A 72,089-nucleotide genomic window follows, 5' to 3' on the forward strand; every position below is an offset into this window, starting at 1 on the left:
GGAAGACACGTTTGCCAGTTCTCTAGGTATGAGAAACATTTTAGTTGACCTTGTAAATTATGGGGATAATTTGGGATCTGTTACATCACCGTCATCAGTATTCGCAACTGGAAATACCAGTTTTCTCTATTTTTTCAGAGTTTCTGAGTAAATGTCTACGCAGACGTGACAAGTTTCTAGTTAGTCAGTGGTTTACAGCACTCCCCACCTAGCTCAAGTTTCGAGGTTCTAGAGAAATAATTTACAGTCTATATCTTCGGAATTGTGTTGTGCGAGCAATCGGTAGGATACTGCTGTTTACTTAATATCTAGAAGTACTGTGAAAATGGTATAATATTCTGGCAAACCTTGTGTTCTTGTAATCCCAGAGTCTGGAGATGGGTGCAAGCAAGCAAGCAGGTCCAGACCAGAAACAGTGAGGGGGAACGAGCCCGAATTTGTAGAACAGTTCTGAGAGTGACTTCGGTCCGCTGAGGGCACTCTGGTCACCCGTTGGAGTTGGATGACTGCCGATGTCACAGGGAAATATCTAGTACTTTCTGGAGTGTATATGGTGCTCTGTCTTCGCAGTATATGTACGAATGATGTAAAAGACTGATTTTGTATGGCACAGGATATGACTGTATATTTACTACATCAACGCGGTACACGGTGATATATCGCAGGGTTGGAGATCTGTTGCGCACTCTGATATTCAAGCTCCTGCCCTCAGTGGGAGAGCACTGTAATTGAGTAAGGGTCTTTCCGCATTTGACGATCTGTAGGCCACTTTGCAGGGTTTAATTGTCAGTGCAATATGGTGATTTGTGCAAAATACAATCATAGTGCAGTATTCATTCACAAGACATCCTTTGTGCCGGGACATAGGAGCATCTACAAACTGATTCGAACAAGATGGAGGCAAGGTATGTACGGAAAGTTCTGAGAAAGCAAGTGTTAAGACAAGTCGAAGCAGACCATCCATCTCTGGCGGGGATGCCGTCACTCATCCTACACTGTGGCATTAGGACACGTCCACACCTGTGGCTGTAAGATACCGAAAATTCCAGCCTTTTTTTCTCTTATGTACGACTGTGCTTCGAATTTTGTCTGCGTAATTCTTCTGATTCCCTCCCTCCGTATGTGCTTAGAGAATACTCTCTTTCGAAACAACAAGAATGCTTTTCTGATTAATGGTGTTTTTGCTAGTGTGCACAAGCTTTTAGCGGTGACAACGTTTAACGTTTCTGAGGTGTATATTGATAGCAGGACGAACATTTCACATGATGCGTCAGTTGCGCTGGGTGCGCGCGCACGTCTAGCTGCAGCTCACATGTCCCATTACGTTCGCTATGAACACTGCACCCGGGGCTATTCTGTGATGTCAGCATCTGCATGTATCGTGTCAGCTATGGTAAACACATGTGCTGCCCAGAGGCGTCATGCATATGGGACCAGCGCGAGCATGCCTTGGAGTTCTGTTATGTCATTATAACACTCAGAGTTCTAACTGTACATCCAAAAATAGACCCAACTTTCACCTACTCGCTGTAGGCAGCAGCGGCGTGAGAACGGTGGCTGTCAGCGGCGCCGACGCGTGTGTGCCCTTGGAGCGTCTGCACTCTACAAATAGGTCTTTGCTCCTGTCTGGTCGCGCCAGCAACAGTGCCTAGGTGATGACGTATTTAGAGAGGAATTTCTCAGATGTCAAGTATTAAAGGGATGCTGCCGCCTCATGACTGAGGGACCTGAACAGGCACCTGTGCGAGGCTTCGCAGCTGCCGGTGCATCCCGACTTCTGGGAGTGTGTGCGGTAGCTTCTTGTGCAGTCCAGTGGACAGGGGGCGATAGTCGGTGCTGCACATGTTGTTTGCATGTCTGTTGCATTATTTTGCTAGCAGGTCTGCAGGCTGTGCTATGTGTTATTTGGAGAGCTAAGAGTTGATTTCGAGTCTGTACAGTGTACTGAATTATTTAGGAGTTTGCATGTCTGTGTGCTGTGTACTGAAATTATTTGGGTAATTTAGTTGTTTGCATGTCTGCAGAGTGTTACTTCAGTAATTTGAGTAGTTTACAGATCTGTAGGCTGTGTGGCATGACCTCAAGCATATCACAGCGTGTGTTTTGTATCAGTGTGATAAATATACTATCTAAAATTCACCCCTAAATAAATTGTTCTAAAATAAATAAAGTACACTCCTTCCCAGCGCAGGCTGAGTCATTTTCCACTCCAGACAGCCATCTTGGGTTACGTCACAGGACGAATGACAGTGCCCTTTGGTGGCAGTACAGTGTACTAGGTCAGTTGGACTCCAGACCCCATGGCGACCACACTGTTTCCCGCCATTTTCCCCCACCCCAGACCGCCCTCTTGGATTACGTCAGGGAATGGACGACAGCACCCTCTGGTGACTCTACTGTGTACTAGGTCAGTTGGACTCCGGACATTGGAGTGAACACACTTGATGGCGGTACTGCCGCTAATTGTTTAAATAAATAGTGCATGCAAAATAAAGACTTATGTTCAACACAGGTCAAGTCCTTTTCCAGCCAATTCCTAGGACGAGGTGGCGGTCGGATGGCTTAGGTTAGTAGAGGTAGCCCAATAGACCTATTTTCCTGCCATTTTCTTAGTTTAGTGGAGGTATGTTGCATTGTCCTCTGGAATTTGAACTTCCCGCCATTTTCTGGTGGTTGGGGGATGGAGAGGGTGAGGTCAGTTGTGCTACCTCCACTAACCTATCTTCCTGCCGAAATCCGCCATCGTGGATGATGTCACAGCTGCCATCTTGGATGACGTCAGCACCGCCATCTTGGATAACGGTAGTTGAGGTGACACGAAGGTTGCCCTACTACTGAGACTAACATATTTTTCTTTCCCTTTTCAATATTGCATATTGGGGAAGGAGATACGGTGCTTTGAGTGACAGCTGGTAGAGAGCAGTCAAACTACTTGTACCATTTTTCCACCAGATGGAGTTGCCAAATAGTAATAAGGATCGAGCAAGTCGCTGAAAATACCAGTAGAACATAGAAAATAAGAATCATAAGATAGCCAGCCGGTGTGACCGAGTGGTTCTAGGCACTTCAGTTTGGAACCGCGCGACCGCTACGGTCGGAGGTTCGAATCCTGCCTCGGGCTAGTGTGTGTGTGATGTCCTTAGGTTAGTTAGGTTTAAGTAGTTCTAAGTTCTAGGGACTGATGACCTCAGATGTTAAGTCCCATAGTGCTCAGAGCCATTTGAACTAATCATAAGAAAAATACCAAATTCATACCTGTTAACATTTTGTCTACAAGGGGACAGCTTCCATTGTCCACTAGTCTGTTCACCGAGCGAGGTGGCGCAGTGGTTAGCACACTGGACTCGCATTCGGGAGGACGACGGTTCAATCCCACGTCCGGCCATCCTGATTTAGGTTTTCCGTGATTTTCCTAAATCGCTCCAGGCAAATGCCGGGATGGTTCCTTTGAAAGGGCACGGCCGACTTCCTTCCCCGTCCTTCCCTAAGCCGATGAGACTGATAACCTAGCAGTTTGGTCTGTTCCCCCAAAACAACCCAACAACTAGTCCGTTCACTGAACTGCTGGTTTGTTTTCCCATCTCTTATGCCAATTCCCAATTTGTATCCTGCTGTTGCGTCATTGTAAAGTGTGATATGCCAAGACACAATACCCCTTTTACAATGGAACGGCTTGCAGTATCGAAAAAAGTTAGTTGACCAATGGTGGTGGGTAATCGTGTCATTAGTTAACTCCAAACTGGAGCATTAACTCAGACATTGAAGCAATAGTGATTTTGTTTTCGTATACGTTTTTACCGGCATTTGAAAACTTCTAGAAAAGCTTTTTGAATGACATAAACCTGACATCACATCACCGCTGTGACTTAGAATATAATTCCTTTTTTATTTTTTACTATTGCATTGTTTCAGCTGTGTAGTCTTAAATCACGGGTATAGAGATATAACGGTTGTTGGTTTTGGCGTTGAAAAGTGCTAAAGCTGGGAGACAAGATGTCCAGAAGCTGCAATTGCGATGTAAACTTGCCACGCTCCATCGTTAGATGCAGCAAGACGATTGTCCTCTACTGACGTAAAACGTTTCTTCTTGGTCCCTAACCAAACGAGGGGACTTCAATCGAAAAGTTGCTCATTATTAAGGCATAAACTTCTGTCGAATTCTGCAATACACTTCAAATATTGTACTGTGTATCGTCATTAAATAATTTGTCACCAAGCAAAATTTTACGCAAAGGAGTGATGAGGAGAGTATTACTTTATACCGCTATATTCTCAGTAGTAAACCGATTAAAAAGAAACCGCTATTCTTCAATAATTTATTCTCCTCTGACGTCACACTAATACGCGAGCTTTACTTCGGTATTAATCCAGATTTAAACACTACTTCAACAAACGATAATTATTGCAACCGAAACAAAATTTTTAAACGACAGAAGTCAAAAATAAAATATTGATATACTACTAATTTTGAAAATACGTGCCTGTACGTAAACATTACGCCAAGTTAAATTCGCATAATCACACCAAGCTAGACGCAAAGAATGTATAGAATTTGCGACAATAACTGAAGTAGCGATTGCTAGCATCGGACGACCACTTACAAGCACTTATACTTACTCGCGATACAACCACATTCCAAAATTTAATACCCAACTCACGCTATGATAAAAAAAGACAAAAATAAGTTAACGAAAATCAAGCGGTCTAACTTGCTACTCCGGCATCGCCGAAGTAGTTCAAGACTCAGAATCGGGGATATTGTATTACTCATAAACGATACTTCTATAAAATTATGTAGCACAGACCCACATTAGTATTCCGATATCAATGGGAGAAATTTGGCGTCGTGTGCATTATCCCATGTCACTTTTTCTGCTTTAACTCCTCTTATATATTTCGAGTTTTTTTTTTTCAGCTTCTCAGTATGAAATTAGACTAGCACTTGTAGTTTTAACACTGCAATTCATACTGGAACAGTGGTAGGCGACATTGCTAACGCACTGTTTGATAGCCAAGGAATTAAGACAAAGTTTTGTTTACATTATATGACACAGAAGCACACAGCATACAAGTTTTGTGTGCATGTATGTGGTTATGTTTTTGTGGTGTATATCTGTAAACTTAGAAAATGAGTAACTGTTTGGACGATTCCACGGTAGTACGTAATTCGTTTTATGAGAGATTTCCTATTTCTCACCAGTTAATGTCAGTGAATGTAATTTTGGCGAAAGAACTAATAATTAGACGACATGCCTAACCAAATATGCAAATTAAAAATGTTAGCCCCCAGGGAGAATCGAACTCCCGACCCCTGGTTTACAAGACCAGTGCTCTAACCGCTGAGCTATGGAGGCTTCGATGGAACAAGCGTGTCTACTTTGATATTTACCTACTGCCTTGTTTCTCTTCGTCATTTCTACACTACCTTATTTCGATTAGTTTATTAATAATTATCTTTCAATAAACATTCGCAAATTGTTTTACTACCGGCGGCTCTGTCATTTCGGAATTAACGAAGAATTAATTACCTATTGGCAACCTGTTTTCGCTTCAGAAATCATATTTGGTGCAGAAAATGTAGCGCACACCGATGAGGGGTTAGTTTACTATTAAACTTTTACTAAATGTAATACTTCTGCAGATATCGTGTGCAAAGTATACATCTGTGAAGAAATGAACGGTAAAAAGAACATTTTTCAGTTTCCATCATTTTCTAAAATTTTTGGAACTGTTGTAGGAGGATTATTGTCACAGTACGTTACTTTACTTAGCATTTACAGAAGCTAATAGTCTAACCGTCGAGCATCCTACGTACATAATACATAAATAAATTACCTTTCACAGCAGGCTTAGTTTGTAGCCTTCTGGTATCTAATACCTGTATGTGACGAAGCTATGCGCTGCGCTTCTCACATCGCTTTGACGAGGTGGCTTTTTAAAAATTAATTTGGGTGTCATTTGAAGATAGTTTCTCATGTTAACTCTAAGCACTTTCCACCAATGTTGTTTTAAATAAGTAATCAGTTTTTGAAGTTTCCTACAAAAAAAAAGGTTATTGTACATTCTATAACGATCGCACCACTGCTGCAGGGATACAATTACCAACCGAGCATGCACTAACGCAAGGATTTACTCTAAAAGTATGACTGCCCAAGATCGAATACGCCCACGCATTAACGACGAGAGCTGATGAGACGGGCGGCCTGGATGTGGCTTCTACTCTGTTTCCCACACCCAGCTAGGTAAAAGCGGGGAAGAACGTTCTCCCACTTTCATGAGATTTACTCTAGACGAAGGCAAATAGTGTACACAGATTCCGTCCCATTGAGGAGGTGATGGGGGGAGGAGTGGAAGAGTTGCAGGTGATTCACACAGTGGAGCAGAAATTGCTTCGTTACTCACTTCGGAACAGCACAGTACAACAGGAACTACGTAATGGCAACTAAATTGCTGCAGGACCTACACATTATTATTATTATTATTATTATTATTAGTTACAGTGGTCAGACACGAACCATTGCAAATCACTTAATTGCTGGACTTCTCACTTCAAGCTACCAAACAGTAAGGATAGTGCACAAATCCTAACTTGGTCAGTGTTAAATGGTGTGTGGAATAGGAGTGAAGCAAGTCTCGCTTGGCAGAGCAGTGGTGTAGATGAAGTATGTTTAGTGGCAAATGTCTACCCTCAATGTGGATAATTATGTCTTTTTAAAGAGTTGTAGGTAGCATTCCTGATGCACTGAGAATTGCTTCGCCATTCTAAAAAAAAAAGTTCGTAGAAATAAGCAGTACCAATTGTCCCATTGACTCGTAGTTCGTGGTTTAATAAAATACTTGCAAATGCTACATATCATCAATCTTTCGTGAATTTACGAATGGAAATGTTCAAAGAAAATTATTTTTCATTCTAAAGTTTAGTTAGACGATGATGGTGTGTGTGTGTGTGTGTGCGTGTGTGTGTGTGTGTGTGTGTGTGTGTGTGTGCGTGCAGTAGGGAAGGGGCGGAGGTGGAGGGGAGAGGTTTACTAGCTAATACCGGTTACACTCCGGGATAGTGGTTTTAGAATGATTGAGAACCACTGATCTACGTAACTAAAGAACAATCTGTTTATTTTCACGCTATACCCTTTCCGCTTCCTTTCATTTTTGAAGCATCCTTAGTGGTTTGTTGCGCGTGTATAATAGATGTCTTATAATTATGTTTTCAGGTTTACTAGCTATATTACGGTGTTTCTCATTACTCTCGAACTGTTAGGTGAGAAACAGCTTTTTAGAATGTAAGTTTGGTATGTTTTTTTTATCGTTTGTTTCCGCTTACGATTTTGATATCTTATTATCACTAGGGACAGGATTTTCATGCAGTAATAATTCCTTAAATATGTAGGCATTTAGTCACCAAAAAATTTAAAATTTGACCGTAAACTGTTCGCATAAAATAATATAGAAACTGAACTGACATCGTTTCAGCACAAAAAAGGATATAACGTAAATACCTCTGAAAGATTCACAAAGAGACGTTCACAAAACATGCAAGAAGACTAGTCATTTATCTTAATTTACTGAAAGCTATTGTACTCACAATTAGTTTTCCACTTTACTTCTGTTACAATTTACAATTACTACAAGCATTCGAAAGTAAGCCGCCTCCTGTTGTCTGCAAAAGGTGCTTACAGCTGGAGAACCTTCTCTTTACTTTACAGGAACTTAATCATGCTCGTATAACAGCGGACTACTTGCTCCGCTGTTACCAACGTGTCACTCTGAAGGTCACTGCGTTTACTGGTTAAAATTTCATCAGGTTTTTTTCATAAATTTGTTCGTATTCCTGATTCTTTGGAAGTATGCACTGAACTTTTTCCTTCAATATTTACACTGGACTCTCATTCTGGAGGACTACGGTTCAATCCCGCGTCCCGCCATCCCGATTTAGGTTTTCCGTGATTTCCCTAAATCGCTCCAGGCAAACGCCGGGATGGTTCCTTTGAAAGGGCACGGCCGTCTTCCTTCCCTAATCCGATGAGACCGATGACCTCGCTGTTTGGTCTCATCCCTCAAACAACTGAACCGAACCTTCAATATTTCACCAAATCTCATAGGGACAGAATCAAATTTAGAGACTGTGGTTTTGAATACAATGAAACACAGAGTAGAACTGCTTGTCTCCATAACAATTGCCGCCGGGAGACGAGAAAAATGAGCGATACATACGCAAGATTACCTACTGTCTCTGGGGTGTTCAGAATATTTTGGACAGTTTCAGTTGTGACTGCACTTTCAGGATCAAATGTAGAAACGACGCTCGTAACAGTTTCTACGTGTTCGGTGTAGTAAATCACCGCAGACAATCGTGTGCCCCAACGCGTTATGATGGTTTTTGGTGACACGAGAATGGCACGTGCTGCTTCCCTGAAGGCTTGTTTTCCATAAGGTGCTTTAATAAACACCTTCACAGCAGACGTAAACTTGCCAACAAGATGAAAATTTGCACGAATAACTTCAGCAACGCGTTGTAACGCATGGGCAAGACAAGTTAGATGTATCATATTGCCGTATTTACCCAATTATAAGACGAGGATTTTTCCGAAATTCGTCATTCGAAAAATACTGGGTCGTCTTATATTCGCAGATTAAACTATTTCTGCTGAGGTAAACGTTTTCATTGTGTTCAATAGGTTAATATAGGCGTCCTCTATCATTTACAGCGAAGCTTTGGCTGTTGAGGTACAAATTTATTTTGAAGAGTTCTGAAGGGTACAACTTAGTAAACATTACTCCCGTTCGGATAGGCTGGAGATTTCCCGAAACGCAGACACGCTCGATACAGAATCGATGAAGTACCAATGTGTGTACTGAAACAATAGATAAGAATTAAACAAGGCCCCTTAACAAATACAATAAATGAATCCTTCACAAAATGGCTCTGAGCACTATGGGACTTAACTTCTAAGGTCATCAGTCCCCTAGAACTCGGAACTACTTAAACCTAACTAACCTAAGGACATCACACACATCCATGCCCGAGGCAGGATTCGAACCTGCGACCGTAGCGGTCTCGCGGTTCCAGACTGTAGCGCCTTTAACCGCTTGGCCACCCCAGCCGGCAATCCTTCACATCAGGGACATTTCCAGAGCAGTTAAGAGGCAAGCGTTGTACCTCTGCTTATGAAAGGTAAGGCAGAAGACACAGAAAATTACCGGCTCATTTCTGTGCTGTCACCATTCTCAGAAATAATAGAAGCAATTAAGAAAGATAGATGGGTCAATCCATAAGTAGTGGTCCAGTGATGGTTGCTTGACCATTTTTAAATATTTTAATTTTTTTTTATATGTGATTGTCCTATATTTGAGAAGTTCAAAACAGTTTTTAAAAATAATTTATCTTGCACCTTTACTGGATGGCGGATATTTTTATTTGTAGGTGCGCGACGATTATTCAGTCTGGAGACATTAGCGAAAATTTGAATATCTCTGCACTGGGTTAAGTTAAAACCTGGCAATTGGCATGATTATTTTTAGAAAAGTATCGTCGTCAACATTGTCTATTACACAAAATAGCCTAGATTCAAAAATAACTAGTCAAAATGACCTTCAAAATTTGGTATCCAAATTTTCAAAAAATCCACTTCTTAGGCCCAAAAATAACAAGCAAGGAGTGATTTATGAGAGTCTATCTTTTTCCTATAGTTAGATATCATATACTACTAGCCTCATATAGAGCAACAACACTTACAAATGTTTGCTTAATTTTTTATGAATTTTTGGAGTTTGAAAATTTTCATTTTTTTGTAAAGTTTGGGGTTAGTTATCACACATGGAGCTGAATATAAAAATATGGTTTTTGCATAGTTTGTACACCTATATGATAGCAACATACTGTAAAAATTTCAACATTGATATAGGCCTGTGAACAAAGATACGAATTTTTGAAAATGAAGAAATAATTCACATTACTCTACAACTGACCTTATGGCTGTTGCCTATTTAAATGGTTTATTGTTTCATTGTAATAATATTTGTGACATATATTTATTTAACACTATCACCCAATATTTATTTAGTTTATTTATTTGTAATAATGCAACATTAAACAACATGAGCTTTTGCTTTTGTTCTATGGTAATAAAAATGCCCATTTACATTTAGGTTTATTGTCAGTACAAAAGTACATTATTGCTGGGTGTGGCATTGTTGTAGCCAGCCTGTTCTGAAACTTCTGTTAATGTGGATGTATATACTTAGTGTGTCAAATGTGTTATGTGCTTTGTTCTGTGTGTAATTTGTAATTAATTTTGTGAGATTAACTGGTATGCAATAACATGGATGAACAGTGCTCTGTTGGTCATATAGCAAGTGAAGTGTGTCACACAACAGTATATGGTTCAGTTTCAAAAAACTTGAAAAAGTCAGTGACTTTGATGAAGTTAGACAAACTTTGTTTAAATTTAGACTAAGTTCTTCTGGAACATCAGTGTGTGAGTATCATGAGGAGAAATATACTGTAAAGTACAACCACATATTTGGAAGAAAGTGCTGTGATCCACATAAAGTTCATAAAAAGCCTATTACTAAAGGTTTGAGGGAAATAAAACTTGAACATTTGTCCTTGTTATGTGAGAGTGAAACAGCTTCCCAAGTGAAACGTAATGTGATTCCTGGAAATTCCCTCTGCCAAAATTGTTACTCAGAAATATTTGTTGTGAATCCAGAACCAGAATCATGTAACCTTCTTAATGACATTTATATTTCTAATGAGGAAGCTGTTAGCATATTGGATTTTGCTTGTCATAAGTTAGACATATCTCCTGCTTCGAAAATAATAAAATTAAGTAGCAGAAAAAGAAAAGCAGCTATTGAAAATAAGGTACAACAAATTTCAGACAAAATTAGAAAAGACTTGGAATCATGCTTTAATAATACATATATCAACATTTTTCTAAAGAAGAAAAAACCCACCACCAGCATCGTCTGGCATTGAATATCGAAGCTAATAGAGAAATTAAATGTTCAGTGACATCTAAAGAGGAAAAAGTTAAAATTTTAAGTTTGCTCCCTGACTCATGGCCAAGAAAAAAATAGTTCATGAATTAAATGTTTCTCATCAGTTGGTTAAACTAACCCAAAAATTAGTGAAAGAGCAAGGCATTCTTCCAGTTTTAGGAAAGAAGAAAGGGGTAGGTATAAGTGAAGAAACAATTAAAAAGACCCAGCAGTTTTATGAAGATGATAAAAACAGTAGAATGTGCCCAGGTTGCAAAGATAGCAAAAAGAGTTGTTATAAATGGAGTTAAAGTAACAAAGCACAAATGACTAGTGCTGTCAAATTTAAATGAACTTTATGTAGCTTTCAAAAATACTTATCCTGAATGCAAAATTTGAAGGTCAAAATTTTGTGACCTCCGTCCTAAGTGGTGAATTTTGGCTGGATCCTCAGGGACACACTCTGTATGTGTTTGTTTATATTATCAAAATGTCAAACTGATGATTGTGGGTGCAAAACTGTGATCTTTACTACAAAGAGTTAATAGATTTAATGGTCTGTGACACTTAGTTATGGCTGCATGATGAGTTTGTGTAATAAATGTCCTGGTAAGGAAACCATTATTGAATTGTTTCAGGAATATGATGAGGAAATGCCAGACAGTATTACCTTCAACCAGTGAGTCATAACTGACAGGGCAGAAATGATAACAGTGGTTAAATCTCAGGAAGAGTACTTGGAATATTTAATTGATAACTTACAAAAACAAGTCAACAATATGTTTCTAAAATTCAAAGTAAATTCATGAAACTGAATGCATAGTGATAGCTGATTTTGCAGAAAATTTTACATTTTTGATTCAGGCAACAGTGCATCAATTTATTCTCTACTTTAAAAATGAGAAAGATGCAGTTTGCAGTTCTTCAATGTGCATTCTAAGTGATTACTTGGAGCACAACACTTTGGCTGTACATGTGTTTCAAAAGTATGTAATAAATTACATAAAACAAAATTTTTCCAAGGTTGAGAAGCTGTTGTACTTTCCAAATGGAAGTGTTAGTCAGTATAAGAACAAAAAGTATTTTTCAAATCTGAGCAACCACAAAGTAGGCTTTGGGTTGGAGGCTGAATGGCACTTTTTTGCATCTTGCCATGGTAAAAATGCATGTGATGGAGTAGGAGGTACAACAAAATGTGAAATAAGTAAAGCCAGCCTACAAAGACCAACCACAGACCAAATTCTCACAGTACAGGACATCTATGTCTTTTGCAAGGATAATATTAAATTCATTATGGATTTTCTGATCAAGAAAGAAGAAGTGATTCTGCATATGAAAACAACACTTCAAACCAGATTTGAAAACTGTATAGCAATAAAAGTAACAAGGCATTTCCACAAATTCCTTGACATTGCAGAAAACTTAGTTTGCTATGTAACATTAGAAACTGAAATTTATGAGAAACATTGTGTCAGTAAAATTACATATGTCTTTAACATTGAATGGCATAGTGGCATGTGTGTATGATGGACAGTGGTGGCTTCCAGTGGTTTAAAGAATAATTTTGAAAAACAATGATGTTTATGTGCAATTTTACCACCTTGCTGGTCCAAGAACATCATTCAAGAAATCTACTAGTGACATAGTTTGGATACCAATGAAAAATGTTTTAAGGAAACTTTCAGTGCTTGAACTTACCACAGCAACTGGGAGGTCTTATTCTATATCACAGAAACTGTATGAAGAAATAAGGTTTAGGAACAGTCGCATATCGAAGGATGTTTATTGAAAATATTTATTTCAAGTATGTCAAAATAAGACAGCGTGTTACAAAAAGGTACAGCCAAACTTTCAGGAAACATTCCTCACACGCAAAGAAAGAAAATATGTTATGTGGACATGTGTCCGGAAACGCTTACTTTCAATGTTAGAGATCATTTTATTACTTCTCTTCAAATCACATTAATCGTGGAATGGAAACACACAGCAACAGAACGTACCAGCGTGACTTCAAACACTTTGTTACAGGAAATGTTCAAAATGTCCTCCGTTAGTGAGGATACATGCATCCACCCTCCGTCGCATGGAATCCCTGATGCAGCCCTGGAGAATGGCGTATTGTATCACAGCCGTCCACAATACGAGCACGAAGAGTCTCTACATTTGGTACCGGGGTTGTGTAGACAAGAGCTTTCAAATGCCCCCATAAATGAAAGTCAAGAGGGTTGAGGTCAGGAGAGTGTGGAGGCCATGGAATTGATCCGCCTCTACGAATCCATCGGTCACCGAATCTGTTGTTGAGAAGCGTACAAACACTTCGACTGAAATGTACAGGAGCTCCATTGTGCATGAACCACATGTGTCGTACTTGTAAAGCCACATGTTCTAGCAGCACAGGTAGAGTATCCTGTATGAAATCATGGCGGTGAATTGAGGAAGTACAGTACATACTAACGAAACTAAAATGAGCTCTAACATGGAAATTAAGCGTTTCCGGACACATGTCCACATAACATCTTTTCTTTATTTGTGTGTGAGGAATGTTTCCTGAAAGTTTGGCCGTACCTTTTTGTAACACCCTGTATAAATGTTAATTTAAGTGATGTTTCCACTTTTTGTATATAATTCAATACCTTACTTCAATAATAACTGGTTATATCCCGTCAATGTCACACATGAATAGGCAACAGCCATAAGATCAGTTGTAGAGTAATGTGAATTATCTCCTCACTTTCAAAAATTCAAATCTTTGTTCAGTTAGATATTTGAAATTTTTACAGTACATTGCTATCATACAGGTGCACAAACTGTGCAAAAATTATGTTTTTATATTCAGTCCCACTTGAGATAACTAACTCCAAACAACGAAAGTTTGCAAAAATTCATAAAAAAATTAAGCAAACATTTGTAAGTGTTCTTCCTCTATATGTGCATGTAGCTTCCTCTAGTAGTGCATGATATGTAACTACAGGAAAAAAATACTCATAAATCATTCCTTGTTTGCTATTTTAGGTCCTAAAAATGGGATTTTTGAAAATTTGCATACCAAACTTTTGAGGTCATTTTGAGTGGCTATTTTTCAATTTAGGGTAATTTGTGTAATACACAGTGTTGAAGAGGACACTTTTCTAAAAACAATCGTGTCAATTGCAATGTTGTAACTTAACCCAGTGCAGAGTTATTCATATTTTTGCTAACGTCTCTAAACTGAAACATTGTTGACTTACAAACGAAAATGGCCGCCATTCAGTAAAGGTGAAAGGTAAAAAAATTTTTAAGACTTTTTTTAACTTCAAAATTATGGGGTAATCGCATATAAAAAATTAAAATATTTAAAAATGGTCAAGCAACCAACTTAATTTTTCCAGAATGAGATTTCCACTCTGCAGCGGTGTGTGAGCTGATATGAAACTTCCTTTCAGATTAAAACTGTGTGCCAGACCGAGACTCGAACTCTGGACCTTTGCCATTCGCGGGCAAGTGCTCTACCAACTGAGCTACCCAAGCACAACTCACTCCCCGTCCTCACAACTTTACTTCTGCCAGTACCTCCTCTCCTACTTTCCAAACTTACCAGAAGCTCTCCTGTGAACCTTGCAGAACTAGCACTCCTGAAAGAAATGATATCACGGAGACATGGCTTAGCCACAGCCTGAGGGATGTTTCCAGAATGAGATTTCCACTCCGCAGCGGAGTGTGCAATGATATGAAACTTCCTGGCAGATTAAAACTGTGTGCCGGACCGAGACTCGAACTCGGGACCTTTGCCCTTCGCGGGCAAGTGCTCTACCAACTTGGGTAGCTCAGTTGGTAGAGCACTTGCCTGGGAAAGGCAAAGGTCCCGAGTTCGAGTTTCAGTCCAGCACACAGTTTTAATCTGCCAGGAAGTTTCAACTTAATTTTTATTGGACCACTTCATTTGGATTGACCCAGATTAATGAATTACTCAAATAAATACAATCTTAAGCAAATCACAGTTTGGTTTCTGAACCGGCAAAAATACGGAGTCAGCCATAGTAGAATTACTTCATGCTCTTGACGAAGATGAGTGTGTCACAGGTATATTTTTGGATCTTCCTAATGACTTTGATACAGTCAACCACAAGATTCTATTAAATAAATTAGAAGCTTTAGGAATAAGAGATATAGCTAATGACTGGTTTAGATCATACCTAGCAGACAGGGTACAAAGAGTAGAGATAACACACATTTCAAATAGATCTAACATTTACTATCCATAAGATAACATATTACGACTAATACTGTTCCTGATCTACATAAATGTCTTTCCCAGTAGTGTTACTCGTGGTGAAAAAATTCTCTTAGCTGATGACAGCAATATTATAGTCACTGAGAAAGCAAATGAAACTCTCAAGGAAGTTTGATTGCTCAATTAGCAATAAAGCGACAGTGAACATAAAGAAAACTATGCCATGAATTTCAGTTTGAAGAGGAAAAATGACAATGTTAAATTAAACATAGATGGCACCTCCATAGACTGTGTAACAAATGCAAAATTTCTAGAAATGAGTATTGATTCTCAGTTGAAGTGGTGTGACCACACAAAGGTACTTGCAAACAGAATGTCATCATGATGTTATGCCCTTCGATTCCGATCATCAGTGTATAACATTCAGTGTCCTTTAGTTACATGCTGTTCATATGTACACTCAATTCTTAGCTACGACATTCTTTTTGGGGGAAATGCAGAAAATATGAAGACAATTGTATAACTCCAGAAAAAATCCATGAGTAATATCCAAAAACACTAGTCGAGCAAATTTTAAAGATCTGTTCAAAACACTGGGAATTTTAACTTCTCCGTATCAATACATTTACCAGCCACTAGTACACATCAAAAATAACATTGATAATTACTGCACAAACAGTTCTGCCCATGACCATATAACAACAGCTAGACTCAACTTAAATTTACCAAAAAATAATAAACATAAAACTCAGAACAGTATTTTCTACCAAGGAATAAAACTGTACAATAAATTACCAAAAGAGATTACAGAAATTGCAAAAATTCACTTATATAAAAAGGCAGCTAAAAAGTACCTGTTATGCAATACATTTTATACATTGAAGGATTACTTAGCTAAAACAGAGTAGGGGTTTGATAAAAAATGTTTTAAAAGTAAATAATAATAATAATGATTATAAAATATCCAACATTCCACATAACACCTTCACTTGTGTGTGTGTGTGTGTGTGTGTGTGTGTGTGTGTGTGTGTGTGTGTGTGTGTGGAGGGGGAGGGGGGGGGGTTGGGGGCGGGTAGGGTGGGGTGTGGGAGGGGGGGGGGGGGTGTTATGAAACAATGTGTGTATAGTGTGTGCTGTGACTGATAGTGTGATATGAGTGAATAGTGTGGCATTCCATTGTTTAATAAGTTATTTGGAAAAAAAAAAGTATTGTATACCAGAAATAAATCTAATGATGGTCTCTAACTAGAAGTCTGTAAATATATGTGTATACGAATTAGCTTATTTTAAGTTGATCTAAATTTGTAAATACTTTGACATATCCTATACCCTTGTAAAAAGAGATCTACGGATAAATAAAGCTGCTGCTGCTGCTGCTGCTGCTACAGAATAGAAACCATGAATTAGGCACTACAACAATCTAATGATCTACTTAAAAAATTGAGAATTCAGTGAAACTCTGTAGTAAATAGCATGAAAAAGTATCAACTCAGAAAGTTGTTTTTTTTTTTCTTATACGTTTTCACCCAGAGTTCTGACACGTGTACGGATACTGTATAAATACATTTATACTGCTTTCTATCTAAAGATAACATTCAAAGGCGAAAATCTTGTCCCTTAAAAACCATTACATGATTCTGAACCCAAGTCATTAATTTATTTGGTTATGAGAAACAAATGATTTACGAAGTGCGTTGCAAATGAAAATTCGAAAACCGTTTCTGTATTAGAATATTGGGGAAAACGTTACCAGATTTTAATCAGTGACAGAACGAAATGGTGATCTTCATGTTAAACGAGAAAGAAAATTAACCCAGAATTTAAGAAACTAAACAAATCACGTTAAACTGACTGCAATTGTTGTCGCGAAGATAAATTACAGAAGGACCCATGTGGAGTAGTACCAACAAAGTGCACTAGATCGCGGTGCGAGAGAAAGTTCGATACTTGGAATGAGTCGTGATTGCGACCTTCTATTTATGTGTTTGCTGCTGTTGTTACCTATGACCTGCACCATAGAAGTTGCAGCAGTTCGTGTTTCGCTGTTGCTTAAGCACAGCACTGCCGAAGTCTTGGAGGGGGAACAATGGCACAAGCTTAGCTGAAAACTATGAGTGAAAGGAGGAGAGAGGTGAGCGGGCAGCAAATTTCGTCATGCTGCCAACACTGGGAATCTGTACTGTGTACTTGCATTTTTATGTATATCTACCATGTTTAACCTGCAGTTTGCCTGAATCCATTTGTGCTAGGAATCGAATTGACTTCTAAATTGGACAGATACTCCAAATAGCATTCATTTCTGCAGGAGACGCTAAAAATCTAGACTGGGACCAGTGGCGTACGTCCGTGTTTCGTGCATCAATGTTGTCGACGCTCACCATGAGGCATCACACAAACAAAAAAAGGAGGGGGAGGGCGGGGGTCAGCTGCGGGTTCTAAAATGCCAATGAGAGAGCGACGGGCATATGATATGTTTTTGTAGCAAAATAATGTACATTGTAACATTCTCACATGGGTATAGAAGCGAAATCCGTTACGCGTTTTATAAAAACGGCAACACATACGGAAGAAACGACCAAATATTTGTGACAACGAAGGTCTAAGTTTCACAGCCGCCCTGCTTAGGATGACGATAATGATTAAGAATAGTGGTACCACAGACGACAGGCTAAACAAAAGAGGCAGTGAAGACAAATATTCATGTAAGCAATTACGTTTTGTTTGTTTATTTTTCGCTTGTATTATCAAAACATAGATAACCAATAATGGCGTGAATTTAGAATAGGTATAATGGTAACGTTTTAGTGGGATACCTGACGTCAGTAAAAGTTTGTAATTTTTGACTAGTTGGAATATGTTGGAAAATAAATTTTCTCTGGAAGCCTCTTAAAAGAAAAGGAGCTTTCTTACACTTCGGTAAATACGGTAGAACTTTGAGAGCCGTACCAGCTTTGCTAACGAATAAAAAAAGAGGCAACTGTGGAGCTGTTTGTGATTTGAAACTGCTCTATTGCAAGTAGATACGGAATAGACAGCACATTTTCGTCAAGAGACCAAATTACAATATTATAAAATAAACTGTCCCTCAGTGTTTCGTCGATTGACACTCATTAAACTATTTTGAATCGAATCCCTCATTTTCTTAGTTGTTTAATCGTTGCACTACTGTGCTTAATTTTTACATACAGTGAATTCGTCTGACACTACATTCTTCATGCTTCTCACTGAAATGTCGCATAACAGGATTAGTTAATATCCACAGTGTAACTGTCGAGAAAAAAGCTTTGCACAAATCAAAAAAAATTGCGAAAAATTACTTACTGTTAAAACATTCGCCTAAAAAAACATTTGGACAGGAGCACTTTCCGTGGATTTACGTTTTACGTTCTCTGTGTGGTTATTGGTCTCCACAAGCTGAACGACTTGAAAACTTTTTCACTAAACTGCTTTTTCATACACGCGGCAATAAAGTATTTTGCCATCTGTAGTATAATCTCCTCATCGAACTCACACTTATACTGTTGCAATCTGCACTGATTACTTTTTTTTCACTTTTGACATCGCACTTCGTTGTGAAGAACATAAAACACATCACCATGTCGCTAACAAGTATTCTCCGTTCACGACAAATATGAAAAAGACATACCATGGAGTCAACGGAAGATAGGAAGACTACGAAAATGAGCCATTCGTCACATTTAAATGTGATGAATACTATGAAACGAAACATTTAAAAACATTGTATACAAATTAAATAATAATGTTAAAACTGTTGCTCGGTATTACGTTGCACGCAGCTCTGTCACAGTTCCGACTAATCCCTTAAAAACCGTGGAGACGCAACGCCACAGGGAGGCCGGGGAAGTCCCTCAACCAAGGACACGTACCACGTGACCAAGTGCGAACTTTTAACTCCGAGCAGCGAATCGGGAAGAAAGGAAAATCATTAATACATAAACATCAGCTTTCACAACAACCGAATAAGTGAACATACAATTTAGAATGTCTATATTTTTTAAAGCATTAGTATTTTAATGAAAAAACGCGCAAAATATGCAGTGCAATTAACAATTTTGTAAAACACTATGCTTACCCACAAAACAGGCAAAATATGTATTTATAAACACTATGAAATCATACCCAAAACGTAAGAAAAGAAGTGATTCTAACATGTTATCCAAAGAGCATACTTCCCAAATAACAGAAAAAAATATGCATGCACATGAAAATCTGGTCCCTATTATCACATATGTGTCGTTCTGGAATTAGGTCTTGTCCAACGTACGCCAGAATTTCAGTTTTTCTGGCGTCTGACAGCACATTTCACTTAAACACTTCACTTTCACTGTGTGTGTGTGTGTGTGTGTGTGTGTGTGTGTGTGTGTGTGTGTTTGTGTGTGTTTAAACTTTGTGGTTGTAGGGCCAGGTAAATGATATTCGCATTTTAACGGCTACCAGATTTCCCGATACGCCACAGCTCTTGACACAGTATTGTACCTGATCAAACAATCACGCAACATCTGAATTGCGCGGCGCCAATGAGAGGGTTACGCTAGAAGAAATGAACAAACCTTGACAACCTATAACTCTGCTTCAGATTCCACAATTTCATAAAACACATGAGGAAATAGCACTAAATCCTACCTCCGTAAAATATGTTGTATTTGCAAGAATTTTCAGCGAGTCCTCATAACTGTGACTGGTATATATAGATGTGCAAACATTCATGCTGATTCTTTAGCGAAGCTAACAGTCTAAGGCGAAAAATATTCGAAAAATATTGCTTGACTCTGAGCACAGTGCAATATTTTATTTGGTTATGAGCTTCTGTATTGATTTACCAAGTGAGTTAAAAATGAATACTTCGGGCCCTGTTGACATTTTAGAAACACCCTTAAAAACGTTAAGAGATTTTAATCAGGTTGAAAACAAGACGATGAAATTCAGACGAAAGAAGAAAAAAGCGAATCAAGTATTAAATCCCTAAGAAATGAAATAAATCGTATTAAATTCCCTGTAATTGCTTTCGCGAGAGTAAGTTGCCGCGGGAGGACCCGTCGTGATGATAGTACCAACAGACGTTACTAGATCGCGTGACGAGCGAAAACTCGAGAGATGTATTGACTGGTGGTTGCGATTTGTTATGTATTTACTAATCAGTGTTGTTATAAGCGACCTGCTCTCAACAAGATATTGCCATCCGTGTTTCACAGTTATTTGTATTATTAAAATCCACAGTATATATTAAACCACTAAGACTCGTCGTAGACATAGTACCAACAAAAGTCGCTAGTTCGTGGGGCGATCGAGCTGAACCAGTGCCACCTAGGAACAAAGCCGCTACACTGCGTGTGTGACGTCAGCGTAAGAGTCATACCACTACGCTACGAATCGAGAGATACTTGTAGCTCCAAGTGTATATTGGACTTTACGTTTATCAAATAATTCATTTATCTAAAATAAAAAGAAATTCTAATACTTTAAATAACGTTTCCTTATTTTTTTACGATAAACTTTTCTTCGTAAAATCACCTTTGAACTTAAGTAATTTGAAGTTAAGTGAAATCAAGAATTATCTGTATAAATATCTGTTTACGGAAATCAAGGAAAGGTTTGGGAATTCCATAAACAATGAATTAGTATTTATGTTTACGCAGTTACCATATTTGTTTATTATCTAAAAGCACAAGAAAATAAACAGAGCCAAATTTTCAGTCCATTTTTCTCTTTCTCTTGAGGGTTGTAACATTATTTGTATTTACAGCGTCATTGACCCTCTTTGTATAATTATTCAAAAGAATATTGACAGCAGCACGAAGTATATTGTCAATGATTTCATGTACAGAGTGATTTGCAATGCAAGCAAACCCAACAAATATGTCATCAGGCAAGTTGCTGTGACATACACAAAATGATACGTTTCTTTGACACTTTCCTGAAGAAATAATTCTTCTTCTTCTTCTTCTTCTTCTTCTTCTTCTTCTGTAAGTAGTTTCTGTGCAGTAACATATACACATGCTACACATATTATAACATACTGACTAGGATAGCAGAGACCAACTCTACTGGTCACAGTTGTTAAATGATTTCTGTTATCTTTCACATTCTCATCATCTCCTGTCAGATACATTTTACAATAATCACATTTCAGTTTCTTAATGACCGCATATGAGCAGTAACCACTTATGTAATGAAGTACAGACCACACATCCCAATCTAATTCCTGTACATCAATATTTTCCACAATTACATTTAACTCTTCATTATATGTCACTTTTGGAAGGTCATTTATATGTTTCATTAGAAAAAATATCATCCTTGGAAATTACAACACCACGCATTTTTTCTGGGACTTTAATATTAATGATACATAGCTTCGTACCCTCAGTTTACTTTCTGTCTCAAAGATCTGTCTAATTGACACATGGTAATTACTACCACTCATCTGACGAAATTTACCAAACCTGCTTTCCAGGTCATCAGTTTGAACCTTGCCTGCTAAAAAGTATTGCCTCTTTTTCTCATTGAACCAATAACTTGCCAGATTCACCAATGCAAGAGTGGCATGTCTAAGGGCTAAATGTGTTTGCCTGAGAATTTTCCTTTACTAACAAATTTTCAAACTGTGTTGTGGTACGAACAGTTACTGGAAACTTCATGTTCCCTATTTGACCAAGCTGTAAATCATTGACATGGACAGTGAGAGTGAGATTTGCGTTAACTGTAACATAACACAGAACTTTCAAAACTGGCACTTCATTAATTAAAAGAAAATACACACTATTCAAGTTTTTGACACAGGTCCACTCATTCAAATCACTACGGCTACAGGCGAAACAACCAAGACAGCACATGTGCCTTTGTGTTTGTTATGACCCGTAGTGCTTAAGTCACGAGCGACTCCAAAGACAGTGTCACGGCCTTGTTTCTAGGTGGCACTGGCAGAACCATAGATTTCTCGAGCTGTGATGAAAACTCCGGAAGCAGTTAAGTCGTGGTGACAAAGCGTCTACCGACAGCAGCATGTGTAGTAGTAGTAGTAGTAGTAGTAGTAGTAATAGTAGTAGTAATAGTAGTAGTTTTTGTTGTAGTTTTATTCATCTGTAGATCATCTGGGTACTATACATGTTTCGGTATTACAACTTAATAACAGCAGAAAGAACGTAATTCTTATGGACAGTCAGTTACATACTTACCGATTAGTTTGACAAGGATAGGTAGTCGGACGCTGGGCTATAGTAGGAACCATCCCACTACTTGCCTGAAGTATGAGGGAAACCAAGGAAAACCTAAATCAAGATGGCCAGATTACTACCACCTTTCAACACGATGTGGAGATTTCTGTGCCTCAGTGATTCGCAGAGTTGTGCTGGCGGGAGCTATGCCCCTGGTAAGTTTCACCCATTCCAGATTGGTCCAGCAGGTAAAAGAAAAGACGCAGAGAAGTCACCCTAAGGGGCTCCCTCCTTGGTAGTATGTGGGCGGCAATCACATGGGCTAAGTTTGACATCGCTTCCACTTACTATGTTGGACTACTTCTGTTTCCTTTCCTATTGGCCTCTCTTGACCAACTCTTTCTTTTTCAACGCCGACAGTATTAGGTTGTGAGGCCGGAGGGTGTGTTTCATTTTCTAGTCTTCTCTTCAGGGATGTGGTTCCATAATGGAGGAAATGTCACTGGAATCTACAATGACGGAGAACAGCAGATTCGTTAATGGTGCACATCGGCGCCAGTCTATGTATCGCCTGATATAGTGATGAGACACACATTTCAAGACGTAGCGATATTGGCGTAAGCGGTCTCAAAATTGTGCGAGGATGGCTGTCCGAAACCACCTCGCAAGTACGAGAGAAATCCTTAGCATGACTGGAAAATTTATAACCAAGGCCCCCAGTCCTAGGCAGCCCTCCAGTGGACTTGAGGTGTTCAGACTCTCCAGGGTAGTCATAAGGAGGATAGCGACTTGGAATGACCGCAGCTTATTTCAAAGCAGAAAAAAACACTCACAATCCCATAACAGAGATGGAAAAACTCAAAACTAACATTCTTGGAATCAATGAGATGCGCTGGCCTAATTTGAGAAAATGTAACGTTATTCGTTATCAAGTACATGCAGGCAACAACGAGTCACACTATTCCGTTGGAGTGGAGTTCAAAGCACACCCGGCTGTCAATGCAACAGTCAAGAAATTCGCACGTCTGTCCGCTAGGGTCATTTTCTTGCAATTCAATGTGAAACCCATTCTGCTGAATGTTATCCATGTGTATCCCCTAATCTGTGATGCATCAGATGAATATATATAAACTTTTTACACCTAGGCTAAAACACACTCTTTCACCAAACAAGAGATTACCATGTATCAAGGAGTGCAGGTTACCAACGACGATTCATGCTACTGGACGTAGATGAAAAAAGACAAAAAATGTATGCCCCCAGAGAGACTCGAACTCCCGACACTTGGTTTACAAGACCAATGCTCTGCCAACTGAGCTATAGAGGCGTCTACAAATACAAACATTCTTACGCTGTGTAATACCACAGAACAACGAACTGCTTTGGATGAGCGCGGCGTCAAAACTGCCTACCCAAGCGCTGTGTAAATTTGTAGCAACATTAGACATGCTGATGACACTCTCTTACTTGGAAGCAGGCTGGAAGGTCTGCAACTACTACTAAACACTGTTACTGAGGAGAGCAGTACTATGATGTTACGGTTAAAAGTCAAGAAGATAAAATTGGTGTCAGCAGAAATGGAAATGAAATTCGGGGCACTCGTACACTTCGTAATGAAATCAACGACAATTGGGACTTCTCTCAAGAAATTTTTTCTTTCCAGAAAAGTTCTCTCTTCTCATTTCTCACTTCGCACTCGATAACTTCGGCATTGCGTGTTCATTATCGTACTCAATGGAGTTGAGTCATCAACACGTACCTCAACATTAGGTAAGAATCTGGAGGCATTTGAAATTTAAGCATATCAAAGTATGTGAAGATATCATGGCCAGAATGGTCATACAATGCGCAACAACAAATACAACATTCTGCACTTAATACTTCAAAGACAGATCGATGGGAGTCGTAGTCCAGTAGTTCGACTCAGCACAGAATCACTGTTCAGAAAAGCCACGGACCAACAGCGATTCATGCTGCTGCACGCCAATGTTCATGGAGGATGAAAAAAGACAAAAAATGTATGCCCCCAGAGAGACTCGAACTCCCGACACTTGGTTTACAAGACCAATGCTCTGCCAACTGAGCTATAGAGGCTTCTGCGAAAAATCAACAATCTTAAGCTGTGTAATAGCCCAGAACAACGAACTGCTTTGGGTGGGCGTAACATCACAACTGCCTACACAAGCGCTGTCTAAATTTGTCACATCAGACATACTGATGACACTGTCTTACTTGCAAGCAGGCTGGAAGATCTGCAACTACTACTAAACACTGTTACTGAGGAGAGCAGTACTATGATGATACGTTTAAAAGTCTAGGAGATAAAATGGTTATCAGCAGAAATGGAGATGAAATTCAGGGCACTCTTACACTTCGTAATGATAATATAAATATTTGGGGTGTGAAATCGACGACGTTTGGAACTTCTCTCAAGAAATTTGGTGCAGAACTGAAGCCGGAAGTTCTTTTTAGGAAAGTTCTCAGTAACTGGGACATCAGTATTACGCTTCGCACTCAATTACTCCGGCGTTGCGTGTTCATTATCCTACTCTATGTAGGACATTAGGTAAGAATCTGGAGACATTTGAAATGTAAGCGTATCAAGGTATGTGAAGGATACGATTGCCAGATAGTCACGAATGGTCATATAATTCGCAACCACAAATACAACATTCTGCACTCTATACTTCAAAGATTGGTGAGAGACGTAGCCCAGTACTTCGACTCGGCACAAAATCGCTGTTCAGAAAAGCCACGGACCAACGGCGATTCATGCTACTGCACGCCAATGTTCATGGCGGATGAAAAAAGACGTAAAAATTTGTGCCCCCAGAGAGACTCGAACTCCCGACACTTGGTTTACAAGACCAATGCTCTGCCAACTGAGCTATGGAGGCTTCTGTGGGGTATCTGCATTCTTATGCTGTGTAATACCGCAGACGAACGAACAGCTTTGGATGAGAGCGACGTCACAACTGCCTACACAGGCGCTATCTACATTTGTAACAGAAGTTGCGGGACAAAAATTGCGAGTTGCGATGTGAGTAGGATTATTTTCCAAGTAAATTTCCTTTTACTTTCACGCAAGATGAACTGTGTGAAGAATGTGGGCTGAATGTCTTAAATCACGGAGTATTTGAGTCTGTCAAAACGTAAGCTTAAAGCGAAAATGGGGTACAGTTGTGAGGTGCTTTCATGTAGATTCGAACTGAACTGGTACAATAATTACAGACCTGTGCTATGAGACAATAATTTCCTCCCTATATTCTGAGTTAAATACCAAACTGTTTAGATCTGACATGGCAGAAGGTCTTTACAATGTTTGGCTCTCATTGCAATCATACACCACAAATAATAAACTTCATCGTAGTAGTAGTAGTAGTAGTAGTAGTAGAAGCAGCAGCAGCAGCTTTATTCAACCTATATCGCTTTTTACAAGGATATAGTACATGTAAAAGTATTTACAAGTTTAGACCAATTTAAAATAAGCCAATTCGTATGCACCTACATTTACAGACTTCTAGTTGAGACAATCATTAGATTTACTCCTAGTAGGCAATACTTTTTTTTTATAAATAACTTATTCAATAATGTAGTGCCACACGGTTCACTCATATCTCACTATCAGTCACTGCACACACTATACACACATTGTTTCATAACACTTCACTCATTACAAACGCAAAAACACACACACATTGGTTATCTCTAGGTCATTTTCTGTGCAGCAACTTCCCATTTGCTATCGTGAAAAACTAAATTGGCATCCCTTTACAATGAGTGAGATGTTGAGCTCAGAAAGAGGAAGAGGTGTTAGTATTGTGCTATGCATAGCTTGGGGGTAAGATTTTCTAGAAAAGAAAAAAAAGGAAAAAAATAGTGTGAAGATGTTACGTGGAATGTTGGGTGTTTTATAATCACTATTACGATTTATTTGTATAACTTGCTTTTATCAAACACCTACACCCTTTTATCTAAGTATTCCTTGGTAGAAAATGCTGTTTTGACTTCAATGTTTATTATTTCTTGGTAAATGTAAATTGAGTCTAGCTGTTGTTCCATGGTCATGGGCAGAACTGTTTGTGCAGTAATTACCAATGTTATTTTTGATGTGTACAATTGACTGGAAAATGTATTCACATTGAACAGTTAAAATTCCCAGTGTTTTGAACAGATCTTTACAGTGAGCTCGACTAGTATTTTTAGTTATTATTCTTACAGATCTTTTCTGGAGTTACACAATTGTGCTCATATTTTGTGAATTTCCCCCAAAAAGAATGCCATAGCTAAGAACTGAATGTACATATGAACAGTATGTAACTAAAAGACACTGAAAGTTACACACTGATAATAGGATACTAAGGGCATAACATGCTGATGACATTCTGTTTGCAAGTACCTTTGTGTGTTCACACAACTTCAGCTCAGACACAATATTCATTTCTAGAAATTTTGCGTTTCTTACAGTCTATAGAGGTGCCATCTAAATTTAATTTAACATTGTCATTTTTCCTCTTCAAACTGAAATGCTTGGCTTAGTTTTCTTTATGGACAATGTCACTTTATAGCTTATTGACGAATCATAAACTTCCTTGAATTTCATTTCCTTTCTCAGCAAGGAGTTCTCTTGTTATCTCAGTGACTATAATATTGCTTTCATCAGCTAAGAGAATTTTTTCAACATGAGTAACACTACTCGGAAAGTCATTCATGTATATCAGGTATAGTATTGGTCCTAATATGGTGCCTTGTGGAACCCCTATATTAATGTATTTTGGTTCTGATAAGTGTTTTAGTAAGTGTTTAGAATTATTTGAAGTATGTGTTACCTCTACTCTATGTACCCTATCTGCTAGGTATGATCTAAACCGGTCATTAGCTACCTGTCTTATTCTTAATGCTTCTAATTTATTTAATACAATCTTGTAGTCGACTGTATCAAAGGCATTAGGAAGATCCAAAAATATGCCTGTGACACACTCATCTTCGGCAAGAGCATGAAGTACAACTTTCGTTAATTCTATTGTGGCTGACTCATTATTTTTGCCACTTCAGAAACCAAACTGTGATTTGCTTAGATTGTATTTATTCAGATAATTCATTAATTTGTCTTTTCTTTGAGAATGGTGACAGCAGGGAAATGGGCTGGTAATTTTCTATGTCTTCTGCATTACCTTTCTTACGCAAAGGTACAACTATTGCCTGATTTAACTGCTCTGGAAATGTCCCTGAAGTTAGAGGATTCATTTATTGTATTTGTTAAAGGGCCTTGTATAATCTCTATGCATTGTTTCAGTACACACACTGATACTTCATCTAAGTCTACTGACTTTTAATTTTTTAGTTTTTGAACAGTTTTATTGACTTTATTCTTTGTGGTTGGAAGTAACATCATTGTATTTAGTGCAACATTATTTACAGATGGTACATTTGTTTTGGGGAATCTTTGCTGTAACTTCTCTGCAATACTTGAAAAATGCTCGTTTTTATAGTTTGAAAAGTGTTGTGGCTCATTTATTACCTTGTCCACCACCCTTAGCAGTATGTTATTCTGCATTTGTTTGCCACTCCCTGTTTCCTTTTTTTATAACATCCCAGACTACTTTGCTTTTATTCTCTGCATAATATATTTTTTCATTAAATCACTTTTTGCAGCAATCAGCACCTTCCTATAGTTCTTTTTGATCTATGATAGAAATTTAAGGATTCTGGATCATTGTGACCCTTTGTCATGGAACTGAATTACTTAAGTGTTTGGGAGGACTTCTTAATACCTGCTGTTATCCATCTGTTTTTGTGAGATGTTGATACAGGCATGCATGCTTTTGGAAATGCCTTTACGAGGTTCAGTTTAAATAATTTGGAGAATTTAGAGAATTTCATTTTCACGTTGGTTTCCTTGAACACTTGATGCCAGTTTCGTTTTGCTAGCTCTACTGAAAAATATTTTATTGTGATTTCTGATAGATGTCGTTTGTAGGCTTGTAGTTTAGGGAACGATTCGATGCCTTATTTTGCTCTTGTTATTTGACAGAGATGGTCTGATAGGCCAAAATCGTTTACAGCTACATGACAATTTGCCCTGTACATATTTGTGGCCATATGCTCAATTCCTGATGCAGTCATTGTGGTAACCTTTGTTGCACTATTGACCAAAAGGGACATGCCAAAACTTTGAAGGATATTTGAGTGCTGCTGGATTCATTTATGATATTAGTATTGATGTTAATGTCCCCACACAGAATTATGTTGACCTTTGTACTTGAGACTTTATCTAGAACTTCTGTTAATTTATTGAAAAGCGTATCCACACTACTACTGTGAGATCTATACACACACACAGAATGATTGATTTCTTGGCTAATTAAATCGCTGATATTTCAAAGTGTTTGTCTTCACTTACTGTGCTGAGGTCATGTCCTAACTGAACTGTGTTCCTTTTCTAATATAAATGCATGATTCCATACCCCTTGAAGCATTTCTGCAGTAAGAGTCTGCCCTTTCATACATAATACTACACGTTGGATTTCTGTGTGTCTACACCATTGCTCAGTAACACAAACTACCATGCAGTTCAAAGATTGGAGCTCAGCTTGTAATAGTTGTATTTTATTTTTTATTGATTGCATGTTTTAATGGAGGATTGTTGTTTGGACTCTGCTATTCACGCCAACCGTCATCTAGTGGCAGCTTTCAAACTGGGCTGGTCAGATTGTCCAGTATAGTCTGCTCCCTGTCGGGAGACCTTAGGTTTGTTTGAACAATTGCCAGCGGGCTCGTGCGCATGCGCAGAGCTGAATTCGCGAATGAGCAGTGCCTTCCTCCCACATCTGGCTACTTGAAGCCTGGCTGTTTGCCGTATGAGCAGTAGCAGCAAGTAGCCAGATGCTACCCGGAAAATTTTTTCCGGCGCGCCCAAGCTGCCAGATTCGTGCATGCGCAGAGCAAGCTGACTTATAGTTAACGGGGGGGGGGGGGGGGGGGGGGGGGGTGTCCTCCACGTGACCCGTGTATATTTTTCGTGATATTGCTGGTCTCTTCGTTTATGGCTCTCATGTCAAATGAAAACAAAACAGATTTCTGTGGCCGGGAGCCATCAAGTGAATTAATATACATTCTCATAATCATGAAAGACCAAAATAAGTTAGTAGTTTCAATTTTCTGATTTTATATTATTTCCACGTTATTAGCAATCAACCATTAATGTTTTAATGAAGCTATTTCTGTCTATTTTGTTGAAAAATTTGCTTCTATTAATTTTTTTTCCGCTGAGGCAGTTAGTTTATTTGAAACGAAGTGTTTCGTTCCTCACTATTGGTTACTTTCGACTTCGTTCTATTTCAAGTCCAAATTTTCATTTTCTGTGACGAATGACATACTATAATAAAGAACCAAACATGAGAATACAGTACTGGACCTCCAAGAAAATCGGTATCACGAAAACCACATGTTGTTGTTGTGGTCTTCAGTCCTGAGACTGGTCATAGAAAAGCTTAATATCAGGTACTTCAGAGTGCATCTGAACATATAAATGTGCAATTAGAGCGGAATGAAGCATTTTAGTATGGTTTATGAATCTCCGGCGCTGCTGGAGTAGTCTCTGATGTTCTGTTCCTTTTATGTCACTCTGAGATCTCTTAATGCTATATACGTAGGAACATATGTAAACATTGACTTGAAGCTGACCAGTAGGCAAATTTGGTCACTAGTTTTGAACTAAATACTTTGTTTCAAATATATTGACAGCTGGAGCAGAATTCTACAAATCTGTCTTCTGTGAAACGGTGTTTTTCGATCACAAGGCACTTGTCTAGTACTTCTTCTAGGCCTGAAGTTATTTCTTAATTTGTGTTTTCATCTTAAATTTATAGATTGCCATTCTATGCTAAATTGTAGACTGGCAGCATACCGTGTTTTATCGTTTTAACTCCCCACATGGGTTTATATTTATTCCTAGAGTAGAGTATAAACTGTCAGTTGTACAGTTTCTTTGTTAATTTTTACGCATTTTGAAATAGTCATGAAATTTATGGTCCTTTATTCTGGTGTAAGCTACACAAGAAACTTTCATTTATTTATTTATTTTGCAAGAAATTTGTATTCCATCCTACTAGCTTTTTGCAGTGCTCTGTAGATGTAAACCTGATTGGTAATGCTACACATAATGTTACACAATAATATTGCAGAGTACGAATTAAAAAGACTGTTAAAGTCACCCCATAGCAAAATGTTATGGTACTTTGAGCTGTGGAGTCTAATTTTGAAATGATATTATGCCAAGAACTGCTTCCTTATTAGCGTCCTTTATCTGGGTGAGATATGTTCCACACAGAAAAGCGTATGAGCAGAGCAAGCACCAAGCACGGGCTGCTTACGTCATCGTAGCTGCGCATGCGCAGTACGGCCTGTTGTCTGGCGCTGTCTGGTAACTGCTCAAGCGAACCTCTTGCAACCTATGCGCAGAAGTGGATCTCCCAGGTCCTTTGTGCGCGCCTCAAACGAACTTGTAGCAACCTACGTGCAGAAGTGGATCTCCCAGGTCCTTTGTGCGCGCAGGTAAGATTAGCGGTTGTAACGGCCGAGCAGGTAGCTTCGAGATCCCGTAGCGGACGGGCGTGTAGGTCTCCCAGCTAAGCCAGGAGCCGCAGCTGGCGCGCTGCCTGTGCAAGTTGTAAAGTTTATTCTAATAAACACTTATACCAGACAACTTGTTCCGTCCAGTTCGTGTGAGTGGAAACAAAAGGGCAGTGAGTCTTCTCGCACTATACACTCTCGCACTATACACTCACACTCCAATATGCCACCACGGGAGGAAGAGCTCGCGCTTACATTTTTTGGTCTTCCGGGCCGAATACAGTGATCACGCGGAATTTACGTTCGCGCGGATTTATTTTCCGGTATTTGTGAACTTTTAAAAAACCACGTGTGACCTGCGCACTTTATCAGTTCGGGACTACGACAATAACAGCCTTAACAACGGTGGTCGGAAACATATTTGTGAACGTTTAATGAGTCTCTAATTCAAACGCGAGAAGCACAGAAACGCGTCGGTGCCAGCATCATCGGTGACGTCACGTCCTGCTCCCGCCGAAACTTCGCGCCGTCGGAGACGGCAATGCCTGCCAGCTGTCCGTGCCCGTGACACCTCTGCTGTTCCAGTCCGTACTGCCTCGTATTGCCGCTGCAACCTGCTAAGTGCAACTGTTGGCTTCCTGCTATCATCTTCCCGGTCCTAAAATGGAGCCCTCAGAGAAAACAAAATTAGTTACGCAGAGATGTTTAGCAAAGGGCGCTCTCGCGCGTTTAGCGAGCTTTGTGCAGTCTGCAGACAGTGCCAGCATCGAAATGTTGGAATCAAAATTAAGTCATTGACTCGGATTCAGACTGATTTTCAGTCGTCTCAGACACGGCTGGCAACTGAAGACGAATCGGAAGATCATAGTAAGGATAGGGCAGAATTCGAGGATTCGTGGGACTTTGTTGAATCCACTATCAAGGGTTCAGTGAAGAGGTTCACCCAGCTTTCGCAGCCTTTGGGCTCGAATCCGTCAGGCAGTGTCAGTTCTTTGAAACTACCCACTATTAACTTGCCAAATTTTGAAGGTAACTACCTTAAGTGGTCATCATACAAGGATACATTTTTGAATCTCATTATTAATAACAATTCGATTGATGATGTTCAAAAACTTAATTACCTTAATTCGTCTTTGTGATGTGAAACACATACCTGCCACGGCAGGAAACCTATCGATAGCCTGGGGACTTATTACACAGAGGTATAATAACCCAAAAATATTGCAACCACACATGCTAAGGCTTTGTTGGCCTTACCTACAGTCGGCCACACTGAAGAAATGGTGTTCAAATAGTATCAAGGTCGTGGAAAAAAATCCTGTGCAGGACAGAGAAACATCTTTGCATTGTCATCTTACTGGTGAACAAGCCATAAAAACGTGAGTGATATTATGGCAGCCTGCCTCTGACACATTCTGCCTACAACAGCATCAATCTACGACCCGCTGGGGCTTCTAGGTCCAGCAGTCATAAGATGTAAATTGTTCTTGCAGCGCTTGTGGCAACTAAGCCTTGATTGGGATGAAATTCTTCCATCCGACCTCACTGATGAATGGAATCTTGTTTGTGTGCAACTGCCTTCCCTAAATGGTATTTTGATTAACAGGAAGATCATTCCTTGCCCCCCAGTATATCAAATTCATGGTTTTTGTGATTCTTCACAGTTGGCATATGGTGCATGTGTGTATGTCAGATGTGTTCTTCCCAACAACAGTGTGTTGGTCTCATTGGCTGCAGCCAAATCTCGGGTTGCTCCTGTAAAACAACGGTCTCTTCCATGACTAGAATTATGTGGTGCTCTGCTTCTTCCTCAACTCATTCACAAGGTAACCAATGCCTTAGACATAATAGATAGTGGCGACATCCATTTGTGGATGGACTCCACAATAGTTCTGTTGGCTGCAGCGTAGTACTTGCCACTGGAAAATCTTTGTTGCCAACAGAGTCTCTGAAATCCAGGAACTGAGTTCAGTTACCAACTGGAGACATGTCAAATCAGCGGATAATCCTGCTGACCACTTACCAAGTGGTATTAATCCAATTGCCTTGAGTTCACTTGTTCAGTGGTGGTCTGGCCTGTCATGGCTATCCACTTGCGACCTCGACTGCAACACCTGCAATCCACTTAGTGTAGAAGATGCGCCCAACAGAAGGTGTGCACAAGTATCCTTGGCGTCAGTCATGAAACTTGATGAGGAACTGCTGTGTAAATACTAGTCATTCAAAAAAACTTAAGAGTTTTGGTCTATGCACTGAGGTTTGCTAATAACACTAGGCTTCAGCACTCAGACAGGATATCTGGCCCACTCGCTCCACATGAATGCCACAACACTATCAAAAGGGCATTTGACGCAGCTCAACGTAGTGAATATGGTAATGAGATCGCTTTGTTGAAGGCCAGTTCCCCTATACCACATAATAGCAAATTAAGGGATTTGCACCCATTTGTTGATGCCTAAGGTATTTTACAAGTGGGAGGGAGATTAATGAATGCTGGTGTACCATATGATAAGCGTCATCCTATTATTGTACCGCCTAATCATCATTTGACAAAAATTCTCATAATAGATGAACATGAAAATCTGTTGCACACTGGGTCACAACTTTTATTGGCTATGTTATGTATGAGGTCTTTTTATCCGAAATGGGCGTAACACAGTCAAAGGAGTTACCAGGAAATGTTTAAAATGCTTTAGGCTTAAGTCCAAGACAGCAGTTCAACTCATGGCTACGTGCAGCTAGAGTAAACTAGTCTCATCCATTCCAGCACTGTGGAGTAGAGTATGCAGGCCCTATTGCTGTAAAGCACGGTGGAAGACGGAGTAAAGTTACCACCAAGGCTTATTATATTGCTTTATTCATTTCGCATGGCAGCCAAGGCCATCGACTTAGAATTAGTTAGTGACTTGGTAGCAAGTTTATTTTTGGCTGCCCTCAGGAGATTCATTGCAAAAAGGGGAAACCTTCTCACATGTACAGTGACAATGGCACCACATTTGTAGGTGCAGACAATGAGCTTAAACTTTTTTCTCTAATGATGCTACTGTTGAAGGTGTGGTGAATTTTTCGACCTCAGAGGGAATAAGTTGGAGGTTCACTCCACCTTGTGCCCCTCACTTTGGTGGACTCTGGGAGGCAGGAATCAAATGAATGAAGTCGCATCTCAAACACATCATCAAAAATGCCATACTGACGTTTGAAGAACTGACTACTGTGTTAATCCAGATAGAAGCATGCTTGAGTTCGAGGCCATTGTCTTATCTCTGATGACCTAGATTCTCCTGCTGCTCTCACTCGTGATCATTTCCTAATTGGACAGCCCCTTTGTGCTCATCCTAAACCTTCTGTCCTTGAGATCCCTGCTAACAGGTTGCGCAGATGGCAACTTGTACAGCAGTTGCATCAGTTCTTTTGGAAGAGGTGGTCCACAGAATACATACATGATCTGCAGCAATGCAGACAATGGACATTGGAAGCAGCATGGCAACCCCAGATTGGCGATCATGTGCTGGTCAAGGAGGATAACTTGCCTCCTTTGGTGTGGGGGCTGGGTGTCATTCCCCGGTCCTGATAAGTGAGTGTGTGTGTGTGTGTGTGTGTGTGTGTGTGTGTGTGTGTGGTGATGGAAAAAACTGCTAATGGGCAGATTAAGATGCCTATAGAAAAATTGTGTCCCCTGCCTAAGCAGTATATCAATTAAGTGTTCCCTCAGATCTGTGTAGTGGTATATGATGCAGGGCCACTGGCAAATTTCCATTTACTGGAACAACCTCGTAATTCATAAGATCAGCTTGGGAAGCTGTGGATGTTTCTTGTGGACTAACTGCTGTTACTACTGATTTTCATGTTTTTATGCAGTATGATATTAATACTTTGTTTTGTGTCCTACATGTTAGTACCCATAGTGTTTCACATGCAATGTGACAGTCGTGTTTTGGGGGTGTGGGCATCCCAGATATTAGTGTATTAATGTTTTATGTGCATTGATATTGTGCCTAGTCATATTTTTATTGTTTTCCTTGTTTTGGTTTTGATGTTTGTTAAAATTATGGTTATTTGTAAAATGAGAACTCTTTTTAGAGTGGGAGTATGTTTGGACTCTGCTACTTACTCCAACTGTCATCTAGTGGCAGCTTTCAGACTGAGCAGGTCGGATTGTCCGTATAGTCTACTGCCTGTCTGGAGACCTCGCAACCTACGCGCATAAGTGGATCTCCTAGGTGTTTTGTGCACGCAGGTAAGATTAGCGGTTGTAACAACCGAGCAGGTAGCTTCGAGACCCCGTAGCGGATGGGCGTGTATGTCTCCCAGCTAAGCCAGGAGCCGCAGTTAGCGTACTGCCTGTGCAAGTTGTTAAGTCTGTGAAATGCCCCATGTTACTCTTTCCAATGGTTTGTTTTTCTATGTGACACCTGGTGTGTGTGATATTTGGAGTCTTAAAATCTCTCTAGTGAGTGATTGTTTCAGTATTTTTTAAACTGCTGGCGATACTCTTTAGGCAGGGGAACTTGTTGTCTAGATTTATCCTAAAAAAAAAGATTTATTTTCCTACCCATAACGGGTATTTGACCATGCGTGGCCCAAGATCCACCCCCTATACTTTCATGAATCAGCTGTACCAATCTTCCCTTCCCAGTCCTGTTCAGGTGTAGGCCATGCCTAGTGAAACCCAATCTGTTGATAGTCCCAACGGGCGCCGGAGAAACATGAGCAAAGTTGGTTGCCCTCAAAGCCATTGCTAACCCTACACTGATTTGCCTCACAGCACCATCAAGGTGTGGTCGATCTTCACGCCAGAACAGCTCAACAAAGTGTACATTTGTGCCATGAGTCAGGGAAACTATCTTGTCCAGGTCACCGTCTATTTCATATGCTCCTTCCCTGTCCAAACTGTTTCCTACCTCACCCACTACCACCACATGGAGCTCTTTTGTAAAGTCCTTACATAATGACCCTAGGTCCTCTATCACATGACTTAGCCATGCATTTAGCTTGAAGATACTGGGGCCTGGTACACTGCCCCTAAACTTTGCTGTAATTGAGGGCCTACACCTCGCCCATGGCTACTACCTAGCAGCAGCACTTTCTTCTTCCTAACACTTAGTTCATTCCTAGGTTTCTTGTCCTCAATTGAAGTGTGCTGCATATTTCCTGCTCCTCATTCTACCTGAGGCTCTTCTCTACGTAACTCTGGCAGTGGTAGATACCTGTTTTTGGTGTTGATGATAAAACTGTCAGATCACGTTCTCGTTCTTCCTATCCTCCTAGCAGCTGCCAGCTCCCAACCACCCTCCTCCCTACCATCTCCCTTGATCCTTACGAGTTCCTCAGTAGCTGACATCGTGCTTGGAGACAAAATTTAAATAAGGTAAAATAAAAAGACATAAAAGTTGAGGTTTGTATAAAAATGAAAGTTTGAATATGTGAGAGGGCGTTTTTTGTTGAGAATCGTGACAAAAAAAATTTTCTGGATGGACTTTATGCCACTGACCAGATACAAAATTTTTCAAAATATGTTGAAAAGTTTATTCTAGAACCCCCAGATGGGCTCATTTTTACAGACTGCATGGTGTCATAAAGGCAAATATGTTCTGGAAAATTTACAAAAAATTTGAAGTCAAAAGACTGAGAGAGTGGGTAAAGGCATTCATACTTTGATGAAATCCTTGAGGGATAAGTTACATGACAGATTGTGTTCTTCACAGATGTATTGTTGCAAACTAACTTGACTTTTTAAGACTGAGGCATAAGTTATCTCTGAAGCTGTCTGAAGATTCCACCTGCAAGGCAAATAGTAGTAAATGGAATGTGAAGTCAGAGAAGTGAACTGAACTGTATATTTTTGCAGTGCAGAAGCGTCACTGTAGCTGTAACCTTAGAGTGATTAAAAGTAGTGTTTGCTTACAAACTTTCAGTTTCACCTGTAGTGATGCAGATTTTGCTTGGAACATCTTGTTTGTCAGTCCCATGAAAACCAGTGGTGCATCTGATCCAAAAGTCTTCTCACTTAAACAAGAAAAACTTAGAGGGAGAAAATTAAAGCACATGGTGTGTCCTGTAGTATGTCAAAACACAAAACTAATTTCCAAACAGAAAAAATGCTCGCTGTTGAAAATTTAACAATTGCAGATTCATTTCAAACTAATCAAGAACTGCAAGCATTGCAAAAAATTCTTTCTCCTGTGAATTTTGTAGTGAAGAATACAGAAGCAAAAAAATTGAACCTCAATGGTATATTTTTTTCTACAAAAAAGAAACCTTCACAGAAAGAAGGGTGCGAAGAAACTGTCAGACCCTGATGTGAAGAAGACTGCACTGTAGTTGGTTTTGCCAAAGCAGCGACATCAGTTGTAAAAATTATATTTGTTACTGAATTTTTGAACTGTATGTTTATTTATTCTTAGAGTTAACTTTGATTTAGGCTACGAAACCACCAGTGAAATATTAGTATAAATACATGTGAAACCATGAGTTGTTTTTTACATTACTGAGTTTTTAATATCAGCTAAAATGTTTCTCATTCTTCTAGAATTTCGCCTTTTGCAGTGTATTTTGCCATAATTTACTTACTTTTATCCGTAATTTCAAGTTACGTAGTACTCTTATTTCACATCGACACACGTCACAGAAACTGCTAACATGAGATGAAAAAATTAAATTGAAAATTCAGTAGTTGAAATAGGCTTCTGAAGCAAATGGCTGTTTATGTATTGTTGCAAAACAGTCTACAGAGGCTATATTAATTATTAGTCAATGGCTTAGATTACATGGGTTTAGATGATAGTTCCAGCTTCGCTGCTAAAGGTCCAATGCAGATGACATATTTGCAGCAGGTGCGTTTGACTAAACATATCTAAAACAGCTGTAAACATAACAACGCAGAGCTCTCTTCATTTAGCGCATGAAATCTCCAGCGATGGTGGATAACACCACTTCTTTATGCTATTAAATCATACGTTTATTTTACGCCTGTCTTTCAGTTGTTTAAACACTGTGAGTCTTAATGTACCAGTTTAAATTTTGCTGTTGCTTTCTAAATTGTCCAAGATTCCTATTTTAGTTCAAAATAACCTGTGTTTACTAATAAAAATTGTTGTAGCTGATACCTTCCCAAGCAGTTGCCAGTTTAATGTTTTGAATATCGCATTTAGTTCATCATGTTACGTAATAACTGAATGAAGTTCACTATCGATGAAATAAGTTTGTTTCGCTCCTGTGCTTATCAAGATATTTTCAACAGCGTACAGACATCGACAATGGGCAATACAGGAAGTGTGTACATGATTGGAAACAATGTGTATTTCACAAGCACAAAAATCGCGGGTAAGCAACTATGTTATGCTCAGCCTTAAAATGTGTGAGCAAGAGTTGATCACCTAGTGTAGTATACCATGGCTAATATACTGAACTGGCATTCGGGAGGATGGCGGTTCAAATTCACGTCTGGGCATTGAGATTTAGGTTTTCTGTGGTGTCCCTAAACTACTCCAGGCAAATTCCAGGATGGTTCTTTTGAAAGGGATCGACCGGTTTCCTTCCCCATCACTGCAACAGTCCAAGCTTATGCACAGTCTATGATCATCTTGATCTAATTTTCTTTCCTTTCTTTAGTGTAGTATACTTCCTGAAACTTGCTGAAGACATGATGCATAAACTGACTTGGCTCCTGAGTAGATGCAAACGAGCAAAATGACAATCAATTAAATAATTGTACTAGACTCGGGAAACAACTCTGTTACATCGTACACTTACTGTGTCAATTAACATTATACAGAGAACGAACCTATCCAGATAGCTGTGCTTGTTGAAGCTCCGCTTCGTGGATGGGAAGAGTGCTGGCCCTGAATGGAATAGGCTGGCGGATTAACGATGTGGGCTGGTGTGCTGGCCAGCCTGGATGTGGTTTTTAAGCGTATTTCCACATCCCACTAGATGAATACTGGGCTGGTACCGAAGTCCCAACTCAGTTTCACAATTCACAAACATGTAGAAAGCTTTCACTCAAGAGGTTAAAAAATTAGTCAGCCAGTTACCAAACAAAGGTTTGTTAGCTCTTGACCTAAGTTTCGATATTTTTAAAAATATCTTTTTCAGAAGGTTTAGGCCCTAAAAATGTATATAACTGGTTACAAAAATTATTTTTAAAGACATAAGAAAATATTAATAATAGAAAAATATTTGTGAGGTAAACATGCTCACATATTACAGCACATGGTGTACATTAGATTAGCTGACGCTGAGCGGCTCTTGTCATACGTAAAACTGACATAAAAAAGTAATCACATGTCATGGCTTTAGATAGCAGCCACATAACATTTAGCGTACTTTAGAATAAATGCCCATTGCCAGAGGCTCTTGTCAATATAAAATTATAACAGGAGCCACAAGATAATTTTTTCATACGTTAAGTATACATCACGTCAGAGGTAAAGGCCAACTGTTCGAATATACAGGCTCAAGCGACCACGAATAATTGGGCTGCCGAGAGTGCTAAATGCATGTGCGTAAGAACTGCGCCTTGCCTTTATTAAATAACAGCATTTCACATTAAAGTAAGAATGAAATTTCCTCTAAAAGGCTACCAAAAATGTAATAGATTTGCTGGCATGCATAATGTATAAAATTACCCATACATATGCTGACATAGTGATACTGCAGATAAATTCAGCGTACAGAAGCTAGAATTCTATGTACAAAGAACCGCTCTTACAAATGCATGGGGAAAGAAGAGCAAATATAAGCTAAAACGACGTTACCAAAAGAAAAAAAACTTCCGCTTAACACTATGGAAGCTTCAACGATAAGGAAAATTGGAGATGGTTAAACACGGGTTATGTGACAGTGAGCAGCAGTTTAAATCCATGAAGAGCTTACTCGCGAGATGTAACTGATCGTTCAAAATGTTACTGTCTCACTTAGCAAGATGTTTATAAATTTCAAGTTCTTCTAATCCAATAAAAGCCTTTTATTTCCTTACGTAAAACTGCGGTTCCTTCTACTCCCTCCCCCTGAAATAAGTGAACGTGCAGCAAATGAAAAATTATACACATTTCCCCGTTTCGTACCAAACAGGCTCTCCTTATATTTGGCTGTAATAGCTCTAACGGTCTGCCCTATGTAATAGCTAGGGAAATCTTTGCTGATGATCTCATAGACGCCTGAATTTGTGGAATGATATTTTTCAGTTTTTAATGTATGTACTAAATTTTTCTTCAAACTGTTGTTAGCAGAGAAGGTGACTTTACCACCGTATTTTCTCGTCAGAAGACGGCCAGTCCTGTAGGACACAATACCTAGAACTAGTATCGAAATGATCTCACTATTTCCCTGCTCGTTGCTCTTCGGTTTGTTGTCACCTAGTGTTGAACAGTTTTTATTTGCCCTTTTGTTTCTAGGTATCTGGTCGACTACGTCTTGTTTATAACCTTTATTGCTAGCAATAGTCTTAATAAAATTAATTTCGTTCTGAAAATCGTATGTGGAAAGTGGTATTGTTAAAGCACGATTTATTGCTGAATGGAAAAACGTATCTTTATGAGCCTGTGGGTGGGAAGAATCTGAAGGAATAATATTATCAGAGTATGTTGTCCCTCGATGAATATCAAAAGTGGCACTGCTGTCCTATGTGCGTTATTTTAGATCGAGAAAATGTGGGTCACCGTTCTCATTTTGAATTTCTTTCGTCAGTTTAATTTTCTCGTGGAAGCCGTTGAAGGTGTTAAATAATATAGTTCTTGGCCAGTTCCATCAAATAAAAAAACTTTAGTTGTCTACATAACGCTCATAAAATCGCATTTTACTCATTAATTCTGACTTGGCTTCTTTAAAACAATCTTCAAGGGAGTTAATGAAAATGTCAGTTAGGATGCCAACTAAGGGACTACCCATCGCAAGGCCAAAGGACTGAACATACAGTTTACCGTTAAAAGTAAAATAATTGTGTTTGAGCACTACCTTTAACATCATCAGTTCTGTAATTTGCATCTGAGTTAACATTTTATGCAGTATAGGTTCTTTTCAAAGATTTCGCGTGTCACGTCAATCGGAATATTCGTGTAAAGACTTGTAATATCAAAGGACAACAATCTAGTATTAAGTGTGCATTTGAATGTTTTTATTTTACTAATCAGTTCTTGCTCATTTTTAACGGAAAAATTACTGTGAAAAGTAAAAGATTTCTTGAGTTTGCCGTATAAATGTCTAGCTAACTTGTGGTGCACACTCCCTATGCTATTTACGATCGGGTGCATCGGATACTGATTCCCGTGAAGCTTGAGTTGGTTTCTTAAAATGGGACGCTTTGAATTCGTGCCACTAACCATTTTTTTCTGAAATTTCCCGAACAACTTTCCTGTATTATTTAAACAGTTCCGAATTTGTTTCTACAGGGTAACGATGGGATCTGTACTAATTTCGGTGATATAATTTTCCTCAAAAATTTGTACCGTTTTGTCTACATACTCATTTTATAGGCAACGACAACTGTATTACCTTTATCAGTCTTATTTATTACAGGTTCATAATTTTCAATTTACAATTAATGTTATGAATCACTTTTGATTCTTTAGTGCAAATGCTACTCATACTTGCCTGCGATTTCTTTTTCTAGGATGATGTTACATACATGAGCTATCCTAACTTGTTGGGTCTTATGTACTGTAGCACTGTCTAGACCAGTTATGTTCAACCATAAAATTATCTATTACTGTAGAGTCACTAAGCCGATTGTCTACATTGTACTTTAAACCTTTTTTTAAATATAAAATTAGGCCTTCTTCCTCCGGAACCTTAATTTGAGTTTTACTTAATGCTCTTTCAAAAAAATGATGCTATGTTATTTACTGTAACGTTATCATTATTTATCGATGTCTTGTTCTTAATTTTTGTCAATTTCTTTTCGTGTCTAATTTCAATTTCACATTTAAGATTATACAATGGATCGTTGATATCTTTCCATGTAACAACAATTTGCAATGTATTTTTTTTTAAGCTTTAGTTAAAACCAGATATAAATCTTAAGCTTCTCCATTCAGCCTACCTTTCTTCTTGTACAGCTCTACTGTTCAGTCAGCTAAAACTTGTTGCACTAATTTCTTCTACACTGAAGGCGTTTTCTCACACTGCTTAATGTTAGTGAAAGCTTTCACATAGTCTGGCATCAAGTTAAACTTTTTACATTGCTTATTAAAATCAATGTCCATACTAGTTTTCAAGAATTTAAAATTAAATGTCCATATATTTGGTGAGAGTCTTTGATACCTGGGCAAGCACATATTTCAAAATCTTAAACATGGCTGCAAATCAGTAACTGTATAAATCTGAAGAGGTTGAAGAAACCAGTCAACCAGTTGAAAAACAAAAGTTTATTAGCCCTTAACCTAGGTTTCGATATTTCTAAAAATATCTTCCCCAGAAGGAGTGGGCCCTAGGAAAATATATAACCAGTTACAAAATTTTTTTTTATTGGCCTTTTTATTTGGCAGGATGTACACTTAAATTATCCAAATATTTTATTCTGTGACTCCTGTTACAATTTTATATAATTCTATGTTGACAAGATATTCTGCCAGTGGGCATTTATTCTGAAGTACGCTAAATATAATAGGGGTGCTATCTAAAGCCATGGCATGTGATAATTCTTGTTTTTATGTCAGTTTTATATGTGACAAGAGCTGCTCGGCTTCAGATAATGTAATGTACCACCATGTGATGTAACAAGACCCACTTCTTCTGAAGAAGATATTTATAGAAATATCAAAACTTAGGTAAGGGCTAATAAACCCTTGTTTTGCAACAGGTTGGCTGATTTTTTTCAACCTCATAAGATTCATACAGTTGCTGACCCGCAGCCACGTTTAAGATTTTGAACTTTCACTCACTTTGACATGAATAACACTACATAAAGTTGGCGTACATGTATTCCTTCCCGGGGCGTAACGGGCTGGCGACAGGAAGGACGTCTTTGACGAAATTGTGTACAACAGTGTGACGTTTTCATAAAAAAGCACTACGTTACAAAATGATTCTTTTTAACCCATATTTCTTATCTTCACAGATTAATTCATCGTGATCTATTAGGAGAGGACGTACAGGCTGGTTCTTGCCAGACAGCGGCACACGGCAGCGGCAAGCTTTTTCTGTGGTGACGCGGGAGGTCACATAATTGGATTTTCTACCTGGAACTACACCACCTGGACTACAGGCCTGCGCGCACACTTGTGACGTCACATACTGATGACCGCTATGTAGCAGCGTTCCTCTTCTACATAGCCTTGTAAAGAAAGTATGGGTATTTATATCATTGCATAAAGTAACTGAACAAAACTGCCCTATATTATATGAGCATGTAAAATTGTTTTGACGATTTACCTTAAATGCCCATTTCTAGGCTTGAAGACAACTTGTAATTTTTAATTCTGTCTAAAGAACTAAGTTTTCTTGCAGTAAAAAAGTTGTAATATGCAACAACAAGCAGACTTTTTAGGTTTTAAATAAAGCAGATGGAGCTCCTACAGAGTATAATAATTTGTTTCCCTGGTTATTTTCGTAAATTTTCCTCTCCACTTCAAAATTTACTGAACTCTCACGAAACTCAAATCATTCGGTGGAATGGAGCACCTCTTGACATAATGTTTAATAAATCAAAAATATGAAAAATATTTTATTTCCCTGTTTCTCCAGAACTGTAGGGACCTTAAACATGAAAAGATTGTTTCGCCTATATCCTCGACTGAAGTTCGTGTCACAGAGTGCTATTAATTTAATCATAGTACACTTACCTCGAAATTCTGCTTTCCATACTGCTTAATCTGTAGAACACTGCATTCATTAAAGCAAATTTCTAAGGTAATTTATTTAAATTCGAAATTATTTCCGAACAGCCATATTGGTGAAACTGAACAAAATGATTCTTTAGCTCTTTCAAATAAAAGTGCTGGAAGCTCATTCTGGTAGGAATGAAAAGGAATACTAAACATTTTCCAGCCACAGAGTGAACAGAAATTTATTCTTAAAAACAGAAAAGTTGTATGCAGTATGAATCAGTAAACCATCATAAAAATTCTGACAGATACATAACACACATGTAGAAATACAGTACAAGATACTCAGATGTTTCTCTCGCTGTAGAAGCAAAGTTATTTCCTTGCATCAGAACATAATTAAAATGAAGACAAAGTATTTTATTTCTTGATTACTAGAAACACACACCTGGTTGAAAATTACTCGACATACATCAAACACAATTTAACTCACCCAAAATATACACTGGTACTGGAAGTGGGAATGTCAGATTCAGATATGAGCACACAATGTAGGCAAGTTATATGGAAAACTTGACACACATTTCATTGTTAGGCTCACTGCTAGTTGAAGTAAGTTGTGCACAAAATACAATTCACACTACATTGAAATAAAACTGTGCTTACTCTGACTTTGTCAAACACCTTAATGAAACGTATTTGGACTTTTTCACCAAACATAAGCGTGATACATAAGAAAGATAGGCTTCTCATATAACAATAGGTAACTGATTTGTACATCATCTGAAAGTCATAGAAATTGAACAAAGAATCCAAAAGGAATAATAGCATCACATTATCATAGATATAATATAAAGAAAGGTGAGGTGATTATATAGCTTACATAGAAAGTGGAAAAAAATTGCAGGCCACTGTCATTATTGAGTACTTCAATTAAGTTACTTTGCACCTGACAGTTTAGAGACCCTCCATTTAATTTTTTTAAAAACTTCACCAGACAATTAGAGTACTAATAATACTTAGTAAAAGTAACCAGGAAGTCTCTGTAAGTGCATATTCAATATTAATTTCATGAGGACAGTGCTGACTCTGCTGAAAGTAGTGATTCATTGCACAACTGCATGAATTTGGTTTCTTCCCCACAGTAGTATTCCCAACTAAGAAATGAGGACAGAGTCCAACAGTGATCGATAATTCATTTCTAAATCTGTTTTCCATGAAACACATGTGAACTCTGTATTAAATGGCTTGTTTGGTGACTCATTCTCACCATCCAGAGAGAATTGCTTATATCAACAATGGGAAGAAGTTTGCCAAGGACACACAGCAAATGAGAAATTTATCACAAAAAATGCTATGAATCCAGTTTACCTTTAAAATAACCCAGAAATAATTAAAGTGGAAGCAGAGAAAAAATTTGTAGCATACTTTCATTAAAAAGCCTAAGATGTTACTGGCAGATACAAGGCACTTAGTTACTCACAACAACCTAAAAGGATACTGTACTAGCTGTCCCATATTTTATCAGAATATTTGGACTCAGATTTGTAGCTTCTAGTTTACACTAATGCTCATCTTAAGTAGTTTGTCATTGTGCCAATGAATAGATGAATGATAATGTGAAAGGTTACATAAATGATTGACAAAAACTTAGTAGACACAAATAGCAACTGGATATGAGATATCACAAAAGCAGGTGTTTTGGCTTTTTTTTTCTTCACAACTACTACTTTCTTCTGTCATTATTTTTGTTATTTGTGTAGTTTACAAGAATAGCATACAGTGGCTCCATCTTTCTGTTAATGTATGTCTTGACTTGTTTGGCAAATTAAGATTTACTAAACATGATGTGTCAATGAGTGAATAAGTATAATAACAAAAAGCACAAAGAAAATTAAGTATAAGACACAGAAACACAAGAAAAGCACTTAGAAACCATCATCCCAACCTCTCAATCCATTATAATCATAGCAAGCTTTCAAGCAGCTGTAGCTGTCTGTGATCTCTGACAACAGATTACTGGTTATGAACTTTATGCAAAAAGAAGTTTCCTAACATTGTTTGTATTAACAAAAAGTGTTATAAATAAGTACAAATTTTCAAACAGCTCGGTCAACAGTAGATGGCAGCCTGGATTATTAGAAATGGCAGTAACTTATGCATTTAAAGAGTTCTTCCAGCCCATGAAAACCAAATCTGATTATATCTATCCACAGAAGACCAAAAAGATCTATGAAACATGATGTATCAATGAGTGAATAAGTAAAATAGCAATAAACACACAGAGAATTACTTATGAAACACAGCATTACAAGAAAACCAATAAGAAACCCCCTTCCTCCCCCAAATCCATGCTCATCACAGCTAACTTTATAGCAGCTGTAGCTGTCTGTCATCTCTGACAACAGAGCACTGGTTCTGGAACATTATGCAAGAGAACTCTCTCTTTTTTTAGTGTTTTCAGCTTTCGCTTCCCCACCTTTTGACTAGATATACTCTGTTAATTTTTTATTGCATTAGTTTCCCAACAATGAATTTGTTGTAATGCATATAATCATTTTGAGAATGTTTTCAGTTATATGGCTGCCACATAAATCAAACTGCTCCACATTTCAAGACAAATTATGTAGTATCAGACTGATAGCCTGTAGCCTTTGGTTTCGCTTGCACAGGAATTGTTTTTCGTTTTCAGGTCTAAGGAGCTTAGAAATAGCGATATAACTGTTATATGACAGCATTAACAGCAAATGGGCATGGATAGAGTAAACCTCCTTGATGGCTCTGAGCACTATTGGACTTAACTTCTAAGGTGATCAGGCCCCAAACCTCCTTGATCTAAGTTTCTTATAAGCTGAAAGACCTCCCCATAATACATGACTGTTTGAAAAACCAAACTCTCCTTGCAAACATCACACTTCAATTTTCTTGTGACTGTGTATGCACAGTAGCCTGCTAATTCCAGTAATGTCAGAGACCATTACACAGAGAGAAGCAAAATTGTGTGAAAATGGTGTATGTTCTGCATAGTATTCCATCCATGGTTCTAAACCATCAAAATGAATTACTTTGATTGGTCCACCTATTCCAGATTTTAAAGAAATCCTTAAAATTATAGAAAATCAGTTTTTTCTCCACTGCAAAAATATGCCTGATTTACACATGGTATTGTGCTGCTCCGAGCCTGTACTTTCCAAACCTGTCCTCACGAAGGTCAGTTTGAAATTTTCCAGGCAAAACGTATTTTAAAGAAAATTCATCCACACAGTAATTTGTGATCTCAATAATAGAATGTGTAGACACCTTCAGAGCAAATAATGTTTCTTTTGTAGAGATTCATATACATTTTGCCAACTCTTCCCACTTATCTAACCAAGCTAAAAAAATATTTAATATCATGTACCGCTCATTTGTATCTGAATTAGTCAAAGGTTCCTGCATTTGATCCCTCTTCAATACGCCTTTGTGAGGAGTCTTAACATTCAAAATTTTCTTGATGAACTGTGCTGTACCTCTGTTCAAATTATTACATGGACCCAATGTCTTTAATGCTTCCACAATGCAATCATTGAAAATTTGGACTGCTAATTTCACATTTTGCTTTTCTAGGGAAGATGGATAGTGCTTTCAGTGACAACCCATAACCATATTTCAATAATTTGTCAAATTCAAAACTGTACAGAGTCCATACATCTGAGAATGAAGCTTCCAAAAGTGAATCTAAATTTCCATCAAATGGAGGAAATTTGAAAGTATACCAATCAGTTTTCTGGTTAAGCCAATTATTTTTGACACACTTCAATAAGTGCACAGAATCAATTACAAAAAAGAGGGGCCTTGGGCAGGGCGTGGATGCAGAATACTCAGCTTGGGCTTGTTTGAGAAATATGTCATAGCCTTCCTGTTTACACAATTATTATTACATACAACTGCAAGCACTTTCAAGCCAAGGACTACCTTCTTCAAAAGTTTGTGCAATGTTTCAGCAGTTATAGCCTGAACAGGCAAAATGTGTACAACATATGAGTGGAGATACAATACTACTTATCATAAATGTGTGTGCACTAGTAGCTAACTCTAGAGAATCAAAAGCACTTCCAATAACATAACCATGTTTATAATCATGATACTGCTTAATATGGATCTCATCAACCATTAAAGTTACAAACATATCCTGGGACTGCAAAAGAGGAACTTTACTCTCAATGTAAAATAAGAAATTGCTGTGAAGTTTTTCTAATTCAAGACCAACATTAAGTGCAGAACAAAGTCTCCTTATTGTGCTTTAATGGGGCATTACCAGGTTTCCGGATTCCCTCATGAACCAATAGACAGCTGGAGAAATAATTTGTAAAAGAGGGGAAAAAAACAAGAAATCTTTTGGTTTGTACCTTAGTCTGTGCCTGCTTCTCACAAGTTGCAGTTGAGATTTCACAAACTGAAAAAAGCCTCTATCATGAGAACTTTTATCTCTAATAGATGCTCTTATCTTCATAATCTGGAGATGCACTCTTTTTAACAGATATCAGTATACTTTCAATATCATGAAAATAATTTATTTTTCTAGGAAACTCATATCTGTTCTAGAAGTTATTCGTGGATACTCCTTTATAAAAAACTGAAACTGCCAACTGTTCATTAATAACTAAAGAGTAATATTAATTTTTGTTAACATTGAGACAACTGGATCTGTACCTAATTTCACTGTTTGTTTTGCTGATGACAGTCCAGAATGAAGAAAAGTTGATTTTATGCGCCCCCGCCCCCCTGCCCTGTTAAGTGAGATATAGTTCAAATTTTGTTATCACTTTTGTATTGATCAGCAGGATTCACACTCTCGCTCACTGCTTTCTGAAGTTGTGCTGCTTCCAGACGCATCCAGTTTTCATCAGGTGATTACCGGAAAGCCAGTTGCAATGACAGGTATGAAGGACAACCAGGAAATATTGATGGAATGCATCCACCTTTCATCCTCAGTCATTCAATATATACAGTTAAAATCCATCCTGCCTTCTCATCAAAGCAGTTTGCTGTCCATACAATACTTCCGGTTGGAAATGTTTGTGTCACATTTGTATCAGCACAGCACTAATTAATATAACTATTCTGTGTGACAATAGTTGCATTAATGAGAGACATTTCACAGCCAGATTGATATTAACCTCGCACCAACAGTTCAGAATTAAGAAAGAAATGATACTGGTACATCATACATAACTGCTTCTAAAAACAATTGATAAATGTGGTGCTATGGAAACAAATAACACGTTATAAATTTTTCATCATTTACTTACCCTCTAATGATGCGTAGGCCCAAGTTCCTGTCTGAGAACAGCTACAATCCAGCGATTTCTCAACATCACACATTTGGGAAACTGAAACGTGCACTTTCTTGCCTTTTTTGGATTTATTATTTACCTGGAAAAAGGGAATGCAGCACTTGTATCCCATGCTTTGAAAATGTAGGTGAATACTGTATGAAATACATATCATTTTCAGTAGTAGTAGTAGTAGTAGTAGTACTAGTAGCTGCTGCTTTATTGGTCTGTAGATACCTTTTTACAAGGATATATGACATGTCAAAGTATTTACAAGTTTAGACCAGTTTAAAATAAGCTAATTTTTATACGCATCCATTTACAGACTTCTAGTTGAGACAATCATTAGATTTACTCCTAGTATGCAATATTTTTTTTTTTACAAATAACTTATTAAGTAATGTAATGCCACACTGCACACTGTTCACTCATATCTCACTATCAGTCACTGCACACACTATACACACATTGTTTCATAACTCTTCACTTACTACACACACACACACACACACACACACACACACACACACATTGTTTATCTCTGGGCCATTTTCTGTACTGCAACTTCCCATTTGCTATCCTGAAAAACTAAGTTGGCGTCCCTCTACAATGAGTGAGATGTTGAGCTCAGAAAGAGGAAGAGGTGTTAGTATTGTGCTATGCATAGCTTGGGGGTAAGATTTTCTAGAAAAGAAAAAAGAAGGAAAAAACATAGTGTGAAGATGTTATATGGAGTGTTGGGTGTTTTATAATCACTATTATGATTCATTTGTGTAACTTGCTTCTATCAAACACCTACTCTGTTTTAGCTGAGTATTCCTGCAATGTATAAAATGTATTGCATAACAGGTACTTTTCAGCTTCCTTTTTATATAAGTGTATTTTTGCAATTTCTTTAATCTCTTTTGGTAATTTATTGAACAGTTTTATTCCTTGGTAGAAAATGCTGTCTTGAGTTTTATATTTACTATTTCTTGGTAAATTTGAGTCTAGCTGTGGTTCCATGGTCGTGGGCAGGGCTGTCTGTGCAGTAATTACGAATTTTATTTTTGATGTGTACAATATACTTGCAAATGTATTCACATGGAGGAGTTAAAATCCCCAGTGTCTTAAACAGATATTTGCAGTCAGCTCAACTACTACTTTTGGTTATTATTCTTATGGCTCTTTTCTGGAGATTTAAAATTGTGTTCATATTTTGTGCATTTGTTCCCCAACAAAGAATGCCACAGCTAAGAATGGAGTGTTCATATGAATAGTATGTAACTAAAAGACACTGCATGTTACACACTGACACCTTATCCCCTCCCCTCAGGGGGCTCAGCATTTAGTTGCTGGGTACGGGCTTGGCGACCCCGGGGTGCCTGAACTGGGGACTGGGAAGTGCCATCAGTCCTCAATACTGTAAACTCTGAGTGTGCTTCAACGACCACCGTATGGCACAACAGTACAGAGCCTGGGTATCTTGGTTTAACTGCCTGGGTCGCGAGGATGGTATAAACCTCTATATAAAAAAAAAAACCTCGATTGCAAGGTGTGCTGCGTGCTGAGGAGATGCATGGCTGTTGAGGTAGAACAGTTGCTAGTGGGCGATCTCCCCCCCCCCTCTCTCGCCATTCTTCCTTTTGGGGGACTAATGCCCACCACACTTTATGGGGCGGGGCCCAGATCTTGGGCCAGGGTAGGAACGTTGAGGTTCTCTTGGCACAGCAGGACGTTTGCCTCCTTAACACTGGTGCTCCCACATATTTTAGCTTGACTCACAGCACATACGCAGCCATTGACCTCTCTCTTAGTAGCCCAGGTCTTCTTCCATACCTCAGTTGGAGGGTCCACGATGACCTCTGTGGTAGCAACCACTTTCCTATCCTGGTTTCTCTTCTTCAATCCCAATCCCCTGACCAGCTGCCACGATGGTTTCTTCATGGAGCTGATTGGGCAGCCTACACCTCAGCTACTATGGCCATTGCTCCGCTTCCTGGTGACATTGATTTGGCAGGGGACGAGGTCACTATGGCCATTGTTTCTGCTGCCGGGGCAACTGTCCCTCGCTCTTAAAGTACCTTAAGGCGTAAGTCAGTCCCTTAGTGGACACCAGAGATTGCAGAAGTTATCCGGGACCGCTGGCGAGCCCTGCAACGACACCAGCGTCATCCTTCCCTAGAGAATCTGGTTGCTTTTAAACGGCTGTGGGCCCGGGCTCGGCGGTTAATCCTGCAGAGCAAACAGGACTGCTGGGAACAATATGTTGCCACCATAAGTTCTCGCACCTCCCCACGTCAGGTGTGGTCGCGGGTTTGGCGCATTTTTGACTTTCGCTCTCATGCGTCTGTCTCTTGCCTTTCTCTTTGGGGGTACACTTTGTACTGCCCCAGTCGCCCTCACCGAACATCTGGCAGAGTACTTCCCTCGTATTTCTGCGAAAGTAGGCTTTGTACTGAATTCCGCGCCATTAAAGAGCAGGCTGAGCATACGCAGCTGCCATTTCACATGCACCGTTGGGAACGATGCAGCGCCCCGTTTAGTGAATGGGAGTTCCAAAGTGCCCTTACACCTTGCCCCGATACATCTCCACATCCAGACCGAATTCACAACCAGTTTCTTCGCCATGTCTTGGCGCACTGTCAGGGTGAATTATTCGCCCTGTTTAACCGCATCTGGATGGAGGGAGTTTTCCCAACTCGGTGGCAGGATAGCATTACAATCCCAGTGCTGAAACCTGGTGCAGATCCGCTGGTGGTTGATAGCTATCGCCCTGTCAGCCTTACCAAAGTTATGTGCAAACTCCTGGAATGGATGGTGAGTTGGCGGCTCATGGGGATCCTTGAAGCTTGGAGACTCCTAGCCCATCAACAGGGGGGCTTCCGTCAGTGCCGCTCAGCGATCGACAATTTAGTCTCGATAGAGTCGGCTATTCGTACAGCTTTTACTCGGCGAGTATATCTAGTTGCTGTTTTCTTTGATCTTCAGAAGGCATATGGTACTACCTGGCGCAATCATATCCTTGCTACACTTCACGAATGGGGCTTACGGGGTCCACTTCCGATTTATCTACGGAATTTTCTCTCCAATCGCTCCTTTCGGGTTAGAGTTGGCACATATTTTAGCTCTGCTCATATTCAGGAGAATGGTGTCCCGCAAGGCTTGGTTCTCAGTGTTCCCTCTTTCTGGTGGCAATTAATGGTCTTGCGGCTGCGGTGGGTCCATCGGTCTGTTCCTCTCTATATGCCGATGACTTATGTCTTTATTACAGTTCCCCAAGCGTCATAGTCGCTGGACGGCAGCTCCAGGGAGCTATCTGTAAGGCACATTTTTGGGCATCAAACCATGGTTTTCAGTTTTCAGCCTCTAAGACCTGAGTGATGCATTTCTATCATCGTCGAACGGTCTACCCCCATCCGGAGCTCTACCTTGCCAATGAACTCCTTGGTATTGAGGAGACGCATTGCTTCCTTGGCATGCTGTTTAATGCTCAGCTCACTTGGACACCTCATCTTCGTGAGCTTAAACAATGGTGCTGGCGGCACCTCAACATCCTTCGCTGCCTCAGCCACACCATTTTGGGGGCTGCACGAACAACCCTCCTACAGCTCTATAAGGCCTTAGTCCAGTCCTGTCTCGACTACAGGACTGTGGTGTAAGACTCAGCAGCACCTTCAACGTTGCAGATCCTTGACCCGATTCTCCATTGTGGCGTCAGACTGGCGACAGGTGCCTTCGGCACTAGTCCGGTGAGTAGCCTTCTTGTAGAAGGTGGAATCCCTCCCCGACGATTCCGCCAACAACAGTTGCTTGCGTCGTACATCGCCCACGTCCATGCCTCGCTCGACCGACCAAACTGCAGGCTCCTTTTTCCATCTTCTGCGCTCCCCTTCCCCACGACGGCGGCCTAGGTCGGGTCTCCCGATCACGGTCCGCGTTCGTTCCCTTCCCTCGTCACCAGAGTCCTTTCCCCTTCCTCCATCCTTCTGGCCCTCTTCTTCTACCCCTCCTTGGTCCCCTCCCTCACTTGCGCTTTGCTTGGATTTGTCCTGCGACTCCAAGTCCTCTGTTCCACCTGCCAGTCTTCGTCAACAATTCCTGGCTCTTCTTGCCTCGTTTCGCGGTGCAGATACAGTCTACACCAATGGTTCTGTGGTTGATGGATGCACTGGGTTTGCTTTCATCCACGGCGACTACGTTGAGCAGAATTCCCTCCCTTGTGGGAACAGTGTTTTGACTGCGGAGCTGGTTGCTCTTTATTGTGCAATCGCTCACCTTTCTTCCTGCTCTGGGGAGTCATTTGTCATATGCAGTGACTCCCTGAGTGGATTGCAAGCACTCGACCAGTGTTTCTCTTGAGACCCTTTGGTGCGCGGTATTCAAGATGCTGTTTCTGCTCTCGCCGTGTGTGGTCGTTCAGCGATGTTTGTGTGGACCCTGGCCACATCGGCATTCCAGGAAACGAACGTGTCGATCGGTTGGCCAAGCAGGCCACCACTTCGCCACCCCTCGAGCTTGGTCTCATGGAAAGAGACCCCCGGTCAGCCCTACATCGCAAGGTCTGCGGTGTCTGGAGCTCTGAATGGTCTGTCTTGAACACGCCAAATAAGCTCCGCATGGTCAAGTCGTCCACAGCCGTATGGAACTCATCCTGGAGGGGCACGCATAGGACTCAGTTGTTCTCTGCTGTCTCCGAATTGGACATACGCAGTTGACCCACAGCTATCTCCTTCGTTGTGAGAACCCGCCCAAGTGTCGCTGTGACGCAGGGCTGACAGTGGTATATCTTCTGATGGACTGCCCCCTTTTAGCCCCCTTGCGGCAGTCCTTTAATTTACCAGCTGCACTTCCTTTAATTCTCGGTGACGATGCCTCTATAGCTGACTCAGTTTAACGTTTTATCCGTGCAGCTGTGTTTTATCACTCGCTCTATTGAGTGCGCTCTCACATTATTTCTCACGCTACACCCACTCCATCGACTTTTATTTGTGACGTGGATACCAAACTATTGTCTTTTATGGTAACAGGTTGTGTTGGTACCTCTATCAACGCTTTCCAGCTGGAGGTTCTTCGTTTGTAATTGAGTGGTAGACCTTTTACCTGATCCATCAACCACTGTCGTCTATTTTACTCTAGCCAACAATTTGCTCTGCTCCTTTTAAGTGTCCTCTATTTTGTGTTACTGCGGTGTTCATTGTAACTCTGTACCCCTTCCCTTGGTGATCCCTCCCTCTGGGTGCAGAGGTAATGCTTTTACTGTATAGGCCTTTTACAAGTATGTCTGTTTTTAGCTGGGGACTGATGACCTCGATGTTTAGCCCCCATCAAACCCCAAAACCAACCAACCGTATCCCCTTTCCTTAGCAGTATGTTATTCTGTGTTTATTTGCCCCTCCCCATTTCCTTTTTATAACATCCCAGACTACTTCGCTTTTATTCCCTGAATTATATATTATTTTGTCATTAAATGACTTTTTTGCAGCAATTAGCACCTTTTTATAGGTCTTTTCGTACCTATGATACAGATTTAAGAATTCTTGATCATTGTGACCCTTTGTCATGGAACTGAATTACTTAATGTTTGGGAGGACTTCGTAATACCTGCTGTTATCCATCTGTTTTTGTGAGATGTTGATACAGGCATGCATGCTTCTGGAAATGCCTTTCCAAAGTTCTATTTAAATAATGTGGAGAATTTAGAGAATTTCATATTCACATTGGTTTCCTTATACACTTCACCTTAGCTTTGTTTTGATAGTTCTTTTGACAAATCTTTTATTGTGGTTTCTGATAGGTGTCATTTGTAGGCTCACAGTTTAGGGAATGATTCGATTCCTGATTTTACTGTTGTTATATGAAAGAGATGATTTTATAGTCCAAGATCATTTACAGCTACATCACATTTTTGCTTGTCCATATTTGTGGCCACATGGTCAGTTACTGATGCAGTCATTGTGGTAACCCTTATTGCACTATTGACCAAAAGGGACATGCCAAAACTTTGAAGGGTATTTATGATGGTGGTGCTGGATTCATTTATGATAATCTAGAACTTCTATTAATTTATTGAAAAGAGTGTCCACACTATCACTGGGAGATCTATACACACACAAAATGATTAATTTCTTGGTGATATCAACCCCTGTTAATTCAATAGCTGGTATTTCAAAGTGTTTGTCTTCACTTACTGTACCGAGATCATGTCTTGATTTGAACTGTGTTCGTTTTCTGATAAAAGTGTGTGATCCTCCACACCTTGAAACAGTTCTGCAGTAAGACTCCTTTCATACAATGAGAATACTAAATGTTGGATTTCTGTGTCTCTTCACCAGTGCTCAGTAACACAAACTACTGTGCAGTTCAAAGATTGGAGCTCTACTTCTAATAGTTGTATTTTATTTTTTATTGATTGCATGTTTTGATGGGGATTGTTAAGTTTGTGAAATGCACCGTGTTACTCTTTCCAGTGGTTTGTTTTTCTTTGTGACATCTGGTATGTGAGATTTCTGGAGTCTTAAAATCAGTCATGTGAGTGACTGTTTCAGTATTTTTTAAACTGTTGGAGATATTCTTTAGGCAGGGGAGCTTGTTGTCTGGATTTATCCTAAGAAAAGACTTAATTCTCCTACCCATGATAACAGGTATTTGACCATGTATGGCTTGAGATCCACCCCTTATACTTTCATGAATCAGCTGTACCAATCTTCCCTTCCCAGTCCTGTTTAGGTGTAGGCCATGCCTAGTGAAACCCAATCTGTTGATAGTCCCAACGGGCGCCGGAGAAACATGAGCAAAGTTGGTTGCCCTCAAAGCCATCGCTAACCCCACATTGATTTGCCTCACTGCACCATCGAGGTGTGATCGCTCATGATGCTGGAACAGCTCAACAAAGTGTACATTTGTGTCATGAGTCAGGGAGGCTATCTTGTCCAGGTCATCATCTCTTTCATATGCTCCATCCCCTTCCAAACTGTTTCCTGCTCCACCCGCTATCACTACATATAGCTCTTCTGTAAAGACCTTACATAAAGACCCTAGATCTTCTATCACGTGACTTAGCCGTGCATTTAGCGTGAAGCTACTGGTGGCCTGGTATACTGCCTCTGAAGTAACTGACGGCCTACACCTCGCCAATAGCTACTACTTATCAGCAGCGTTTCTTCCTAACACTTTGTACATTCCTAGACTTCTTGGCCTCGGTTGAAGTGTGCTGCACATTCCGTGCTCCTCGATCACGTGGCACACACTTTTAACTCAACATACACGCCAACAGGACTGCCAACTAAAGATAAGATGGCAAACAGTTTGTGACGTCAGGTGCCAATATGGCCGCTGTGCAGAGGCGTTATATCTAGAAGCGCAGATGCAAGCGGTAGCCATTACGAGCCACTACTACGGTGATCCACTGAAACACACGGTGCAATTTTTTTTTCCTGCCTGATTGGGAGGGGTGAAACGGATGAAAGCTCGCATGCTCTTTGTGGCATACTTTCTAATTTAGGTTTACTTTATTTACAAACTTTTACGTTTTACATTTGTTGCTTATTACAGGTTTTTCTATAATTGCTGTTGTGTTTCATTTTATACTGATTATTATACATTTTCTCAAAATTACAATTTTGTTTTATTTTACACTAGTTATTGTTAAACAGTCATCTTAGTGTTCACTCTGAAGGAGTGAGCTTAACAAGTTAGTTCTATTTTTTAAGGCTCCATTTGTTTTTACCGGTTTGGTTGTTGCTCGGTTGTACAACTATGCTTGCAGTATTTATGCCAATTTAATTTGAGCTGTGTGCATTGATTGCTTCTGTCATTGAATTTACTGAAGTCTAAGATTAAATTCTAAACGTTAAGCATTGCTAAGTCTATAACTAGGTCTTGGATTATGTTAGCAGTCATCAATGCATTGGTCGAAGAGGTAAAGTCATGCCAGGGCTGGCATCTCGCTGGTAATGGTGTGCATTACCTCTGTTTTTCTGTGTTTTGCCATTTTGGGTGCTAGGTGGGGTGGGTGGGTGGAGTTTAAGTAGTAGGTTGTCCACGTCTTCGTTTATGTCCTCAATTGTTCTTTGTGTTTTGTGCTGTTACCAGGTGAAGGTATGTGTGTTTATGTTTTGGATGATTCTCCTAACAGCATTTAGCACGTCATTTTCCAATACCTAAATGCAGGTTACTGGTAGTGCATTACCTTTCATGTGGTAGGCACTTATTTATAACTGAAAATGTCTCACAGTTGATTCTGAGTATTTGTTATATTAAGATCACGTATTTTAACCACTATGAGATTGTTAGTTGTAGAAACATTCAATGAAGTAGTATCACAATACTCAACTCCAGCTCTAAAATGCCATTAAGATTACCATAGCCAAGATAGACATAAAGGCAACATGCACGCACGACAGTGGTTCAAGTTAGCATGCCTGAAAACAACATACATACTGAATAGTTTGAAAGAATGTATCGTAAGATCAAAAAAATTATTCTGACAGTTAAGAGAGCCAACAATTTAATATGTGATGAGAGACTTGAATTCACTAGCAGGGAAAGAAAGAGAAAATAATGGGAGAACATGGGCTCAGCGGAAAGAATGAAAGGGAAGACACCTGTTAGAATTTTGCACAGAGCATAATTTAATCATCGCCAACACTTCACCTTTCACGATTATTAAGCGTATACATATTTGGAGCAGAGCTGTCGAAACCAGATTTTAAGTTTTAAGACGTTTCCATGTGCAGATGCAGACGGAGGATAATTTACTGGTTATGAAGTGCAGTTTACAATTAAAGAGATAGCAAAAAGTAGCCATTTCAAAAGATGGTATGTGAACAAGTTAAGACATAGAGTTTTTCGATAATGCTGAAGGAACCACTATGCAACGAGTGTCTGCAACAGAGGAAGGAAGCATCGAAAAGACGAATGGGTAGCTCTGAGAGTAGTAGTAGTGAAGGCACCAGATGATGTAATTGGAAGAACAGTCCAGCAGAAATCCTTGGATAACACACGATATATTGAATTTAATTGACAATAGGGCAAATGTAAAAACGCAGCAAATCAAGTGGATCATAGGGAATACAGATTTCTAAAAAATGACGTTGACAAAAAACTTCAAAATCACAAATAAAGAATGTGTATTAGGAAAATTTAGGCTGTTTCAACACAGAGGTTTCAAAAGATAGACGCCGAAATGAAATTAAAAAACTTTGGAGCAAGGAGAAGCGACTGTACAAATACCACGAGCTCAGATATCAAGCCAGATCTACCCAAAAAAGAGAAGGCTGGAAAGTGGAAGGAATATGTAGAGGTAATGACGGGAGGGGCTATAAAACTAACACGAGTGCAATGTGAAATTCCTGAGAAATGTCTGATCACCCTGGGAAATACGGGCTTACTACTTACCTTAGTAGATATATTGAAGAAAGGCAAACCTGTGTTAATAGCATTTGCAGATTTGAGTAAGCTTTTGACAATCTAGGATGAAATACTCTTCGAAACTCTGGAGGTCTCAGGGGTAAAACCCAGGGACATAAATTATCTACAACTTGCACAGAAACCAGCCTACAGTAGTAAGACTTCAACTACTCGAAAGGGGAGCAACAGTTGATAAGGCAGAAGTACAGCGGATATAAAGGGCAGACTGGCAATAGCGAGAAAAGCGTTTCTGAAAAAGAAAATTTGTTGACGTCGATTACAACTTTAAAAGTTGGGAAGTATGTTACGAAGGTACCTGTGTGGAGTGTAGCCTTGTATGTAGGCCGGCCGGAGTGGCTGAGCTACTGTCTGGAACCGCGCGACCGCTACGGGCGCAGGTTCGAATCCTGCCTCGGACATGGATGTGTGTGATGTCCTTAGGTTAGTTAGGTTTAAGTAGTTCTAAGTTCTAGGGGACTGATGACCTCAGATGTTGAGTCCCATAGTGCTCAGAGCCATTTGAACCTTGTATGTACGCGAAACATTGACGATAAACAGTTCTGTCAAGAAGACAATGGATGCTTTCGAAACGTGGTGATAAAGGAGAATGTTGAAAATTAGATATGTAGATCGTATAACTAATCAAAAAGTACTGAATCAAACTGAGGAGAAAAAGGAAATCACAGCACAAAGTGTCTAAAAGAAGGTATTGTTGGCAGGACATATTCTGAGGCATCAAGGAATCGTCAGTTTGGTAGTGGAGACAAATCTGTAGAGAGACCAAGGCTTAAAAACGGTAAGCAAATTAGAATGGATGTAGAAATGAAGAGGCTTGCGAGGGATATATTAGTGTGGAGCGCCGTATCGACACAGTCTTCAGGCTGAAGAACATAACAATCAAATAGTGAGACGAAATGTATTTCTTGTTCATGCAACTCAGCACCATCTAACTCCATCATTGATTAAGTAGGTCAGGTGCGTATTTATGGCCAGAATATATGTTTAATATAGCCTCTAGTACATATTACTTTGAGGTGTTTGTGTGTGTGTCCACCTCTATTACTGCAAACAGCCTTACATTAGGAAAAAGTTACAAATTGAAGGCAATTTTCTTATGACGACTGTCAGGAAATCAGGTTGAGTTACTGTTTCGGCCACTGTGCCAATTGTGACATTTTCCGTAAGACATGTATTTTTTCATGAACCGTGTAGAAGTCATCGATGGGAAATAAACATATAAAAAAAAAGTTTTGCATCGCTCCAGTTCCCACGTTGACAGTGGATATTGTATCACAGACACAGTCCTTTTGACTGTTCAGAGATGTCACTAAACCCACCAAAAAAGTAAACAACCATGCATGAGCAGCGCCTATTATACGGAGCGGGTCCGATGGTCGATCAGTTCGTCATTCCACCGGGAAGGAAGTACACGGCTCGTGTTGTCTGTAGTTCAACCATGCCTAGACGGTCAATACCGCAGTTGTGCCAGGAAGGGCTCTCAACAAGGGAAGTGTCGAGGCGTCTCGGAGTGGACCAAAGCGACGTTGTTCTGACATGGAGGAGATACAAACAGACAGGAACTGTCGATGACCTGCCTCGTTCAGGCCGCAAAAGGGCTACTATTGCAGTGGACGACCGCTACCTACGGATTGTGGCTCGGAGGAACGCTGACAGCAACGCCACCATGTTGAATAATGCTTTTCGTGCAGCCACAGGACGTCGTGTTAAGACTCAAACTGTGCGCAATAGGCTGCATGATGCGCAACTTCACTCCCGACGTCCATGGTGAGGTCCATCTTTGCAACAACGACACCATGCAGTGTGGTAAAGATAGGCCCAACAGCATGCCGAATGGTCCGCTCAGGATTGGCATTACGTTCTCTCCACCAATGAGTGTCGCATATGCCTTCAAGCAGACAATCCTCGAAGACGTGTTTGGAGGCAACCTGGTCAGGTTGAACGCCTTAGACACACTGTCCATCGAGTGCCGCAAGGTGGTGGTTCTCTGCTGTTTTGGGGTGAATTATGTGGGGCTGACGTACACCGTTGGTGATCATGGAAGGCGCCGTAACGGTTGTACGATACGTGAACACCATCCTCCGATCGATAGTGCAGCCATATCGGCAGCATATTGGCCGGGCATTCGTCTTCATGGACGACAGCTCGCGTCCCCCATCGTGCACATCTTGTGAATGACTTCCTTCAGGATAAAGACATGGCTCAACTAGACTAGCCAGCATGTTCTCCAAACATGAGCCCTATCGAACATGCCTGGGATGGATTGAAAAGGGCTGTTAATGAACGACGTGACCCAGCAACAACTCTGAGGGATCTACACTGAATCGCCGTTGAGGAGTGGGACAATCTGGACCAACAGTGCCTTGATGAACTTGTGGATAGTATGCTACGACGAATACAGGCATTCATCAATGCAAGAAGACGTGCTACTGGGTATTAGAGGTACCGGTGTGCACAGCAATCTGGACCACTACCTCTGAAGGTCTCGCTGTATGGTGGTACAACATGAAATGAGTGGTTTTCAGGAGGAATAAAAAGAGCGGAAATGATGTTTATGTTGATCTCTATTCCAATTTTCTGTACAGGTTCCGGAACTCTCGGATCCGAGGTGATGCAAAACTTTTTTTGGCGTGGGTATATGGTAGTGCAGTTCTGCATTCGCTGCCAATGTTCACCGCTGACTTCAAATATCATATGACCATTCTCAGGCCTATTAAAGGATGCACAGCGTCGTATGAAATTGTTTTTAATTACAGTTTGTAGTGTGGGAGCAGGTTAATCAAAAAATAAATACGACATTTTAGCAACGAAATATCGAATCTACGATTGGATCATAAGAGCTGAAGTGGTAACTGTGAAGCTAATTACTGTAACTGGTCCTTCATAACTACTGGCAAGACTGCCATAGGAAGAATAGTGATCTTGTATGATACAGTGTCCTCCATAGCTTATGGATATTGAAGGAGATGCACAGAACATTATATTTGGTGCTTTATTTCAAGGTTTTTGGCACAAATATGCGATTAGGGATGTGCAATCTTTTGGTAAAAGGAACTGACTTATCAGAGGCTGTATGTCTTGCCTGTAAATACCATTTTAGCGATGCTGGAAAGAATAATTGGGAAGCTAGTGTTATTACGTGTAATTATGAAGCATTCTAAACGTTTCAAATAAACAAAATGTCTAAACACAAAACGAAATAATTAACTACAAGTTTGTTTGCGTAGCCTTCATTCCCAGCAAGCGTTCGCCTTTCACTTTAAGGCATCTGTAGTTGAATCTAGAATTATTCAGTTTTGTTTTGATATACGATATATGTAGATTATAAAGCAATCTACAACTTATTTTTTACGTAAATAAGTGATTACTTACGGTTAATAGAATTTTAGGCTGCCTTCTGTGTTTCATCTCATCTGATCACATGCTGGAGGTCACAATATAACTTCTATAACTAGACATAAGCACACTTTCACGTTTTACGACTTTTTTCTTCAAAATTTTCACATTCTTTGCGTGAGGAGAAAGCGTTTGGGTGGTATTATTATGATAATAATCATCTGTTGGACTTATTCTACTACGTATAATATAAACTCTTACATCAGCCCCTCCACAAATCATTTAAAACAAAACTCAAATGGTGCTCTGTGCACCGATCCTTTGGTCCTCACAGAACACCACACGACACACTTTGCGATGGCATTGGCATCCTCTTCCTATCCTACTACCTTTCTCTGGCAGAAACGTATAGTTGATCAGACTCCCATCTGTTTCATCCCGCACCTCTCTGAGCCTATAATGAACCCTTCACTGAATGGGAATCCTTGCAGCCTCTTAACTCGTCACGAGACACGGACCCAGGCCCGGATTCCATCCACAACCAGATGATCCAACTCTTGCACATTCCCCAGAGGCAACATCTCCTCAGAGTCTTTAACTGCATTTGGCTCATGGGTGCTTTTCCGTCACAATGGTGAGAAAGTATAGTCATCCCTGTCCTTAAGCCCAGTAAGAACTCAACATCTCTCAACAGCAACCGCCCAATTAGCCTGGCTTTGTAAACTGCTCGAAAGGATGATCAACTTCAAATTATTTTTGGTACTCGAATCTCTGGGCCGTTTGACCCCATATCAGTGAGGCTTCCAGGCAGGACGATCTCCAACTGACCATTTACTCAGGTTGGAATCAGCTATCAGACAGGCTTTTACTCACCGCTGGCACCTTGTCGCGGCCTTCTTTGACCTACATAAGGTGTAAGACATGGCTTGGTGGAATCACATTTTAGTTACTCTCCATGACTGGGGTTTTCATGGTCCCCTTCCGATTTTTATCCACGGGTTTTTATCTCCATGGCTCGAGATGGCACTTCACTCAGCGCCCCTCATATTCAGAAGAACGGTATCCCATAGGATTCTGTGCTAAGTGTCACACTCCTCCTCATTGCCATCAATGGGCTTGTGACCTCTGTTGGCTCTCTGGTTACCCCGGCGTTGTATCTCGACGATTTTTGAATCTGGTGCAGCTCTCGCTCTGTAGCACCTGCTGATCGCAGGCTCCAAGGCTTCATCCGACGGGCCTCTGCGTGGGACATCTCCCATGGCTTCAACTTTTTTCCCTCGAAAACGCGGGTTATGTATTTTTGTCGTCGACGCACAGTACACACTGATCCAGAACTTTATTTACGCGAGCATCTCCTCGATGTTGTAGCACAGGCCCGTTTCTTGGGCCTTATTTTTGGTAACAAGGTGACATGGCTGCCTTACATTCGCCATGTAAAGACTACATGTATGTGGAAGATTAATGCTCTCTGCCTCCTGGCCCACACATATTGGGGTGCACACCATTCCACTCTTCCCCCATCTTCCCCATCTTTACCATGCTGTGGTCTTGTCCAGACTAGATTATGGTAGTCAGGTATATGGCTCAGCAGCTCCTTCTACTTTGATACTGCTTGACCCTGTTCACCATAATGGGGTGCGTCTGGCTATTGGTGCCTTTTGCACTAGCCCCATTGATAGTCTCCTCACAGAAGCGGTGATTCCCCCTCTACACATACGACGGAGCCAATTCTTGGTTTCTTTTGCAATCGCCATTCGCCAATTCCGTGGACATCCCGTGTACTCTGTGCTTTTCTCCAATGAGGAATGTCTCCCTCCTGACACCCACCCACGGGTGGGATTGCCGGTTGGCCTGTCTCTCACTTTCCTCTTTCAGGATGTCCGTTTCCACTCACTTAAATGCACCCCGTGTCCTGCCTCCCGTACCCCATCCCTCCCCCCCTCCCCCGTATGGGCCTAGACCATGGATTAGGACCGATCTAGTCCAAGCAGAGTTCCAGGGTGCCACCATCTTCCACACTGATGGCTCTAAGACAGTCGAAAAAGGTGGGATACGCTTTCACGTCTCCTACTGGTTTAGAACACCATTTATTGGCGAGATTATGTAGTGTGCTCACAGCAAAGCTTCTAGCCGTTCACAGAGCCCTCCTTTTTATTTCTCAGCCCTCCCTCCACAGTGTCTTAATTTGTTCAGACTCAGTGAGCAGCCTCCAAGCTATTGAATGATGGTACTCTCGTCACTCTTCGGTCTCTGCTATCCATGACCTTTTTGCCCTTGGGCGTGCCCCCTGTTCAGTTGTCTTTCTCTGGGTCCCAAGTCATATGGGCATCCCACGGAATGAACTGGCTGACCGTTTGGCTAAAGAAGAAGATGCTTACCGCTATTTCGTTTCATGATTCCAGCTGTGCATATGCGGATCTATGTAAAATCTCTCTTTGCCCAAAATTGGAATGCATCTGGTGCACTACTCCTCACAGTAATAAACTCCTCACAATCAAGGAGTCAACTGTAGTTTGTCACTCTTCCTTCGCTCCTCTCGGAAGTTTACTGTTATATGCCATCTACACATTGATCATATCAGGCTCACCCATTGTTTCCACCACAATGTTTCTCGAGCAAGACTGACGGTATTCCACATACTGGTGGAATGTCCCCTTCTTTCAGCCCTTCGTGCTAAGTATTGTCTTCCCGATTCCTTAAATTTAATATTATCAGACGATTCACGGATGGTTGAACTGGTCCTCAGTTTCCTCCGTGAAAGTGATTTTTATTTCCGGGTATAAGGTTCTACTTTAGTCTTGGAGCAGGGGAAAGATGGTTGTGGATGGGACCTCTTCTCCAGTTTTCTCGGTCTGTGACCCCATGACCGCCCCTTTCTTCCTGTTATTAGATTTGGTCTCACCTTTTATGCCTTTAACTGTGTGTGTTTAATGATTATTATTGTATAATTTGACTCCCCCTAACTGGATCCCTCCACTTTTAGCGAACTAACTTCGGAATCGCCGTTTGGTCCCTACTTCAGGTGTCCCATTTCCTAATCTAATTCCTTCAGCATCATTCAGTTTAATTCGACTACTTCCATTATCCTCGTTTTGCTTTTGTTGATGTTCATCTCCTATCCTCCTCCATTCCGTTCAACCGTTCTTTCAGGTCCTTTGCTGTCTCTGACGGAATTACAATGTCATCGGTGAACCTCAAAGTTTTTATTTCTTCTCCATGGATATCAATTCCTACTCCAAATTTTTCTTTTGTTTCCTTTACTGCTCGCTTAAAATACATACTGAATGAGAACGGGGATCGGCTGCAACCCTGTCTCACTCTCTTCTCAACCACTGCTTCCCTTTCATGCCCCTCTACTCTTATAACTGCCTTCCGATTTCTGTACACATTGTAAATAGCCTTTCGCTCCCTGTGTTTTACCCCTGCCCCCTTCAGAATTGGAAAAAGAGTGCTCCAGTCAACATTGTCAAAAGCTTTCTCTGAGTCTACAAATGTTAGAAACGTAGGTTTACTGTTTCTTAATCTATACTCTAAGGTGAGTCGTAGGATCAGTATTGCTTCACGTGTTCAAACATTTCTACAGAATTCAAACTGATCTCCCCCGAGGTCGGCTTCCGTTCGTCTGTAAGGAATTTGTGTTAGTATTTTGCAGCCATGACTTATTACACTGATAGTTCGGTAATTTTCACACCTGTCGACACCTGCTTTCTTTGGGATTGGAATTATTAGATTCTTATTGAAGTCTGAGGGTATTACGCCTGTCTCATACGTTTTGCTCACCAGATGGTAGAGTTTTGTCATGGTTGGCTCTCCCAAATCTAGCAGTAGCTCTAAGGACATGAAAAATTTTAAAAAAGTAGTTTTCATATGGTTCAAATGGCTCTAAGCACTATGGGACTCAACATATGAGGTCATCAGTCTCCTAGACTTAGAACTACTTAAACCTAACCAGCCTAAGGACATCACACACGTCGATGCCCGAGGCAGTATTCGAACCTGCGACCGTAGCAGCAGCGCGGTTCTGGACTAAAGCGCCTAGAACCGCTCGGTCACACCGGCCGGCTATCGAGTTTTCAGAAACATGTTCATTCTCTAGCGCACATTTGTCTGAGGAGTTTCTCATATAAAACATACATGTTCGACGAAATGTGAGTTATTTGGTCTTAAGTGTGCCAAAGTGCAGTGCCACGCCTCTTCACACTGCATTTTTGTATCGCTCGCCACTGTGTTGCGCTCTGTGGAATTAAAACGTGTATACTTTGTAATGGAAGCCATCAAAGTTATAGTCAGCAGCGTGGAAATTAAAATTCCCTGTGGTGCCTCCCCTGCTTCCAGTCTGCCGGTTTGACATCCTACCGCCCTAAAAAAAACCTAACAGTTAATACTAGGTTGGATTATTTGTGACCCGGAGAACAAGGACTCTTCAGAAGATTTGCACTCTTTATTGCCTATTAGCTAATAACTTTATCTACTGTGTGACATTAAATTAAAAATACAGGAAACATAAAACCACTAAAGACAAGAGACAAGCATGACAGTACACATCTCTTCAATCCTTAGGTTCCAGCTTTTTTTTCTCCCTAATCCTGTTACAGCTTTACACGGCGTGCTTTCTTTTCTGCAAAAGAATCTATTACTTCATCAACTTTGAAAAAGCTGTTAATACGAATAGTACGAAAGACTGGCGTAGTTTATTGACTTGATTACATCTGTTTTGTCACTGTGTGCTAGATAAAATGAAGTAGGCATTTCTAATATTGCAGCAATTGTAACACACGCCGATGACACATGGTCATTAAAAAAAAAAGTTCAAATGTGTGTGAAATCTTATGGGACTTAGCTGCTACGGTCATCAGTCCCTAAGCTTACACACTATTTAACCTAAATTATCCTAAGGACACACACACACACACACACGCGCGCGCTCCCGAGGGAGGACCTGAACCTCGGCCGGGACCAGCCGCACAGTCCATGACTGAAGCGCCTCAGACCGCTCGGCTAATGCCGCGCGGCTGGACATGTTTATGTACCTCATTTACATAAATGTGAAGAGCAGCGGCACCTGTCTCTTAATCTGACATACTTCCGGGAGAGCGATGTGCTGACCACCTGCCACTCTGTATCCGCATCCAGTGACACCTGTGACCTGAGGATGACACTGCGGTCGGTCGGTACGTAAATAACACGACAGAATATAATTCATGAAGAACCAATATCAAATGTCTATTTGGCCTACTACAAGCAAAAAGTTTTATGTTAGGAAATAGTTACACATTTCATTCATACGCTCCAGTTTCTCATGCATGAGATCGAAAAGTACTACTACTACTACTACTACTAGTAGTAGTACGAAACTTATATAAATATTTGGAATCGTGATATTCTTCCATATAATTCTTCTCCTTCCTCATTCTATCAAACAACCTTGGCATCGACTAATTCTGTTTCTACTCTTGCTACTGTCAAAACTTGTCCTCCGGTTAACTTCACTAACCTTTCCAGAATCACCAGTTCAGTTGTCCCACGTTTATTCTCTGTTTAGTTGTTATTACGTGTTCGTACAGCGCGTTTTCCGCGCTACTCCGCGAATAGAACTGAAGCGGCTACTAACCGTGGACTGCACGAGTGACCTGTAAAAAAATTTCTGCCAAAATATCGTTTTCTTGGATACACCGAGAAGATTAATATCTAATCTTTCTTACATGTTATTACTGTTACTCGTTTATTTCCACTCTGGTAGTCTGAATCTATAGATTTCGCTAGTAATTATAACAACGCTAATCATTCGTACATCCATTCAACCACATAAACAAGCAGCGATTGGCATTCAGCCGTTCGGGTTTAATAGGCTCAGCTCCGTCCAGTTCTGTCGCGGAGAAGCTTTTTATTTCTAGATGCGACCAGGATTCCTCTGGCAGAAACATCACGTACACTATGCACTCATCAATTAACTTATGATCCGTGCAGAAGTCAACTTATAATGTGTTCAAAAATGCTCAAAAACCAACAGGGATACGTTTCAAAATAATATGAATAATCGATAGACCAACGTGCGCTGGGTGCTAGGCGCTTTGTGAAACAAGGTCTTTTTTTCTTCAAGAATATGAATTTGGTACCCCACCTGAAATTGCCGCCCGGAGCAGATACCCCAATTTGCCCTCCCCCCTCCCGGCCCCATTTCCTAGGTCCGGACCTGCAATTAGCCCAAAGAACATGAAAATTGTGAAGATAATTCGTAAAGTGAAAATGTGCTTATGTTTCGTTAGTAAAGTTATGGTGCGACCTCTGGCAGTAAAAAAACGCTATTAACTGAAAGTAATCACGTAAGAAAATAAGGTGTGAAATGTTTTCTAATCTACAAATATCGCACATCAAAACAAAACTGTATAATTCTAGATTCCACTGAAGATGCCTTAAAGTTAAAGGTGAAAAAAGAGTGGAACATATAAAATACGTTGTAGAAAGAAAGAGGTGTTTGTTATTTACAAAACGAAATAAACAGTACTTGTAGATACTTAGCAATTTCATCTTATGGTATACCAGCAAATTCGTTTCGTTTTAAGTTCTGTAGGCCAATATAGAGTATTACTGTAAATACTAACGTGTTCATTGTCACTGTACATTTCATATCACATGCTATTAAATGCTATTTTACAGCTATCCAGTGAAAAAAAACCAAAAACAAAAACTTCAGTTACTTCCACATCTCGATAGCGTATTCATCGTGCGTCAAAATACGTGACTATTTACGAGCTGTCATTTTCAATAAACCGTTTCGATATCTTGAACGGTTTACGAAATTTGGGGCTGTTACAACCATGTGATTTACAACGAACAGGGCGGAGTATTGGTCGCATCGCGCTCGACCCGCATGCGGCCCCCGCGCTGCCTGTCCGCCGACATCTCATTCAGTATCTGCAGAACAGTGATAGCTATCGTTCTTTTTTCGCCGAATTGTTTCCTGGAAACCGTATGATAAGTAATCGATAACTGCCGCCCCGTCAGTGCCAGCGCTTCCGAGGAAATTCGTATGGCCGGATGCTCTGTACCTGACGGCACGTTCAGCACGTTCTGTGTTTGGCGGTGCGGACCTGCAGCACAGCACGCGGCAGCGGTCGCGCTTCGACACGACAAACTGCGACGCAGATTTCCGTGGAAATCTTGCCGCTCCAGCGCAGTTATGAAGCGAGGCTGCCCTAGTGTGAACAGGGTGCGTATTTAACGTCTTTGACGAAACTGAATATAACAATGCGACGTTTTCAGGACTATGCTCTGGCCTACAAAATTATTACGTTAATCCATATTTCCGATCTACACACGATAATTCGTAGTGTTTTCTCGGGACACTGTAACTGTTATGACAGATGTGTATTTAAAATCTCTGAGGAAAACGAACTATTAAAACTAGCCATGCTAAATGCATTAATAACCACGCTGAACCTAAGCGGATGCGGGACAAAGGCAAATGGAAAAAGAAATTATACATCAAACGAATTTGGGGCGAATATGGACATAGTTTCACTAGCAGTATGTTAGTATTCTATAAGATCTATAGAATGTAACACCAAACGTGTGAAACGTAATTAAAAGTGTTCATTAAATCACTTGTGTATGAAATTTACGGTAACCCCATTTGCCCGACGTTTAGGTTAGAAGTAAGAAATTAATGACGAACTGAGCGAACCACCTGTCATACGTGTAAAAACGTACACGTTGACTGCTTAGACGTCCGTAATCAGAAGACAGCCAAAAATGTCGAATCAAAACACCTGTCAGCCGTTACAAATTTCCAATTTTTATTTTATTTGAGCAACAATTTTTGGCGCTACATCACGCCATTATCAGACTTTCTGACCGGCGTGTAGGAAGGATACCACGAATCTATGAAAATCGCGCCCAGTGAGATTCGCGCCCAATACCTGTTCCCTTTGTGTCGGGCTTACCCACGCCCGGGCAGTCCTGATCACTCTAAACTACCTGCTCCTGGACCTGCCCCTGGACCTGCCCCCGGACCTGCCCCCCCCCCCCCCCTCCCCTCCCACAGCCATAGTGCCGTTCTGGCTGTCGAAGAGTTCACATCGCGCGATACGTGTATTTTTGACACAGTAGTTCAGATATGGAATTTTCAATCACTAATCACGGTAAGCCAAGTGGCCACTACGAAGGTCATTCTTACATAGTGAAGAGAACTAAAGAAGATGGAACACTAACGTGGCGCTGTTCAAGACAGAGAGCAAACCACTGCCGAGGAATGCTGAAAACGAAGGATTCGACAGTGCTTTTTTCATTCGAGCATCAATGTGGACCTCCGGATGTCGCTCGGTTGGAAGTAAGGAAGACTTTGAACCACACAAAGAAGAGGGCAAGAGACGAAGAGACGTCTATTTTAAAAGTATATTCAGAGGAGCTGGGTTGCCTGCATAATCGAGGCTCTGATTTTGCCACTGAAATGCCAGAGCAGCAAACAACGAAGAGAGCTTTGTACTACCAGCAGGCAAAATTACAGGTAAATGAGAGAGATCCACCGACAAGAGAAGAAATTGACCTAAAGACAGACTTTTTTATGGATGGTACGTTCAAGTGCTGCAGCAAACAGTTTTCGCAAATATACACCATTCACGCCGACTTTGGGAGTACAAATAATGAGACAAACATCTATACAGTTGCCTTTGCACTACTGCCAAACAAAAGAAAAGAGACGTACGTACGTCCGTCCGTCTTTTCTGAAATTTGATGGAAAAAATTTCAGAATGGAAACCTGCAAACGTGACCGTAGACTTCGAATCAGCTGCGATTTCAGCAATTAAAGTTGTATTTCCGACAGCTGAAGTGCATGGATGTTATCTCCATATGAAAAAGTGTCTCTGGAGAAAAGTTCAAGAGCTAGGACTTACTCGTGAATACAAAGGAAACGAAGAAGTGAGACAACATGTTCGCATGTGTGCTGCGCTGGCGTTTCTACGGACTGAAGATGTATGTGATGGTTGGTTGGAGATACATTCACATGCACCGGATATCCCCAAACTTTCTGAATTTTTTGAATACTTCGTAGATAGATGGTTGGAAAATGAAGAAACCCCTATCAACCTTTGGAGTTGCTACAAACGGCGCCACCGAACAACCAACGCTGTAGAAGGTTTGGCACCACAAAATTAATAACATGCTTGCTAAACCAAATCCGAAAATTAATGACGTTATTAGGTGTTTGAAAAGAGAAGCAGGAAATTCAGCGTGCGCCTTAATGAGGGCAGAACTGAGTATGGAAGGTAAAAGGAAAAAAAGTCTACACGAAACGTGATGAAAGGTTGAGAAAAGTATATAGACGTATATAGATACAATAGTGTTCAAATGTAAATAGCAACTTATATAAAAAATTTAAAGAAATTGACGATGCTTATAATCTGATTTTAAACACGCCTAAATGACTTTTGCTCTTTAGCCAGTCCAAAGCCTGGATAAAGTGTGATGGAAATCAGATTATTTTTAAAATACCGTATATGTTTTACAATACACCAAAACAAAAGCGAACCCTTTTCAGAGTCAACCCTTTACAATTGTACTTCTCATTCAAGTCACCACCCCAATTCCTCGCTAGTTTTTATAAATTAAGAGTTAAAATTAAGTGACATTACTAATCGCCAAGTAGAGTCACTTGATATTTCTGAGTATTCAAGAAGTGTAGTTGTTATAATGAAAATGATATTGATAATGACTGCTGAATAGTACTGCAAGTGAAGCAAAAGAATGTAATCTCTTGTATTTACTGCAGTTTGAAGTGGTGTGTGGTAGAAACTTAATTCTCTCTCTCTCTCTCTCTGTCTAACTGCTGAAAACTCCAGCTCGGAAACCTCCAGGTAGCGTCCCTCAACTCTTTTGTCTGCCGGGCAAGGGGATTAGCGGACCTGTCCTCGACCCTTTCTGGGCGCGAATCTCACTGGGCGCGTTTTTCAGTACACCGGATACCACCTCTGGTCCATTCAAAATAGTGACCTGTATTCAGTGACTGATACCCGTAGATTTTTGACACAGCGATTCCTTCGATCATCACTTGCCGACTGACGTGCTGGCAGCATTCAGTGACTGGTATCCGTAGATTTTTGAAATAGCGATTCCTTTGATCATCACATGCCGCCTGACGTGTTGGCCCCTATTTTGACTAGACCAGATGTGTGATTCTTCCTACACGTCGGTCAGAAAGCGTAATGTGGCGCCGAAACAGATTGCTCAAATGGAATAACAACTGAAAATTTAGACGGCTGAAAGGTGTTCAGATTCGACGTTTTATATTTTATATCAAACAGGCGTAGTCCCGCAATCATCTGTATAAAGA

The 72,089-nt window shown here is 40.1% G+C and overlaps 4 non-coding genes across 4 annotated transcripts; all 4 read right to left on the minus strand.

Annotated features, from left to right (window-relative positions):
- Positions 1–5,281: 5,281 nt before the first annotated feature.
- On the minus strand, positions 5,282–5,354 carry Trnat-ugu. The gene has a single exon. It is a non-coding gene; the product is annotated as a tRNA-Thr (tRNA).
- An 18,265-nt stretch (positions 5,355–23,619) lies between these two features.
- Positions 23,620–23,692, minus strand: Trnat-ugu. The gene has a single exon. It is a non-coding gene; the product is annotated as a tRNA-Thr (tRNA).
- A 694-nt stretch (positions 23,693–24,386) lies between these two features.
- Trnat-ugu lies at positions 24,387–24,459 on the minus strand. Its single transcript has one exon. It is a non-coding gene; the product is annotated as a tRNA-Thr (tRNA).
- A 730-nt stretch (positions 24,460–25,189) lies between these two features.
- On the minus strand, positions 25,190–25,262 carry Trnat-ugu. Its single transcript has one exon. It is a non-coding gene; the product is annotated as a tRNA-Thr (tRNA).
- Between the last annotated feature and the right edge of the window lie 46,827 nt (positions 25,263–72,089).

Source organism: Schistocerca americana, chromosome X (assembly GCF_021461395.2).
Source record: "Schistocerca americana isolate TAMUIC-IGC-003095 chromosome X, iqSchAmer2.1, whole genome shotgun sequence".
Lineage (NCBI taxonomy): Eukaryota > Metazoa > Arthropoda > Insecta > Orthoptera > Acrididae > Schistocerca > Schistocerca americana.